Source organism: Gopherus flavomarginatus, chromosome 9, assembly GCF_025201925.1.
Source record: "Gopherus flavomarginatus isolate rGopFla2 chromosome 9, rGopFla2.mat.asm, whole genome shotgun sequence".
NCBI lineage: Eukaryota > Metazoa > Chordata > Testudines > Testudinidae > Gopherus > Gopherus flavomarginatus.
The window spans coordinates 30305753-30368644 of NC_066625.1; the positions used below are offsets into that span (position 1 = coordinate 30305753).

At 44.2% G+C, this 62892-nt stretch overlaps 2 protein-coding genes and 1 pseudogene across 4 annotated transcripts; all 3 read left to right on the forward strand.

The window, feature by feature from the left end:
* LOC127058526 (ectonucleotide pyrophosphatase/phosphodiesterase family member 7-like) overlaps positions 1–17286 on the forward strand; it is a 115103-nt pseudogene extending 97817 nt beyond the window's left edge.
* Positions 17287–26263: 8977 nt separating this feature from the next.
* Positions 26264–27388, forward strand: LOC127058527 (paraneoplastic antigen Ma3 homolog). Its single transcript, XM_050968652.1, has one exon. The coding sequence runs from the start codon at positions 26264–26266 to the stop codon at positions 27386–27388; it is 1125 nt and encodes a 374-aa protein (XP_050824609.1).
* Positions 27389–44750: 17362 nt separating this feature from the next.
* EEF2KMT (eukaryotic elongation factor 2 lysine methyltransferase) lies at positions 44751–60527 on the forward strand. 3 transcript variants are annotated; one of them, XM_050966471.1, is made up of 8 exons: positions 44751–44901; positions 50460–50522; positions 53437–53517; positions 53760–53861; positions 54060–54193; positions 56112–56419; positions 59014–59163; positions 59860–60527. In XM_050966471.1, the coding sequence occupies exons 1-8, from the start codon at positions 44809–44811 to the stop codon at positions 59958–59960; spliced, it is 1032 nt and encodes a 343-aa protein (XP_050822428.1). In that variant the 5' UTR covers positions 44751–44808; the 3' UTR covers positions 59961–60527. The 3 variants fall into 3 exon arrangements, with proteins under 3 accessions (XP_050822428.1, XP_050822429.1, XP_050822430.1); XM_050966472.1 differs by having other exon boundaries at positions 59014–59120; XM_050966473.1 differs by lacking the exon at positions 44751–44901 and adding an exon at positions 45485–45569.
* Positions 60528–62892: the final 2365 nt, after the last annotated feature.

Consider the following 62892-nt stretch of genomic DNA (forward strand, 5'->3'; position numbering starts at 1 on the left):
TGACAAGAGATGGTTCCTGCCCAGAGACTGTACACAAGCTGAATGTAATAAGGCACAAGAGAGCAACAAACACACAGGGAGGTCATTTACACATCCTGTGCCTCAGTTTCCCAATTTGTAAATTGCATATGGTTAAGACTCATCTGTTCACAGGGATCTTTGGAATCGTATTTCGTTAGTGTCCACAGAACAATTTGAGGTTCCCAGATCAAAGTCCCTCATCCCTATTTCAGCCTAACTCAGTGCCTAGATGAATACAAAGAACTATTACAGGCCACTGACGTTTTAAAATATTAAACCATCTGTGCATGTCTGGACTGTTGGTAATTAAATTAAATGTTGACAAATGTCAACTCATCAATATTAGGTTTTAGAGTAATAAACAAGATTTAAAAAATTAATAAAATCGATCCACTGTTAAACGACCTTGAAGGGAAATTTGAGGAAAGATTTATTTCACTGGAAGTAAGTTGAAAAGGCTGGAATAAAAAAAAAAGTCAATGGAATGGTAGAATGAGGAGCTAGATCATTAAACCATAATACTGAAGGAGGATGACACTCTAGAATACCCTTATATGGCCTTGCTTGGATTACATTACCTCAGATATGTCTGTTCTGGTAATTCTGTTTCCCATGGGAAATGTAGCTTTTTTTTTTTTTGAACAAAGAAATTCACCCTTACACAGCAAGAGAGCTGATATTAATTTGACTCTAATGTGGAACAGTAATAAAGCCCTAACTGAAGCTCTAGGTTCAATTCAATGGGTTTTGTATGGAAAGCAGAGTGCAAAGGAGAGTGCAAAAGTAGCGCAGAGTCCCAAACTCCTTATCCTGGGGAAACAGACTACAAAAAGTCATCATGCTGTACGCACAAGCATTTTCAAGAATAATAAGCATAATCGTAATAGTTGTGATCATTGTAATAAAGGAATGCAGCAGTAACAGAAAATAATGGTCCCAATAAAACCAACAATATTGTAAATTGATTCCTGCTAATAAAGTTGGTTATGTTAATAAAATGGGGGAAAGAACTGTAAATACCACTTGTTTGGGCATGATATTTTCGTAGTGTTTTATTAAACTCTTTGTTGGAATTAGGGATGTGAGGAATTCCCCTAAAAGGATTTGACCACAGTATGATTTTAGCCTCTTAGGCTGCAGAGAATTCATGCATTCAAAACGTTCACAAAAAAGTATATGAAGCCAGTTAGTCACATGATTATAGCCCACTCTAAGGCGAGTTGGGAGACACTGAGGTCTAGGGCAGTGGTTCAAGACCCCCACAGGTACTGCAAAAAGCAATGAGGTGGGTCATGAGGCATTGAAATTGTATTACCATAAAAAGCAAAGAAAATCTCACTCCTCCAATCCTTGCATCCTTCTACTCTTCAGAGTCAACTATTCTAGGTCAACTTCTACACACAAAACATACACAAGAAAGAGCACTGCAGCATTTTTCACTCATACTTGTATAGTAAATGTGAAGGGGGGGAAGATTGTGAAAAATCTTTTGATTTTGAATAAAAGGATGGACAAGCTGAGAAAGTTGAGAAACACTGATACGGACAGGGCAGTGAACTGGGAGTCAGGACAGCTGGGTTCTATCCCCATCTCTGCTGTGACCTGGGGCAAGTTACTTCTGCTCTCTGTGCTTCTGTTTTCCCTCCCACCCTTTTCTCCTGTCATATCTGTTTAGATTGCAAGCTCTTTGGGCAGAAACTGTCTCTTGCTGCATGTGTACAGTGTCCAACACAGTGGGGGCACCCATCTCAGGGCCTTTAAACATGATCATAGTACAACAACTTCCAAATTCTTGAAGCCAGTATAAGCCCCTTGAAGTAGAGCTGTGTGCGTGACTGATTTTTTTTGATTCCTGACTGAGCTGAAAAGAAAAATGATTGGGGTGGAGTGGGGGGGGGATTGTTTTGGGCTGACCTAAAAAAAGGATTTTTTCAAAATTTGGGGCAAATGAAGAAGTGTGGTGGGGGAGGGGGAATTTAAGGTCAAGTGAAATGTTTTGTTTCATTTTTGTTTTCTTTTTTAATAAAATTTAAGTAAGTTTTGAAACAAATGTCATTTTGTATTGAAAAAAAGATTTCATTCTGTCTGTGTCAAACAAAACATTTTGATTGGTTTAGAATTTGGGTGGGAAGGAGAGTAAACAAAATTAACTGAATTTGATACAAAATTCACAAAACATCTGCATTTTTCAGTGAAAAAGAGTTTTAGCTATTGCTTCCTCAATTGATTTTTCAGTCCTAAGCAGTACATACAGCTTCCTGGAATTTGGCTCTGGAGCTGGTACTGTATTGATCATATTTTCTTCTATTATTTCAGTAATATTCTTTCATTAATGATATTACTAACTAGGATATGTCTTCTGCCTTCTGTAGTGTTTCTCTTTGTAAAATTAACTTTGAAATTATTTTTGACCTTTCGATAATCCTAAATGATGTAGAAAAGAATGTCACCAGAAACTTTTTTTTCAGATTTATGAGCCTCAGGCTAATAATCTATAATTAAAGTCAATGGAGAAAAAAAATTAAGTGCTAGTTTGAAAGTCATTTAATTAAATCAAAATACTATAAATTATTTATGGGGGTAGGTTTTCCCCCCTAACTTCTGTGTAGGAGAAGGAAAAAGAATCTACAACAGCCCTGAGAGATAACTGACTCCTCACTGCAGCCTCTTTCATACCACTTACCCTCAAAATCTCAATGTTTCAACCACAGAAAACTCATTCAGTGGGCATGTTCAAGGTCACAGTGACAGAGCCCCGGAGTCCTGATTGCCAGCTCCTGCTCTAATTGCTGTGGCAAGGCACCTTCTCTGTTTCACCAGCCTCAGCTGGTTTTAGCTTTGGTGAGATGGGCTTGGGTAAAACAGTTCCTCTTGACTGCACAGGGGCAGTCCATCCCTTCTCTCAGCCAGTCTTTTGAGCTTGTTTGTCTCCCTTATGGGAGGGAATGCAGCCTCCCCTCCTGGTGAGGCTCACTGCTCTTAGCCTGCTGGCAGCTTGATTCTTACTCTTCCCGCCCCCCCAACATACACTCTTCCCAACAGGGGAGGGGTTAAAAATGTCTCAGGCAGCCCTTAGTTGGAATCAGCCGTTCCTAATTGACCTCAGGTAACCTCCTCTCAGCTGATCCTAATTGATCTCTGGTAACCCCTTCTCAGATGAACCTGATTGACCTGTAATCACTGTCCTCAGTTGATAGGGAGGAGGGCCTTTTAATCTTCTGGGACTGTTTTCTACACCCCCTTGCAGCCGTCTGTCCTGAGTTTATCACACTGCTAAACAGTGTTCTATGCCTGGGAACAGTAACTAAACCTGGATCTCCATCCTCATAGTGGAGAATCCCAGGTGGCTCCTTTTTATTAACATTTTATTCCTCAGTCCATACTCTCTCGGTCTCAGATGTGGTTCAATAAAACTGCTGTCAAGGGAGCTGGTTTTGGAGGCTAGCTAAGCTAGTTTGGTGGGAGCTTAGTGTTAGTTCTGTGTACTGTCAGATACTGCCACACAGGCACAGATTCAGTTCTCAAAGCCTGTGACTAACCAGGAAAGTGTCTGTATGATGTTTTTAGGAATATTGGGTTTGACTTTGTTTTTCCCCTATTCAAATTTGTATTGCTGACTGACCAAATGCATGGAATTCAATCAAAAGAGGCTCAGGTACCTGCTTCAAAAGAGTTTTAAAATGGCTGGGCCATCAATTGGGGGAAGAGCCATCCAAAATAGGAGGTTTTTCTCTTCTCAGCCTCAGGCTGAGATCAAAAGAAATAGAGGTTAAAAGAGTTTCCTTGGCAGAAGTGGAAGGGGAAGGTGGTCTTCTTAGCTGGAAGCTGACAAGGACACAGAGTCAGCATGCAAGAGAGGCTAACTTGAGAGTCAGGCTCTGCGGCAAGCAAGTTGTAACTCAGTGCCCAGAAAGAACAGGGGACACCCAGACTAAGTCATGCCTATCTAGGGGAATGCAAAGTATAGATAAGACAATATGCTGCTAGGTCTATGTTAGCCTTGAAATCTATGTCACCAAGCTATTCTATGTTCAGGCCCAACAGGCAGCCAGGAGCTCTTCCTCACTGCCCTGGTCCCTGCTGGCAGTGAGCTGTCCACGGTGCTGCAGTTCCTTTTGGCCAGCCAGGAGCACCATATGCACTCCTCTGGCTCCAGCAAGGAATTGCCTGTCTCTAGTGCTACATCTCCTTTTTATATGGCCCTCCTAGGTCCTTATTGGCTGTTCCCTGTAGCCTCTCTGGTTGGCTAGCCCTTTGCAGCCTCTCTAGGCCACTTGGAAGACTTATCTCCACTGTTCCTTTCCTGGGATGGGTTTGGCAGGACCATGAGGCCTCCTGCAGGAGGTCTTTAAGCCTAGTCACAGGTCCAAACTCAGTTACATCCATAGAATTGGAGAAACCCCACAGAAGTGTAAATGAGAAAAAAATTGATCTGTGATCATTTTCTTTTAGTTGTTCCACTACCAGTCCTGTCTCCAGATTGCTATTAGCCCTCTGCCTTTCTCTCCACTGCTAAAAAGTCTAACTGGGGATAAGGTTATAAAGCAATGATCTCATAAAAAACCAATACCCTATTATAGCAGTTCTGTGAGGTTCTGTACATCACAAAATTTTACATTTCCTCATGGGCTTAAGAGGCAAATGGCAACACATAAGAGACATTTTCTAGTTCATACAGGTCTCTGACGTTAGAGGTCTCTTTAAAACAGCAGACAAGATCCAAAGACTGTTAAGCTAAGGTCAGCACATTTCTAAATGAGACTAAAATGTACACTTTTCACAATGAAGGTAACTGGAGCAGTTTACCAAGGGATACAGTGGATTCTCCGTCATCTGAAGTATTCCAGTATGATCTCTTTCGAAAAGACTTTCTCTAATTTAACCACAAATTGATGGACTCAGTTCAGGAATCATTGGGTGAAATTTTATTGCCTGCTTAGGTGCAGGAGATCACACTAAATGATCAGGGTTTTCTGGCCATAAAATCTGTGATCTAAAGCTCACTGAAATAAGTGGGATCCTTTCCACTGACTTCAATGCACTTTGGATCAGGCCTTTAAAGATCAAACCTACTTACCAGATGAGTGGCAGGCCACTGGCAAACATTGAGGGAACTGTTCCTCAGTTTCCAATAGCAGAAAGAATGCTCTGTCATAGCTGAACAATTTAGACATGCTGTTCCTCCTGCCCAGTGAGAATTAACTTCATAAGTGGCTTATGATGTGCTGGTCTAATCCGAAATAGCCTGCATGTAAACCATGGGTATGGATTAAGGCAGTAATGTGAAGGCCTACATGTCTCAAGTTGTAAAAACAATAGCTTAGCCAAACCAAGCCTTGGTCTCCATGACAAACTTATGTTGCTATAGCTACACTGCTTATGGGTGTGAAAATCCACACGCCTGAGCAACGCCGTTATACCAACCTAACTTCTGGTGTATACAATGCTATGTTAATGGGATGGCTTCTTCTGTCCACATAGTTGGAGCCCCTCAAGGAGGTAGAGTACTTATGTCAATGGGAGAAGCACTCCCGTTGGCATAGGTAACATCTTCAGTGTGCACTACAGCGGCACGGTAAGTGTAGAAAAGCCCAAACTAAGGCATAAGACACCAAAAGCCATAGCATATGCAGCTAATCAGAGTAACCCTAGATCTTAAGGTATCACTGGTTAGCTGCTTATGCTAAGGCTTTTTGGGGATTATGCCTTACTTAATTGGCTAAGCTATTGTCTTTACAGGCTCAATACATGTAAGCCTTTGCATTACTATCTTAATCCATACCTATGACCTATGTACCTATACCTATAGGCTACACCTCAAAAATAAGCTATTAACACTGCATTTAATAGAAAAATACTTTAAAATAGACATGTTTCTTTCTTTAAAAGAACCTTGATTTCAGCAGCTTTCCAGGACATGCATCATATCAGAATATTGTATTATGGACGTGCTCAGTGGAATAAGTACAGAGTCTTGTGTGACTTCTCTCCAGTATAATCTGAGAGTTTGTACAAGACTGTGAGCCAGAGAGTGGCAGAAACAAAAGCCTATTTCACATTTTGGGTCAGGAGTTCTTTAAAATCAACTACAATATTACCATGCCAATGGTGACCTCCAAGCAAGTAGGAAAATCTGAAGCACAGTGAAATGTGTCAGATAAATTGCAGGGATCAAAAGGTCTTTAATTATATTACAGTGAAAATATACTTCATGTGCCGTGTGTGTATGTGTAAAAATGAAATCTGAGCCCTTTGGCAGTGCAATTGATAAAATTCTTTCTTAATATGTGCCACTTGCTTTTTGTTCCTCCTTCAGTTGATATTTTCTGCATAATTAGAGCCATATTTTCTGCCCCTTCTGATCCCCTGATTTTTGGGACCTAGAAATATCATGGCTAATTTCAATTTTCATATCAAACCAGTGAGCCTGGTTTTCCGGTGTGTAGATCCATTTTACTTCTCTATATCACTAGTGAATTCAAGAAGTTACACAGGTGACAACTGGAGTAACTAAATGGAGAATATGGGGGCAGTATGTTTCTGACCCTTTTGGTTACAAAAGAGAGAGTACCTTGGATGGTAAACTAATTGCAAGGGATGCACATTTTTGACTATGACTTTTCCAGAAGCCATAGGATCCTCACAAACCTCTTCCCTAACACTGGTCTATGACCAACTTTTCGGTGTTCTGGGAGAGCCTCAAACCAATTCAGAAAAGAAGCCAGGGATGCTGTAAGCTTCCTCCAGCCAGTTGCCTGCAGCTCCAGCCAGTTGCCTGCAGCTGAGCAGGCTTCTCTGCTAAGCAGACATTGTGACCCCTGGCTATGTGGTAACCTGCATGGAACTGGAAGGAAGGAGCACAGATTGCAGAAGAAAAGAGTTGGGAAAAGGTACAAGGAAGTCAGTCAATGTGCACATGTCTAGAATGCTCGATGCAGTTGCAGTTGCAGCAGCTCTTTAAACAGTTCTGTTAATAAAGAGCCAGTTTAGTTTTACAAACATAGAGTCCTTTCCTGTTATTATCCAGCATGCGGTACATGAAACAGGCTAAAAGGAGGAGTAGCTCACTAGCTTGAGAGGCCGCACGGGCCAGTGGACTTAGACTAATTGAAAGGCAAGAGACTCACTTTTATTTTAATCCTAGTTCTTGGTCATGATCTTGACATTTAACGTCTCTGCCTGGTGTGTAAATCTGAGATAATACTACGTATTGATCAACTGCTCATGTGATTAATTAGTTAAGCTCTGTAAAGCATTTTTAAAGTGCTGAAACTCACTATAATGCACACATCAGAGACTGAGACCCTAATAGCTCTGAGGCCTCAAGCTTATTTGGACAATAGCCCAATGGATAATAAATGAAATGCTGACAATGCGCTGATTCCAGCACAAGAGGTTGGCCCCCACTTCTCTTGCAGCAACAGGCAGGTGGTGGCCTGAAGATTCTCCGCCCCCCACCCTGCCACTTCCCACGTGTCACGCGCCTGCCTCTCCACCATCCAATCCCTCCTTAACACCCACTTCTTTCACTTAGCCCTTCATTGCAGATCACTGTTGACTCTGGTCCTGCTCTTACCTCATTGAAGTCAGTGGGACTCTTGCCACTGATTTCAGTGGGATGAGTGGGGGTTTAAAGTTGGGGAGCTTAAGAGCAGGGTTCACCCTTTACATGTGTATAATGCATCTGCTCAAATTAGATTGCATTCCCCACAGGTGAGGGGCCATGTTTATTGGAGATAAGTAAACGCTATGTACAGAAAGCACCTTCACCTCTCAGAATCCATCCCTGCTCACATGCTTCACCTTATCATCATTTAAATTTATCTCACACTATAATTTAAACATAAAAAGAAATCCAATGACCTTGAGCTAATCAGATTGTGGCCAAATATACCACACAATCCCTTTCTTTGTTTGTGCTTCCCTTCCTCCTTCCTTTGTCTGTATTCTGACCATTTATATTGAAAGCTCCTCGAGTGGGGGAAAACATGTTTTCTTAGATTCTGTAAAGCAGAATGCCCACCAACAGCATCAATATAAATTATTCATAGTGCCATTTAATAAACTTGAAAAGATTTGGAAAAATTGGCATTATCATCAAAATTCAAATTTTTAGCACCGGCATCATCTCTGTCCTACTTTCTGGAGCAGAGTCATGGAAATGAACAATTGGAATGAATTGATCTGATCAATTTCTAAGTAAATGCCTATGAAAGATATTCAGAGTCCACTGGAAAGAGTTTCTTGCAACAACAGAAATTCTAAGTAGAACAAACAAATCTAAAGCATCAAATACGGTAAAATGATTACAGGGCCATATTTAAGACAAGCTTTAAGAATGCCACCAACATGACTTCCATGGCAAATGATAATACAGATACCACTTGGAAAGAGAAAAAGTAGGTAACCTAGAGCAATATTATGCAAAATAGAGAGAGAAGCCAATCCATCAATGTGGCACTCAAGCCTGAACAGACCAGCACAAGCCTAAAATAAGTGGGAGAAAACATGAACACTCTATGCCCTGAGGCTGTGGGAGGAAAAGGAACGAATATATAATATGGTTGCAGACAGGCCACCAACCAATATTCATATTCACTGTGAATATGAACTTTGGTTGGTGACCTGTTGTGTCTTTCATGTTATCCTGTGCTTTTCTTAAAGCCCCAACTTCTGGTATGTTATTTCATGACAATCTCTGCTTTCATTAAAGATTCAATTTCTAGGCCTCAAGGTGGCAGAGGAAAGCTGGAAGACATGAACACCAATTGCTTCAGAACCACAAGACAAATGAAAAGAACCCAACATTACTCATGATTTTTATTAGTCCCATGATTTGGGAGGGCTGACTCATGAATGTTGAATATTTGGGGTTGACCTTCCTAGGTCCAGTTGTGTGACGCAGGCTTATCACTATAAAAGGGCAAACAGGTAATCCTAGATGTAAATCTCTCTAAACATGGCATAAACTCCAAGATGGATCTGGATTCAGATCCAAAGTAATCAGTTTAGGCCTTTTCCTAATTATAATTCTCAACTCTCAATCTCATTCTGCCTGTGTCAATGTTCCTGCACAACCCAATCCAAATTCTCACTCTCCCTTCTTGTTTTGTTCTTCAATATTTTTAGTTTCCTTGAATTGCGTACACTAATATTCTACCATCCAGATGTGCACATAATTCACTAAAGATATATTTCATGCCATAACATTTTTCAGTCAATATGGCTCCGGCATACAGCCTGAAATCTTCCTCATTGCAGCATGAGCTTCTTTCATAATGCACTGCCAACATGCTTCAATCCTTTTTTGGATTGGGTAACTCTGGATAGAGGGAGCGAGAGAGAAGATAGTTGGTTTTCCTGTAACTTTACCTTTCCATAGCAAGTCTACCACCAATGTTTCAATGGTATCTGTAGCAATGATATTTTGAGGGGATCTGGGAACAAGTAGAGAGGAAGTAGGGCTGAGAGTGGATAGATACATCCCGTCTACACATCATTCATCCCTTAAGAACTAAAATGAGACTGCAAGTTTATTTCACATATGCCATCAAATTATGTTAAATGTTATTTTTAAGATATATGCTTTGTATTTGTCCTAAGAGCTATGTTCATCTGCATTTTCTTAAATTTTATAATTTTATATTTCATACACCACACATAGCTCTCATGTTTTGAAATCTGTTTAATATACAGGTATGGTACACAGCTGTCAGAAGTAACTGACGTTATAGATTTTGCCCTGTTATTAATAGTACAAATATCACCTTCCATCTATTCAATTTTTCAGGGAAAAAAAACAGCCTCATTCCATTATCCTGGTGGTGGTGCCACTTACAAGGGGCAGTCAGTCAACAGAACTCTACTAGAGTCGTTTGATCATCCTGACAGCAATGAGACAGAGTGGAGAGAAAATATTGATACGGTTATGAGCTGGTTTACCAAAGAGAACTTTGATTTTGTCACACTTTACTATGGAGAACCTGATAAAGTGGGGCACAGAAAGGGCCCTGAAACAGAAGACAGGAAGATTATCATTCAACAGATTGATAGAACCATTGGCTACCTTGTAGAAGCTATTGAGAAACATAACCTGAAGAATGCGCTGAATGTCATCATTACATCTAATCATGGTATGACCACGGTAAAGAAGAAACCTGAAGTACAGGAGATCTTATTGTCCAATTACATCAAATTCAGCAACTTGGTCAAGTTTGACATACTGGACTATGGTGGCTTTGGGATGATAACCCCCAAAGTAGGAAAAGAAGAGGAACTATATCAGGCACTGAAGAATGCTCATCCTCATCTAAAGGTGTATAAAAAAAGAAGAGTTTCCTGCACACTTCTACTATGTGAAAGATGAACGAGTTTTACCAGTCCTTGTTTATGGTGAACCTGGCTATAATGTTAATGGGGTAAGTTCATTACTGAATCTAAAACCACAATCAGGTTTCTTGGCAGCCATAGAGTAACCTTTAGAAGATTCCACAGACAAGTCACTTTACAATATTGTTCACAAGTTGTAATTGGTGTTGGTTTTGCTCCATAATAAATTAAGCAATTTCCAGTGCTGGTAGATAAAACATGTATTTTTACCACATCCTAAATAAGGATGTATTAGCCTATGGTACTGATTGTAGCCTCTTGGGGTAGGGACTTCTTTTTTGTTAACATGGTGTTTACACAATGCTTAGCGCAATTGGGTGCTGGTCCACGACGGGGATCCTAAGAGCAACTACTATGTAAACAAATATGTACATACTATTTTATCCTGTTAATTACAGGAAAACAACAATTACACCAACAGAACATTTTCATTGCTACTGAGGGATGAGATGGATTCTCTGTCTCTTGATGTCTTCCAATCAAGACTGGATGCCTTCAGTTCATCCTTCCATCTTCATTTTAATAAGTTATGGCATCTGAATGCCATGTCTTCTACAGTACATTTAGAAGAGTAAGAAAACTGAATCTCAAAATACAGTGTAAGGATTCTGGAGAGACACTGTGTTCACCTATAAGTTTGCAAGTTTAAGAACATAAAATGATTGATAGATTTTCACATCAATTTCATTTCCTATGAAAGTTTACACTATTAACTACAAGGACACGATCCTTTACAAAACCCAAATCACACACATTCCCTTGCTTTTTGTGTTTTTTCTCTCATCCTACTACAGTACCATGCACTTTCAGGGAGCTTGTTTTTAAAACTATCATTCTTTTCTCTAAGAGAAACAATATCTTCATCCATGGACATCATCTCTTCACTACTATACTTGTTATGAGCCAGAGACTTCCGTCCTCACTCAGAGGACTAGAATAGAACTCCCATTAACTAAAGTTCCAATTGCATAGCCATCTGGGTTCAGATGAATTGCTGGAGTTCTGCAACATGTCAGTTAGATGTTCCTATTTAAAAATATTCTTTATAAAAACGAGGGTTGGGTGGTTTTTTGGTTTTGTTCATTTTGTTTTTTACTATTCTAGGTGGAATTCTAGAGGACTAATTTTGCATAAGCCTCAGATTGAGAGTACTATATGTGCAAATCACTTAATAAGATGAGACTTTCAACATGCATATCTCTCCTGCTTATTATTTTCTTCAATAAATCTATTTTATGTAGAAATTTATCAGTGTTGGTCATAGTCCAAATTTGTATTTGTTGGAGAAGTTTGAGTGGAACTGGATGAGCTCTAGTTGAGTTATGCACATATGAACAAGTCACAATTTTTCCACACATTCATATAAAATTTCTGTGAGCTTGCAACTCCAAAACAGTTGGACTTAGAAGCTGCATACTTGATCTCTTTGTAGTTCTCTCTGAGTCTTAAAAAGTAAATCAGTTTTGAAGATCAGTTGAGTAGATTGAAAGTTATGATTTTTTTAATGTGCACGTGCACATGCATTAGGATCTCTATGACTTTTTAATGTATTTCAATTAGACAGTTGTTAAGGAGGATCAGTTATAGATAGTTCAGTTCAAGACAGCTATGAATTTATTGTGAATATTCTTCAGAAGAGAAAATGCTACATATGCACAGCTTGGCTAAGACTCATCCATTTTCCAAGGCTGACAGCTAAGCTCCTGGGCTGAGTGGAGTGGGAGAATATGCCCATGAAGCTGAGCTTCCTGGGCCACAGCCTCTGTGATGCAAACTGAAAGAGCTTCACTGACCTGAGCAGACCTTAAATCAAACTTGGAATTTTAGACATTAATGAGAGAAAAGACCTATTAATCTAATCCAGATTGGTTTGAAATTGTCCAAGTGACAGGACTACTTCCCTTGGGACACTATTCCACAACCCAGCAGATCTCACTGTCCGGAAGTTCAATGGCAATTTCATCCCATTATTCCTAATGAGACTTATTTGGTCCATCCTAAACAAATTCTCCTTCCTTGTATTGTCACATGCCAAGTCTTTTTAGTCAACAATCCTAGCTGTCGCTTACCCAGCCTACTTTATCCAACATTTAATTCTTTTATTCCTTTCATTGTGATCAATCCCTCTAGCACCATTCTCACTTTCAGAGCCCTTCCCTGAACTCCCCCTCCAACTTCTCAGCATCAGATCATAAGGTGCCCACAACCAAAAGTAGCATTTTAGATGTTGTTGTCCCAAGAACTGTACAGAAACTAGCACCCCCCGCATGCCATATGGAGCCCGTGAATGTGACAACCATGGCTGTATTTTACTGCCATATTACACAGCAAACTCTTCTCTCATCTACAGCCCACGATCATGCCAAGGGCTATATTGCTTTCCAGGTTTCTCCTTCTCACGCAGCATGTGTGTTTGGTGTTATTTTCCCCTCAATGTATTTATTTGCATTTTTCTAACTCGAATCTCACTGTTACTTACTCTGTCCACATCTGATCTATTCAGATCCCTTTTGCATTATTTGTCTCCTCTCACCATGCCTCCCCCCAGCTTTAGTACTATCTGAATATTTCAGTAATACTCTGCTCTTGTAGCTCTAAAGAGATTAAGTAGGAACACACTTGATTTCTTTATGCTCAGATGTCCCATGTAATCCCTAGACTGGTCCTTATCTCTTTTATAAACTATCCATCACCAGGTGACAGCTATCCAAACTTTGTCTTCATTGTTCTTGTGGCAGACATTTTTAAAAGGAGTACAAACTATTTTAAACCACTGTTAATTTCATTCACAGCTTGCTTAGCAATGGACCTGAATGCTTGTGGAATGGGCTGTCTGTGCTAGCAGCAGCAATTTTTCTTCCCACCCACAAGGTTTCACTTTTGAGGTCTCAGAGGCTTCAGTTTTGTACAGAAGAGGCTAAGCTCAAGCTACAACCCACTTATTTGTCAATTGGGCATAGAGCCCTGCCTCCTCAGAACCATTTCCATCTCTTATGGAGTAACTTCTATGGAGTTCCCAGTCACTCCTCTGAGTGCCTGACAGAGGCACAAATCTTTATTCCCTCTTGCTTACCTCCACCCATGGATGATGGCAGCAAGTGGTAACCTATCTGTCTGCTGGCACTGGGTCTCTGTACCTTAAGTGAGGCCATTTTCTTCCATGGACTTTTCCCCCTCGTGTATTTATTCTCCCTGCTCCTCCTTCCAACTATCTTCTGCTGCTGTTTACTTATCCCTGCAAGCCTTACTGACTTGGTGTATTCTTGTGGGGTTGCCAGCCCACTTGTCCTTTTAAGCTCAGCCACTTCTTTTAAGCTTCAGCCCAGCAGTTGCTCTTCTCAGAGGCAGGGGACGCTGTAGAACTTGAATGATGATGTGTTTGGGGATTTGCCCGCTCTCCTTTTCACTGCAGACACACATGGAAGCATGTTTGAGAAAGTTATGGGCAACTGAAAAGCAAATTGGAACTTAACTTCAATTACAGCAGACAAACCACCGCCTGTTCATTAATTAGTTTGGGGGGGAGCCAGTTTTTTATTTAGAAAACTAGATCAGTTTATACAGTAGGTGCGATGGGGCAATCTAGTGAGGAGAGCAAAGGCAGTGGAAGTCAGGTAACTCACGTTCTATTCTCTTTTTTCCCCCACTGACTTGCTGTGTGAAAGACCTTGGGAGACCCGCTTAATGGCTCTGAGCCTCAGATTACCACTTTGCATAATTGTAAGTAATTTGTTCCCCTTGGTCTTTGAAAAATCATCCTCAGAATTCTAGAAAGTACTATCCCCTCCCTGACTCTAAAAAGACATACTAAGGGATCAGCTCTTCTCTGTTGCTAAAATAGAGATTCTTTCAGTCACTGTGCAAAAACACTATCATTCTCTTCCCCACGTGGATACCTCTATGAAATGAGTATCCATTTGCCCATATTGATATAACCAGTATTTTTTCCCTGCTGTTGGACTGACAGTTACATGACAGATTTGGGGGAGATAAAAAGCTATAGAGCTTGTCCTCTAAGTGGACAAACACTCAATAGTCTACACTATAACTTTCAATTTTGTCCTCAGAAGTTTTGGTCATCTTAATCTGAGCCAAAATAATGAGCCTACAGCTACTTTATGGAGCAACAGGGATGTTCAGTAGCCAGTTCCTATGGTTTGCTGACTGCTCATGGTTAGAATTTAAATCAGACGGGAGATTTGGATTAGACTATTTAACATTTGTTGTTATCTTGGTGTATTATGATGGTTCTGGTAAATTGCACTATAACATTTTTGGAGCAATACCTATTTTCTACAATGGATCACTGCAAGTATTTTAAGAATGCAAACCAACTTTTCCTAAGATTTTTCTAGAAAGTCACCCTTTCTGCATATCAAGATAAACGGAATCAGGCTAAAGCCATAAACCCAGTAACAGAGTGAAAAGCTTTGGTGGAATGATACTCACACCACTGTTATTTTTGGCAATTACATGTCCTGCATTATCACAGTCCCCTAATATTTAAACAAGTTAGCTTGTCTGTGGCTTTCCCATGAGCATCCAGCAGAAGGCAGAGCATTGTTGTGTTTCTCCAGGAGCACTGCAGGAAGCAGATTGTGACTTTCAGAGTCACAATCTGCCTCCCAGTTCCCCAGCTGTGCAGATACTTCCCCTGGAGAAGGCCTATACCTGCTACAGCATATTTTCCCCCATGGTGTCAGCATAGCTATGCAAGCCAGTGCATTGTGGGGGCAGGAGCAAAGGCTCTTCCCACTCCCACAGCTGGATGGAAGCCAACGTAGCAGCCCCATTGAAACAGCTGTCCTTCCCATGACCTGGATAACCAGCGCAAGGAAGCATAAGGTGCTCCTTGCTTCCTTGCCCTGCTGCATAAATCAAGGCACGATCTGGCCTTAGCATCAGAGGGGAATCAGGTGTATTGACCATTGTCAGAGTTACAACAACATTTTGGCTCCATATTTTAATAAAACAAACAAAGAAAGTGGATGTACTTTTCTGGTATAATCTGGAAAATCTAAAGAGGCACACGAGCTGGAATTGTCAAAGCTCAGTGTTACGCCAACCTAATGCATCAATTAGCAAACACAAAAGCACATTCTTGAACCCAATGCTTTTCTTCACACAGTTCTTACCGAAATTGCCTTCTACCTCCCTCAATTCCCTTGCAGTTTCAGCTGGCTACTGTATTTTCCTTCACTGCCTCATGTAAGTTTGTTTGTATTGCTGCGTGCTATTATATAGCAGTTGGATTTCACCTCAGAAGCAGAAGCATCTTTAGATAGGACTAGTGACTAAGTGACTGCTGTATGGAATGTTAAATTTGAGAGTGCCTTTGGGATGAAAGGCCTAGATAAAGCTAAAACTGATTGTTGGGTTTTTTCCCCCAGAGGTTTATATTATACGTTAACAAAGGAGATCACGGATTTGACAATGAGGATATGGACGTGAAGACAATATTCAGAGCTTTTGGTCCTGATTTCAAAGAGAATTACTTAGCTGAGCCCTTTGACAGTATCCACATTTATCCACTGATGTGTAAACTCCTGGGCATCAATCCACAGCCCAATAATGGATCTCTAGAATTTACACAGAAAATGCTCATTGATACTTCACAGCCAGAGCCAAACATCCTGCTTACTGCAATAATTTTAAGTGCCATAGCAGCAGTGCTTGTGCTAATATTCATCTCATCAGTGACTTATACTGCCATCCAACAAAAGAAGGGGTAAGTAAAGTTTTCTTTAGGGCTTGGATAGTTACACCAGGGGAAAGCATTGGAAGGAGGGAGATGGGAATTAGGAGTCTTGAGCTCAGATATTACAATGCTTGGTACCATGTACATAGACAGACAAAAGGAGGAATAAATCTTGGGGCTGACACTGAGTCTGGGACCCTGAATAGGCCATTTAGTTTTTCACTCAGCATTCCCATCAGTAAAAATGGTTATCAATAGTTACCATACAAGGTAGTCAGTATAGTAATGGGCATCCTGTATCTGAGCACCTTTAGACTCAAGTGCAGGGGTTCTCAAACTGTGGGTCACTCCCCATTTTAATGGGGTCCCCAGGGCTGACAGACTTTCTGGGGCCCATGGCTGAAGCTGAAGCCTGAGCCCCACCGCCTGCAGATGAATCCAAAGCCTGAGGACTTTGGCCCTGGGTGGTGGTGCATTGACTTTGGCCCCCTCACCCAGGGTGGTGGGGCTTAGGTGGGCTCAAGCTTTGGTTCCTCCTTGTGGGGGTTGTGTAGTAATGTTTGTTGTCAAACAGGGGGAGGGGGAGGGTTGCAGTGCAATGATGTTTTAGAAACCCTGCTCTAGGGTATTCACCCCTGGAAGTTAGGAAAGTATTATCCCCATTTTGCAAATGGCAAACGAAAACACAAAGCAACCAGGTGACTTGCCCAAGGTCACACAGGAAAGATGTGGGTGGTGAAGCAAAGAATTGAATCCAGGTCTCCAAGTCTCAGGTCAGCACCCTGACCACTGGGCAATCCTTTGTCCTCAAAAAATAGGGAAAGCCCTACAAGCCTACCCTGAGCTCTGAAAGTCCAGTCAGATTTCCCTGCCTTCTCCCCACATCAGCACCAGTAATAAAGAGGATGTCATGAAACTTTATTTATTAGGCCTCAATGACTCTTCAGATGCCTGTGTGAAAGGTGCTACATCAGGGCAGAGCAGCATTATCAACACCAGTGCTTCACACACCTAGATTAGCCAGGTGCTCTTGTGCCTGATGCTCATGCCTTACATTTAGCATTGAGTCTCAGAACCAGGTGCCATGCAATAGACCTGACTCTCTGTGTCTTGCACCTTGTAGACCCATTTACACTTATGTGAAGCTGGAACGTAATGCTACTGTTCTGATTCGGTAGCATTTTATACCAACTTCACACAGGTGCAATGACTACACAAGGTGCAAGACAGTCGAGAATCAGGCTCTACTGTCTTGGGGCTTGTCTGCACATTAGGGTAAGTCACCTCCCACCCTCAGGGTTCATAACTAAAGCACACTAATATTTTGTGCACTAATTCATCTGTGTAGACCCTGCTGGTGCTCTGTAATGCAGTGCTGTTTGAAACAGCATTTTGTAAAGGCACGCTAGGGAACCTTTAGTGTGCACCAGCGGGGTCTACAGGGACCAATTAACATGTAATAAGTTATAGAAATTACACCCTTGTAAAGCACATTATGTGACTGTGTAAACAAGCCCCTATTTGTCTCCCCATGAAACAAAGCAGTCTGCCCTCTTTGGGCCTGATTCTCTGCTCTCTCACTCCCGGCAATCAGGAGTAACTCCACTGAGGCCAGAGTTAGAGGTATAAGACCGGAACTTGACCCTTGACAGGTATGAGTTCTACAGCAGCAAATGCAACTATAATTAAAGGCAACTTTCTAACTGGATATTCATCTTCTGTTTGGATGATTATTTTGCACATGCTCTGGAGGAGTGACAGCAAAATACATTTGTCATAATGAGCTTTTCATAGAACATCGTCTGACACTTAAGTGAGGCCCAGAAAAAAAAAAATTCCTCCATTTAAAAGTTACCTAATGCAAAAAGGAAACTTCTATATCCTTTCCCTCTTAAGTTTCCATATTATAACCTTTTTCCTCAAAGCTACTTTATGACAGCAATAATAGTCTATCTTGTTCTAGTTTGATAAGAGAGACTATGCCATAAATCCCTAAGCTTTCATTACTGATTAATTAATATTTATCTGTGCTAAGGAATGGAATGAAATGTTGTTGCACTTGAACAAAGAAAATCAGCAAATATGAGATTTATTTTAGGAGGCACCAAGTTGTTCATTGCAAATCATGTTTTATTCACGCCTTTAAAATGTACAAGACACCAAAAATTGCATTTCCACTCTGAAATCTCAATAAAACATTGGTTCAATCATTTTCCAGTCATAATTTAGCCATATTTTACACTCACATTGATTATTCTGGATGAAATATATATGTGAGTATTATTACATTCAGTGGAAACATTCTAGTAAACAGCATGCATCTATGGAATGCTTCATTATTTAGGATTCTCGCAGCCAGCAATTATGAGGACCATTTTTCTTGTGACAATATAGAAGATGTCAAGAAGTTTTAATTTTGTTTTATATTTCTTTAGTTATTTAAAAGGGGACTGCAATAACATTAACTATAGTATGGAGGGGTCTGATTTAGGGCAAGTAAATAGCAAAAAGTACCTATTTAACTTTATTATGTTGGAGCCTGCTGGAAAGTCACAATACCTGGGTCCACTCAGGCCCTCCAAGGTAGAGTTGCCCACACTTCCAAATGGTGTAACCACCTCAGATTTCACAGGTGTTTTCCACATCGAGCTTTGGATTGCAAGACAATTCAGGCTGGATTTTCAGTGTGCTGAATTCTTACACCACCAATTGAAGTCGGTGGGAAATGGAAGGGCTCAACCTCTGGAAACCAGGCCCTTGAGGGTATGTCTACACTGCAAACAAAAACCCACAGCACTGAGTCTCAGAGTTCAGGTCAACTGACTGGGGCTCATGGGGCTCAAAATAGCAGCAGAGATGGCTGGCCTCAGCTTGGGGCTCAGGTCCTGAAGCCCAGCACAGAGGGGAGGGTCTCAGAGCCCAGGCTCAAGCCTGAGTGGGAACATCTACACTGTTATTTTTAGCCCTGCAGCCTGAGCCCTGTGAGCCCAAGTCAATGAAGCCAGGGTTTGAGACTTAATGCCATGAGTTTTTCTTTGCAATGTAGACTTATCCGTAGGGTTTAAAATTTATTTCAGCCTCTGCATGGCAGCATTGTCATTGTGAGTCTGATCCATTGATGTCAGTACATGTCTTCCCAGATCCTGTGTCTTCATACTGATGTTGGATCATACATAATACTGCATCACAAGGTGATGACACAACATCTTGATGGTAACATGCAATTGTCATACAACACTGTTCTATACATTCATAAGTGATCTGGAAAAAAGGGGTGAACAGGGAGCTGACCAAGTTCACAGTCCATACAAAGTTACTCAAGATAGTTAAATCCAAAGCGGACTGCAAAGAGTTACAAAGAGATCTCACAAAACTGCGTGAGTGGGCAACAGAATACCAGATGGAATTCAGTGTTGATAAATGCAAAGTGATGCATATTGAAAACATAATCCCAACTATACACACAAAATGATGGGGTCTAAATTAGCTGTTACCACTCAAGAAAAAAGATCTAGGAGTCATTGTGGATAGTTCTCTGAAAACATCTGCTCAGTGTGCAGCAGCAGTCAAAAAAGCTAACCAGAATGTTAGGAACCATTAGAAAAGGGACAGATAAGACAGAAAATATAATGCATTGTGCAAGTCCATGGTATGCCCACACCTTGAATACTGCGTGCCTTTCTGGTCACGCTATCTCAAAAAAGATATTAGAATTAGCAAACCTACAAAAAAAGGGCAACAAAAGTGATTAGGGGTATGGAACAGATTTCATAGGAGAAGAAATTAAAAATACTGGGACTTTTCAGCTTGGAAAAGAGATGACTAAGGGGGGATATGATAAAGGTCTATAAAACCATGACAGGTGTAGAAAAAGTGAATAAGGAAGTGTTATTTACTCCTTCTCATAACTCAAGAGCCACAAGTCACCCAATGAAATTAATAGGCATCAGGTTTAAAGCAAAAGGAAGTACTTCTTCGCACAATGCACAGCAACCTGTAGAACTTGTTGCCAGGGGATGTTGTGAAGCTCAAAGCTATAAAGGGGTTTTAAATACGTTCACGGAGGAAAGGTCCAACAATGGCTATTAGCCAAGGGATGCAACCCCATGCTCTGGGTATCTCTAGCCCAGGGATCAGCAACCTTTCAGAAGTGGTGTGCCGAATCTTCATTTATTCACTCTAATTTAAGGTTTTGCGTGCCAGTAATACATTAACATTTCTAGAAGGTCTCTTTCTAAAAGTCTATAATATATAACTAAACTATTGTAGTATGTAAAGTAAACAAGGTTTTTAAAATGTTTAAGAAGCTTCATTTAAAATTCAATTAAAATGCAGAGCCCCCCAGACCGGTGGTCAGGACCCGGGCAGTGTGAGTGCCATTGAAAAAATCAGCTTGCGTGCCGCCTTTGGCACGTGTGCCATAGGTTGCCTACCCCTGCTCTAGCCTCTGTTTGCCAGAAGCCGGGAGTGGATGAAAGGGGATAGATCACTCAATGGATTGCCTGATCTATTCACTCCCTCTGAAGTATCTGGTGCTGACCGCTGTGGGAATACAGGATGCTGGGCTAGATGGACCAGGTGGTCTGACCCAGTACAGCAGTTCCTATTGTCTTGGTTTTATAAGTATTATTCTTGTGCAGCAGCACAAATCCAAACCTACTGGAGTCAAAGATGGAAAGGCTAGGAGATGAAATCTGGACAACTGATATCCTTAAGTGTTTTTTCTGGACAGCACACTATCACCAGGAAGGCAGATTGTCAAAGCAAGCACCTCAGAAAGAGGAACCCATTCCAAAAGCCATGCTGATGGTGTTGTGGGTCAATTAGCTTAGCAGTTGTGGGTCACACCCAACCCCTTCATCGGAATGAGATAGCACTTAGCACAATAACAATTTCATGGAAAAAAATTGCAGGAAACACATATTAAATAGATTTAAACAGGAAAGAGAATGACGACGACTGGTTCCTTTCCAATGCTACCGGCAATCATCTCCCTCTCCACATTTCCAGCATCCTCTTCAACCATGTTAATCACTTCCAGTCATATGGAATGCTAAACTAGACAGCACTACATGTCAGCATTATGTTCCTGATTCAGCACCTACTGAAGTCAACAGAAAGAGTCCCATTGCCTCCCAGGGGGCTATGTCCCTGCTCCTCACAGTCCAAACAAAAAAGGACCATGCCAAATATTTTGGCTACAAGGGCAACCTGTCTTATCTTTTACTCTTAAACAATCAGCAACAGCACCACAGTAGTACCATCGGTGTACCCATAAAGTTATGTGAAAAATTAGAGCTGGAAAGATGAAAATCCTCCTTCCCTCCACCCTTCCCCCCCCCCATGGGGGATGCGGGGGAGCAGGGAAGGTTTAACATCTCCATTGTTTAGAAAGATCTCAGCTCAAGATAAAACAAAAAAAAGTGCTTGCAATATATGAGAATATAACTCATAATATATGCTCCTGTTAATGCACACATGCAGGAAGCACTGCTTCTGCTGCCTTCTGCCCTCTAAACACCCAGGTTTTTGTGAAATGTAAACTGCAGTTTACGCTTAACCAGTTCAGTGACATGCAGTATTTTTTTTTTACATCAAGTTCAGGTAACAATTCACCTCAGAATAAGTCTGTTGTAACAGTGGAACCTGACATAGCAATGTGTATTGCAGTAACACTGATGTCTACAAAAAATACCAAGATAGAGAAATCTTAAATAATGAGCAGTATAGAAAAAAAAAACATTGGGAGATCCTGTTGACCTTTTCCTATAATATTAGAACAAGGGAATGGCTTATGAAATTTAGAACAGCATCAGATTTAAAACAGATGAAAAGAAATACCATTTTTACCTATGCATAAAATAGCCTATGGACAGGTTATTCCATACTTGTTCCTTATAAGGTGCCTTGCATCTTTCTCTGAAGCATCTTCTACTGGCCACTCTCAAAGAAAACCACTAAGCTAGATAGGGTGTCTGTTTGAGCCAACAGGCCTATTCCTACTTTCCTGCATTTGAAAGTTGGACTATGCACGAATAGGAAAAATCTCAATTTGGTTTCTCTGTGCTTAAAGTATTGAGCGCAAAACATCTGGATGAAGGAAATCCATTCACAGTTACGCGTAATGCAAGATATATATCTCTTGTATATTTGTGATCTATAACTTGAAATAAATAGGTTCCCCCCCACATACACAAAGCATTTTTAGTTTCTAATTAACAGTAACATACCAGATGTTTTGTTAGCTATATCATCTGTTTCTGGGTACAAAACTCTAGAAATGGCTTGAGCAATCTGTTATAAGCAGCAACGATTTGTAAGAACACCGGTGAAATGCGCTCACTCAAAATGCAGTTGCCAAGGCTTCTTTTTTAGTCTGAGCATATGTTTTCCTCTGGTTTTGTCGAGTGTGAAATGTGAAACCACCAGACTCCTCAGAAACATTTTACCCACTGTGAGATTCTAAACTTCAAAGATGAGCATAATTTAGTCACCTGTGATAGCTGTAGTCATGGTGAGAGCAGTGCTTTAACTAGATTAGAAGTAAAGGGTAAGTTTTTGACATTCATGGAAGCTACCCAGGATGACAGAAAGAACAGCCACATAAGGTGGTTCTAGGTATTAGTAATAGTTGACATCACAACATCTGTTATTCATATTTGCTGAGAATAGGAAGGATATGACCCTTTTTTGGTGCAAGTGGAAAAGTGCCCAGATTAGTAAAGGGCCACTTACTGAGATCTGTTTGTATGATGTGTAATTATGCGTCTCATTTTCTGCATGCCACACCTTTACTTTTCTAAGAACAATCCCTGTGTGGAGATTTCAGCTGACATATTGTCCTCAGAGTTGCTGCAGACTGTAATGGATGAGATGCGCACACGCACACACACACACACACACACACACAGTGCTCTCTTATGGAGACTTAGATTGAGGAGAGAACAGAAGTAAAAATAGGTCATTATAGACAGAGGCTGAGATGCGCAAAGCCTAAATGGTTTCTACAGAAATTAACGGGAATTGTTGGGTGTCTAAATCTCCTTAGTTTGCTTTGAAAGTCTCAGTCTGGAGGCATGCATTTTATGGCCTATGAAAACTTAACACCACTGTGTATACCTCTATTACAGGGGTGAGCAAACTTTTTCACTTGAGGACCATATTGGGGTTCCAGAACTGTATGGAGGGCCAGATAGGGAAGGCTGTGCCTCCCCAAAACAGCATGGCCCCGCCCCCATCCACCCCCCCCACTTCCCATCCCCTGACTGCCCCCCTCAGAACTCCTGACCCATCCAACCCCCCCCCACACTCCTTGTCCTGACTGTCCCCTCCTGGGACCCCCTTCCCCTAACTGCCCCCTGGGACCCCCCCACCCCAATTCCCTGCCCCCCCAACTTCCACCACATCCAACCAACCCATGATCCCTGTCCCCTGACTGCCACCCAGGATCCCCTGCCCCTTATCCAACCCCCCCACTCACCATGCCACTCAGAGCACCCGGACTGGCAGTAGCGCCACCCGGGTGGAGCCAGACACGCTGCCGCACAGTCTAGAGCACTGGGGCAGGCCAGCAGCTCTCACAGCCACACTGCCCGAAAGGAGCTCGCAGCCCTGCTACCCAGAGCGCTGGCAGCATGGTGAGCAGAGGCTGCAGGGGAAGGGGGACAGCAGGAGAAGGGCCAGGGGCTAACCTCCCAAGCCGGGAGCTCAAGTGCCAGGCAGAACAGTCCCACAGGCCAGATATGGCCCGCGGGCCATAGTTTGCCCACCTCTGCTCTATTACATATTAGTTCCATGTGACAGCAGTGGGAGATCTGTAAGTAGGAGTATATCATATGCAATACAGACCCATGGTACAGCTTAGAGAGGAGAATTTTGCCCCAAATGTTTTTTGCAGTATTTATTGTAACAATGAAAAAAACTTCCAATCCATTTAACAAGTATTTTCTCACCCCACCTACAGGCTAAAGAAGGATCATTGCAAAGCAGTGAAGAACCCACCTTCATCAACAACAATGTTGTGAACCATTTTCATTTTGAGCGAAGACATATCGTATTTGAAAAACCAAGTCTGCATCTTGTTCTTTCTGGTTCTATTTGCTGCGTGTCTGCTATCAGAAACGGGTACAAAGCTAGATTAAATGATCATTTTACGTTTTTTTTTTTTTAAAAACTTTTGGCTAGATACATTACAATACAGGTCCTAAAAAACACCCTTGGTCTCAAAACAGTGAGGATAGTAACATGGTATCATTTCACAAACAAGAGAGCATCCGCATGTGCAACAAAAAGCTGTATAACCAAAGTGAGTGACTGTGTGTTGCCACTTCTGTTACAAGGCTTGTCCCCCATTCTGGACAGTCCATTGGGAGTGGCCCCAAATGCTGGATCCCATATGCTGATGTAAGCAGAGTCAGGATAAGCTCTACCCTGACATCTGGTGGAAAGAATGTGAGAGAGTGTATTTGCATAGGCACGCCCACCCTATCCCAGACTGCCAAGCTGTGGGACTGCTTGGTGACAAATTGCTCACCCTCAGTTGGGTGGTACTGGCTAGACATGGGACATGGGTTCCAAAACCCAGAGAACTGAGGGAGGCTGGGGACAGGTATTTGTGCCTGGTGGTGCAGCTGCCTTGTGGAGCCAGAAGCACCAGTTGCACCCCCTCCTCTCTCCACTGTGGAATGTCAGAGCTGTTTTTTTATTCCCTTAAGAATTTAATTACAGGTTACTGAGCTGAAATCACTTTGGGCTAATGGTGCACTAGCACTGGGGCTCCCCTACTATGAGCTGGAATCACTAAAGAGCTGAAAATCACTAAAGAGCTAAAATCACTGAGCTGAGAGCACTGAGTACTGTGCTAACTAGTGGGGAGCCCAAAGCTATACTGTGGAACAGAGCTGCTGGCGGAGTGGAGCAGTTTGTGGGGACGGCTGGAGCGGATCACGGGACAGCTGGTGGCAGCGGAGTGACTGGCAGAGCGGAGTAGCTGTGAGCGGCCTGCAGAGCTGAGCAGTTTGCAGGGACAACTGGAGCAGCTCACAGGACAGCTGGTGGAGCAGAGCAGCTGGCGGAGCGGAGCAGTTTCTGAGAACGGCTGGAGGAGCAGAGTGGAGCGGCTGGTAAAGCGGAGCAGTTCGTGGAGAAGGCGGGAACAGAATCCACGGAGAGGCAGGGCAGTTGGCCCCGGACCACGTAAGGTGCCCCTTTCTACCAGGCTGGGGGGGGGAGACCTGCAGATAGACTCTCGAACTTTGGGCTGCACTGACCCAGGACAGAGACTTTTGGGACTGTGGGTGATTTGGGGGTTGCTGGACTCAAGAGCCCAGGAAAGAGGACACAGCCCAATTTCCTGGGGTGGGTCTTTGCTCATGGTTTGGTCTATGAACTCTAGTAGAGGTGTTTTTCCCAATTTAGTGTTTGTTGTTTATCTCATGTATTAAATCTTTTCTGCTACACCGAGACTCTGTGCTTGCAAGAGGGGAAGCATTGCCTCTTTGAGGCGCCTAGGGGTGTGTGTAAGATTTTCCCAGGTCACTGGGTGGGGGCTCGAGCTGGTTTGACATTGGGTTATTGAAACGGAACCTCTGGATACTGAACCCGGCCCTTGTTGCTGCCAACTTAGAGGGGCAGAAGGGTTACATTTTGGGGGCTCGTCCGGGATATCCTAGGTCAGTACCCCTCGCAAGCACATTTTGAGTGATCCATTGAATTGGGAAAACCCCTAATTACCTTGTTGTTTTTGATCTGTTGTATTGGGAAAAGATTAGAGTTTGTATAATGGCTCTACACTTGTTAGAGGATTGGTGCAAGGGGATGAATATTGACCCCAGGAACTGTCTTCTGGTAACGGGGGTGCTGGAGGCAGTCGATGAGGGCTCAATAGAACCTATCTTAAGGTCATCCACTGAGTACTTGTGTAAGTGCAAAATGCGTGGGCGCATTTTTGTGAGGGAAGAGGGCGCTTTTGCTGTATTGTGTGAGCTGCCCTCGGCTGTGGACCCTCTACAGGTTCCAGGCACGATAGCAGTGGATGATGGTGAGTGGAAGGTAATAACCACTGGGAGCCAGCCCTCACCAGCCCCTACTGCTGATGTAGAGTTTTTAAAGAAAATGTCAGACTTTTTGGGGAAAGAGGGAAAAACTTTGGCTGATATGCCAGGTCTGTTGGGCCTTAAGCCGAGAGCCCCACAACAGGAGACTGCTCCTTCACCTGATGAGTGGGTGAAGGCTTTGGGGCAAGCATTAGGGAAAGTCATGCCACCCCACCCCGAGTCAAGTCCCTATCGTAAACTGAGGTTGTTTTCTGGGGGTCCCACCCCAATACCTGGGGAGGAAGCATTTGAACCCTGGCTGGAGCACACCACAGAGATGCTGCAGGAGTGGGCGGTGCCTGAGGCTGAAAAGAGAAGGCGACTAGTAGAGTGTCTCAGGGGGCCAGCTCTAGATGTGATTCGCACCCTGAAACTCAGTAACCCTGGGGTCAAGGTGAGGGACTGCCTAGAGGCCCTGGACCATGCTTTTGGGAGAACTGAGGGTTCAGAGGATGTTTATTGCAAATTCCTCAATGCCAGGCAACAAAAGGGAGAGAAGGTTTCTGCCTATGTCCAAAGATTGGAGAAATTATTACAGAGAGCCATCATGAGGGGAGCAGTAGCCGTTGAGCAAATGGACCGGACTAGATTGGCTCAGATTGTGAGAGGAATTCAATATCAGAACCCAATCCTTCTCCACCTTCGATTAAGGGAACGGCAAGATAATCCACCAAGTTACTCTCGCCTGATAAAAGAGGTCCGAGAAGAAGAAGAGAGGCAGGCAGCTGGCGAGGTTTGGGAGGTGCAGCAACACCAAGCATCTGGCACAACATCCACACGGACACCCAAGGCACTAATGGTGAATCCTCAAGAGGAACTTACTCAGCGAGTGCAGGCCTTAACACAGAAAGTGACTGAACTAGAGAGTACCCTCGATTCAGCAAAGACTTCAAGGTGCAAGGAACCCTCTGCTACCATGGTCCAGAGAACTACGTTTAGAACATCTGCACCCCCTCGACAGCAAGGGAAAGGACAATCCTTCTTCTGCTACCGGTGTGGCCAGAGTGGGCACATTGCTGCAAGGTGTCAGAATGCAGAGAATCCCATGCTGGTATATCAAAAGCTGAGGACCACCTGGGGAAAGCCGGGAAACGGCCCCAGGGCCTGGGAAGGGAGCCGCCTAGGCCTGCAGGATGCGGAGGCTCCCCTGGAAGGAACCATGCGGCCCGAATCCCCCCAGGATTGATAGGACCCCGAGCGGAAGTCACTGTAAAGGTTGAAGGGACAGAATGTAGAGCAGTGCTTGACACTGGATCCCAGGTGACTATCATATTCCAGTCTTTCTACCAGCAGATGCTTGGGCATCTGCCTATACAGCCCCTGACAGGGCTTGGCCTATGTGGCCTCAGCATGGATGAATACCCTTATCAGGGCTATGTCATAGTACACCTGGAATTCCCAGAAGAGATTGCTGGGGTAAGACAGGAGGTGGACACTGCTGCTTTAATATGCCCTGACCCCAAAGGAGCCTCTGATGTGTCTGTGCTAATAGGGACCAACTCCAGCCTCTTTAGGATACTGGCCGATTACTGCAGACAGCAAGCAGGAGACCAATATCTGAACACCTTGGTGATACACACACACTGTGCCGCGGCTTACAGAAAAATTGAGGACTCAAGAAAAGTGATGCCTGATTTGCCAGTAGGAGCACTGAGGTATGCGGGCCCGGTCCCTTTAGTGGTGCCTGCCATGTCAGAAAAGGAGGTGATTGTCAGGAGTACCTGCCTAAAAGGCAGTAAGGGAACATTAGCTGTGGTAGAGCAGCCAACCCAGGGAGGGCTCCCAGAAGGAGTGCTGGTTCTCAGTGGAGTCATAACCCTACCTGCTGAAGCCCAGGAGGAGGTGACGATACTGGTTGCTAATGAAACACGCCGTGATGTGTTTGTAAAACCAGGGCAGAAGATTGCAGACATCTTTGAGCCTGAAAGCGTTGTGAGACCCCAGTGTGAAGCTGAAGTTCCAGTGATAGATCCTGCGAAGTTTGACTTCGGGGACTCACCGCTGTCTGAGGAGTGGAAGGATTGCCTGAGGAAGAAGCTTTGCGAGAGATCCAAGGTGTTCTCACTACATGAGTGGGACGTGGGATGTGCAAAGGGAGTGGAACACCATATCAGGCTACAAGATCCCCGACCCTTCAGGGAGAGGTCTAGGAGGATTGCCCTCTCTGAGATGGAAGACGTGCGCCATCATCTTCAAGAGCTGATCGCGAATGGTATCATCACAGAGTCACGAAGCCCCTATGCCTCACCCATTGTGGTCGTTCGTAAGAAGAGTGGAAAAATCCGGATGTGTATTGACTACCGCACCCTAAACAGGCGCACTACAGTTGATCAATACACCATGCCTCGAGTACAAGATGCCTTGGACTGTTTGCTGGGTAGTCAGTGGTTCTCTGTGTTGGATCTTCGGAGTGGATACTACCAGATCCCTCTGGGAGAAGAGGATAAGGAGAAGACAGCCTTCATCTGCCCGTTAGGGTTCTACCAGTTCGAACGCATGCCACAAGGGATTTCTGGGGCCCCTGCCACATTTCAACGACTTATGGAAAAAGTCGTGGGAGACATGAATTTACTGCAGGTGTTAGTTTACTTGGATGACCTGATTGTGTTTGGAAGAACCCTGGAGGAACATGAAGAAAGACTTCTTAAAGTGCTCGATAGGTTGGAGGCATACGGTTTGAAGCTTTCAATTGATAAATGCCAGTTCTGCCAAACCTCAGTGAAGTATGTAGGTCACATCGTGTCCCAAGAGGGTGTGAGTACTGACCCCGATAAAATAGAATCACTCACTACCTGGCCACGTCCCATTAACTACAGAGAACTCAAGACGTTTCTTGGATTTAGTGGCTACTACCGCAGATTTGTGAAGAACTATGCTACTATTGTAAAACCTCTGAATGATCTTACCAGGGGATACCAGTCCAACAAGAACAAATCTAAGACCCAGAATAAGCGAAGGCCTCCAAAGACTCCTTTGCAGAGACACTATGGCCCCTTCGAACCATTTGGGCAGCGGTGGGATGAAAGATGTGAGAGAGCTTTTCGGGAAATCATTACTCGCTTAACTCATGCTCCCATCCTAGTCTTTGCTGACCCAAGCAAACCGTTTATCCTGCATACTGATGCCAGTTTGGAGGGTCTGGGAGCAGTACTGTATCAGGAAGTGGAAGGCAAACGCAAACCGGTAGCCTTTGCCAGCCGAGGACTGTCTGACAGTGAAACTCGCTACCCCATCCACAAGCTGGAGTTCTTGGCCTTGAAATGGGCCATCACTGAGAAATTTCGAGACTACTTGTACGGTGCTCAGTTCCAAGTGTGGACGGACAACAACCCACTGACCTATGTGTTAACAAGTGCTAAATTGGATGCTACAGGCCAGAGATGGGTGGCTGCCTTGGCTAGCTATGAGTTCAGCATTCAATACTGATCAGGGAGGAGCAATGTAGATGCAGATGCCTTGTCCAGACGTCCGCAGGCACCTGACGTTGCTGTGATACCCACTGATGGCGTGAGAGCTATCTGCAGTGTGAGTCGCCGAGAGCCAGAGGCCCCTGAGAGCCTTCATGGATGTGTTGCTGAAGCTTTGGGCCTGCCCCCTGAATGCGTGCCTTCTGCTTCAGTGAACTATATTGCTTTGGACCAATCTCCCTTGCCCACGCTCAATGCGGCTGACTGGCAGGAAGCCCAGCTGCAAGATATTGACATTTGTGATACACTACTTGCCAAAAGAGAGGGGCGAGGCCCAGCTGAGGTTGTCCCACCTACCCCAGAGGGTAAACTACTAATGAGAGAATGGACCAAACTGAAACTGATTCAGGGAGTGCTACACCGCGTGACCACGGACCCTCTACAAAAGCAACGGAATCAACTAGTGCTGCCAAAAGAGTACAGATCCCTGGCCATGAGGGCCCTGCATGATGATTTTGGACATTTAGGGATGGAGAGGACCCTGGAACTTATCCGTAGTAGGTTCTATTGGCCTCGGATGGCCGAAGATGTTCGCAGAAAATGTGATACCTGTGCTCGATGTGTTCAAAGGAAAACTCTGCCCACAAGGGCCGCATATCTGAAGAACATCACCAGCAACAAACCTCTGGAGCTGGTTTGCATTGATTTCTTGTCCTTAGAAGTAGACAAGAGGAATATTGGGAACATTCTAGTAGTGACCGACCATTACACACGATATGCGCAGGCATACCCCACACGTGATCAGAAGGCCACTACTGTCGCTCGAGTACTGTGGGAAAAATATTTCTCAGTTTATGGATTCCCAGCCCGGATACACTCGGATCAGGGACGAGACTTTGAGAGTCACCTTCTGAAGGAGGTGCTGAGGATAGCAGGAATTAAAAAGTCAAGGACAACGCCTTATCACCCACAGGGTGATCCGCAGCCAGAGAGGTTCAACCGAACCCTGTTAGATATGTTAGGGACTTTGCGGCCAGAGCAGAAGGCAACCTGGAGCCAACATGTCGCATTTCTAGTGCACGCCTACAACGCCACAAAGAACGACGCTACGGGAGTCACCCCATATCTCTTAATGTTTGGGCGAGAACCAAGATTACCCATAGACCTGTGCTTTGGTGTATCCGAGGATGGAGATAGCTATGACACTCACCAGCAATATCTATCCCGACTACGAGAAAAGCTGTGGGATGCTTATCACTTAGCTACATCTGCAGCTCAGAAGAATGCAGGCCGCAACAAACATCGATATGATGCTAGGGTACGTGTGCAAGAGCTCCAGCCAGGGGACAGAGTCCTACTGCGAAATTTGGGTATTGCTGGCAAACACAAGATAGCTGACAGGTGGAAGGCAATACCTTACCTAGTGATGGAAAAGCTAGGAGACCTGCCAGTTTATAAGATCAAACCTGAAGAGGGTACAGGGCAGACCAAGACCGTGCACAGAAACCTTTTGCTCCCTGTGGGGGAATTGGTAGGCAGCCCTTATGAGATTGGCCACAACCGGGCAACTGGGCAGAACAAAGGTGCTGTGCCAAAGCCGCCTTCCAACGTGGACAGCCGGCTCCCTGCAGCTAATCTACCCCTACTCAGCACATCTGAGAGTGAGTCTGAGGAGGAAGACACAACCATGGTGTATCCTGGGATGAAGACAAGATTTCAGTCTCAATCTGCTGAATCAGAAGAGAGCACATCCTCTTCCGCCCTAAACCCTATGGCAGAAGTATTTAGGCCCATTCCTGACATCCCTGAGCCACTGGTGGGACCCCCGTGTAATGACTTACACAGACTATTGGACAGTGGTGACATACAGATGGAGGATGTCCAGAGCACCTGTGACCCTCCACTGTTAGAACTAGAAATGCAGGGGCCTATGCCAGTACCCGAGGGGAACTCACAGGAAACCTCCCCATCCATCACTCAAGAGGATGTCCCCTCTACCATAGCAACAGAGATTCTCAATAGGCGAGACAGGGTAATAAGACCAGTGAAAAGGTTAACTTACGATGCACCTGGGGTGATTAGTGAGGAGCCTATACATTTAGCACACAGGTTTGTGAAAGCTAAAGTGGGCTATCTAATGCCTTTTGGAGGGGACCAATAAGTTGGTATAGTAGGGAATGTGATTTGTCGGGACGACAAATTCTTGGCTGGAGGGAGGATGTAAGCAGAGTCAGGATAAGCTCTACACTGACATCTGGTGGAAAGAATGTGAGAGAGTGTATTTGCATAGGCACGCCCACCCTATCCCAGACTGCCAAGCTGTGGGACTGCTTGGTGACAAATTGCTCACCCTCAGTTGGGTGGTACTGGCTAGACATGGGACATGGGTTCCAAAACCCAGAGAACTGAGGGAGGCTGGGGACAGGTATTTGTGCCTGGTGGTGCAGTCGCCTTGTGGAGCCAGAAGCACCAGTTGCACCCCCTCCTCTCTCCACTGTGGAATGTCAGAGCTGTTTTTTTATTCCCTTAAGAATTTAATTACAGGTTACTGAGCTGAAATCACTTTGGGCTAATGGTGCACTAGCACTGGGGCTCCCCTACTATGAGCTGGAATCACTAAAGAGCTAAAATCACTGAGCTGAGAGCACTGAGTACTGTGCTAACTAGTGGGGAGCCCAAAGCTATACTGTGGAACAGAGCTGCTGGCGGAGTGGAGCAGTTTGTGGGGACGGCTGGAGCGGATCACGGGACAGCTGGTGGCAGCGGAGCGACTGGCAGAGCGGAGTAGCTGTGAGCGGCCTGCAGAGCTGAGCAGTTTGCAGGGACAACTGGAGCAGCTCACAGGACAGCTGGTGGAGCAGAGCAGCTGGCGGAGCGGAGCAGTTTCTGAGAACGGCTGGAGGAGCAGAGTGGAGCGGCTGGTAAAGCGGAGCAGTTCGTGGAGAAGGCGGGAGCAGAATCCACGGAGAGGCAGGGCAGTTGGCCCCGGACCACGTAAGGTGCCCCTTTCTACCAGGCTGGGGGGGGAGACCTGCAGATAGACTCTCGAACTTTGGGCTGCACTGACCCAGGACAGAGACTTTTGGGACTGTGGGTGATTTGGGGGTTGCTGGACTCAAGAGCCCAGGAAAGAGGACACAGCCCAATTTCCTGGGGTGGGTCTTTGCTCATGGTTTGGTCTATGAACTCTAGTAGAGGTGTTTTTCCCAATTTAGTGTTTGTTGTTTATCTCATGTATTAAATCTTTTCTGCTACACCGAGACTCTGTGCTTGCAAGAGGGGAAGCATTGCCTCTTTGAGGCGCCTAGGGGTGTGTGTAAGATTTTCCCAGGTCACTGGGTGGGGGCTCGAGCTGGTTTGACATTGGGTTATTGAAACGGAACCTCTGGGTACTGAACCCGGCCCTTGTTGCTGCCAACTTAGAGGGGCAGAAGGGTTACACTCCTAAGCCAACCGGTTCTGGGCAGCCTCAGGTCACTGTTCCTAGCTCTGGGTTTCTAAGGCACACTCCGAGGTGCTGATCTCATGTCTGCCACCCTTCCTTAGGACGTGGGGCTCTGCAGACACCTTAAACTCCAGAATTAGTGCCTTAGCCCTCTCAAGTCCCCTATTTGCTTATTTGTATTCCCTCAGTGCTTCACTGTGCTGTGGGAAATCTCAGCTACTGTCCTTTCATGGACAACATGGCATGCAAATAAGGAACGCAGGCTTACCAAAGGAACTCCTTAACTAGTCACTTTTACTCTTAAAAGCACTAGAGTTACAAATCTTTGAAAAACAAAATCCTGAATACCCCCAGTTAGTATAATTTTATTCCTCCTGTGAATCCTGTATTTGGTCTGCATCCTTAGACTAGACAGCTCTTTTTGCCTTCTCTCTCCTTTTTCCTCCCATAAGATATCTGCAAATTAAGCATGAAATAAAGCAACATAATGGCCACAATTTCAGGCCTTGGCTTAGCTGTTTTGGACAATGTTCAAACATTCCATGCACCAGTTTTACATTTGCCATTGACACGCAGTATACTCTGTTGCAAGGTTACATTGGTCATTTTCACCTAGCAGCATTCTGACTGTTTCAATTCTAAGGACAACTGACGAGATGGTCAATTGACCACAAATGTTTGGCTTCAGTATTAACACCCTCATAACATGAATGTATCAATCTCAGAAGGCCACTGGACCATTTATCCTCTCTCTCTCCTCCAAGTTTGCCAACAGGTTTATTAGAGTACCTAGATTCAGTTGGGTGTTCTCTATTTATCTAAACATCACTGTTGAAGTATATATAGCTGTACAATATAAATTTGAACAAAAACATTCAACAGCCCTACAGTCATGCCTCCTTGGGCTACCATCCCACTACATGTCATAAAACAAGCAATGCCTCAGCCATATTACAGTCACTGTGTAGTAAGAGGTGCCATCTTTCAGTTTTGATGTCAACCCACTGATATCCCAGGGCATTTTTTAGCCATACCCAAAGGTAATATGCTGAACAAATTTCAACTGAGTTATTACATCTTGTCTACTAAAGTTCCCTCTGCAAATTTTCTTCTTCACTTCCTGTCCTACACTAGCATGCAGTGTTGCTGTCAGGGGCTGCTCCAGGCCCCAGCACGCCAAGCACGTGCTTGGGGCGGCATGCCGCAGGAGGCGCTCTGCCGGTCGTGCGGCAGACAGGCAGCCTTCAGGAGGTCCACCAGAGCCGCGGGACCGGCGACCCGCAGAGCACCCCCCAAAGCATGCTTGGGGCGGTGAAATGCCTAGAACCGCCCCTGGTTGCTGTGTATTATTTAAACAGTACTCATATTTTACCTCAGAAGTGGGTACATTTGAATCACTAATGAAGGGACTGGTTATCTATTAACAGTGCGACTCTTAGTACTAGCTACATGAAGGGTGCTAAAAACAGGAGCCTGTGAAAGTGCATAGCATAAAGATCTGTTTCTCTGAAATAGATCTCATATACTTCACTTGGAATCTTTTTTCTATGCATAGAGAATCTTTCATTGCCTGTGTGCCAAATAGGTCCTATGGCATTCAAGTAGGAGATTTCAGGTACTACTTGTTTTGTTTTTTGAAAGAATGCCATTTTAACAGAATGTACCATTCACTCACTCAGATTCTCTACAAGTTCTTTCCTCAAGAAAGGAAACAAAGCTGACAAAAACCTGCTCCACGAGAGCCAGGAAACTGCATTAGAAAGATGGCAGGTATTCACAAGGCACAAGTAAGGGGTGTCCCAGTGTCTTTTGTGATGGAAGAAAAGAGGTGGTAAAGAACAGGACAATTTCCATCATCATTCAAAGTGCAATGTATAGCGCTCAGGTGAGTTTTATATATGAAAAGTGACTTTAAACAGCAAGTGTAAGTGAATAATACAACTGATAGAACATTAAGGTAAACATAGATAGTATATGTGTAGTGGACGAAGACAAGTCTTTGACCAGCCTCATGCAAGTATTCTGGGTCTCTACAGCTGCTCCAGGACTAAACCAGACTGATAGCTCAATGAGCTGACATATATAAACAGACCCAAATTTAAGTTTTTTGTCCTTTCCTTCAAGGCCCTTCAGAACTCTGTCCCTCCCTACTTATTTTATCCCTATGCACATCACCACTGCCCATTGCTGCTCTGCTTCACCAGCGATGCCCCTTTGAATGCTCATTTGTCTGCTTCTCCCACAATACTTCAGCACATTCGTTCATACTGTCTCCTCTCTGAGGCAATCCCCATGGCCACTACCCCCTCCTCCTTTAAATCCTTTCTCAAGACCAACATCTGCTGGGATGCTAACAAGAACTCAGCTAGCTGTGACATGGAGGTTGAGTAGCACAGCAGCAAACAGAATGCTGTTGTATAAGAAAACACCTATTGAATTGACCAATCAGGTTGCACGCTTTGGCTTTGTGTATATATGAGTAGGACCCTACCAAATTCACAGCCATGAAAAACATGTCACGGACCACAAAATCTGATCTTTCCCTGTGAAATCTGGTCTTTTGTGTACTTTTACCCTATATTATACAGATTTCACTGGGGAGACCAGCGTTTCCCCAAACTGGCGGTTCCAACTCAAAAAGAGAAGGTGGAGGAGTCACAAGGTTATTGTAGGGGGGTCACAGTATTGCCACCCTTACTTCTGCATTGCCATCAGAGCTGGGTGGTCAGAGAGTGGTGGCTGCTGGCCAGGCGCCCAGCTCTGAAGGCAGCACTGTTGCCTACAGTCATGCAGAACTAACAATGGCATGGTGTGGTATTGCCACCCTTACTTTTGTGCTGCTGCCTTCAGAGCTGGGTGCCAGGCCAGCAGCCACCACTCTCTGGCAGCAGGGTGCCCAGAGGATTCAGGGGGCCTGAGGCAAAGCAATTTCAGGGGCCTCTTCCACAAAAGAAAAGTTGCAATACTATATTTTTTACATTTCCAAATATATGATACTAACCAGTGAAATACATTCAAAAAATAATTTTTATTAATGTATTTCATGTATTTTCAAATTATTTCAAAACATTAAATGCTTTAATGATATGTATACATTTGCAATTACATAATGGGCTGTCACTGATGATGGTTGGTGCCAATGGGCTGTCTCTGCCTGGGGGTGGTGCTGCTGTTGGCCAGAGCTGGGTGGAGAGCTGGGCTCTGGGTCCGGCGGTGCCCCGCTCAGAGGGGCTGGGCTCAGGGCTGGGGGTTAGAGCTGTGGAGGGGAGGTCAGGGGGGTGCCTGGTTCAGAGGGGCTGGGCTTAGAGCGGGGGGTCAGGGCTGCAGGGGGAGGGTGGTGCCCAGCTCAGAGCTGGAGGAGGGTGTCAGGGGGCTGTCTGGCTCAGAGGGCTGGGCTCAGAGCTGGGGGTCAGGGGACTGTCCATCTCAGAGGGGCTTACCATGCTGCTTACTCCCACCTCTCCCAGAGCCTCAGTGCGTCGTGTCCAGCGGCCCTGGACAGAGCTAAAGCAGAGTGGCTCCATGGGCCTTGAGCTCCTGCCACTAAGCCACAGCCCCACCCCCTTACCACACAGCTCCAAGCGAGAGGAGCTCAGGCCCCAGCGGAGCCACACCGCTTTAGCTCTGTCCAGGGCCACTCCTGGACGTGGTGTGCTGAGGCGCCAGGGGATGGGGGAAGGCGGAGGCGGGGGGAGGGAGCCCTGTCTGGCAGCCCAGCTCTGAAGGCAGTGCTGCTGTCAGCAGCGGCGCAGAAACAAGAGTGGCAATACTGCAACCCTCCTACAATAAACTTGCAACACACTCACAATCCTCCTTAGGATCAGGCCCCCTACAGTTACAACACTGTGAAATATCAAATTTAAATAGCTGAAATCATTACATTTACCATTTTTTAAATCCTATGACCATGAAATTGACCAAAGGGGACCATGAATTTGGTAGGGCCCTATGAGCATGGGATATGATTCCCAGCTTCTCTGGACTGCTTCCTACCTCTCTCTCTCTCTCCCCCCACAGGCACCTTTCACTGAACTCCATCCTCGAGTCTTCACTCAGTGGAAGTCTAATTCCTTACACAGTTTCTCCCCAGTCTGCTGCTGAGCAACCTCCTCTTGGTAGCTCTCAATCTCTCTAACAACGTCTCAGTATGTCCTATTTGTAGCCTTCTTATCTCAGCAATTAGCAACAGCTGAGGAGGCAGCTAGCCTAGCTCTTAAACCTTTAGTGGCTGTGCTACACCTCATCACAGAAACCATATGATCTCATATGGAAGGGACCTCAGGAGGTCATCTAGTCCAACCCCCTGCTCAAAGCAGGACCAACCCCAACTTTTCTATATATAGAAATATATAGGAAGATACAGTCCATACCCCAAAGAGCTTGCAACCTAATTGGAAACAGGACACAGGCAAGTGTAACAAGCAATAGAGTGAAGGTGGAGACGAAGGATGAGGGTAACAGAAATGAGATCATATGGTTTCTGTGATGAGGTGTACCACAGCCACTAAAGGTTTAAGAGCTAGGCTAGCTGCCTCCTCAGCTTTTGCTAATTGCTGAGATAAGAAGGCTACAAATAGGACATACTGAGACGTTGTTAGAGAGATTGAGACCACTTAGTATCATGAGGCTATGTTCCTATCTTGGACCTTTGGGAGCTCTCACAATACTAAAATAAAATAAAATAGGAAAACTAATTATAGTCCATGTAATTTATATAACCCTGCCTGAAGGAGATGCCCTTTTCATAAATGACCAGTCCTCCATTTTGAGTCCTATTTAGAAAAAGACAGCTCTTGATGGAGACAGCAGCAAAGAGCTGATATGTTGTAAAAGGAAAGGAAATAAAAGGATGAACACAGAGAGGTGAAAGGAGGTGTGTACCATCTGTTTTGTCTCTGAATAACAATGTTGCCAACTCCTGTCATTTTACTGTCTCCTGATTTTTTTAAAGCCCCAGCTTCTGAGGTCAAGTGATTATGTCAAAATCAGACCTATCATTTTTAAAGAAGAGTAAGTTTTTTCATGGCTGCAGAGGAAAGTTTGAAAACTTGATCCAAATACAGCCAAAGGCTCAGAAAACAGAAAGCATATATAACTACCCTTCTCCCAAAAGTTTACTGTTAAAAAAAAAAACCCTGATTTTTGAGACCTGGCTTATGATTTTTGAGGCTTGGAGGTTGCAAAACTGATGTTAAAAAGAAAAAGGCAGAAAGGAAAAAAATAAAACTTCCCAGATGTACTCTGAGAGCTGAGGCTTTCCAGCCACCCTCCCCCAGAGACTTTGCTTTTATTGTCTTCTAAACTTTAGTCCTCTCCACTGACTAGTCAAGAGCAAATTGATGATTACTTAAAAGACTCATTTGTTTGCATTAGAGGGACCCTGAGGTAAGCTTAGAACAGCTCAGTTCTGTAGAGGGAATTAAAAATGCTATGAAATAACAGAAAGCTAATAAAATGCCAGTCACCAATAGCTCCAGTCTAACAACATCTTTATAAACATAAAATAAAGAGGAAATATCTCTTTTTATTGCAAAGTTTGTAAATTCTGGGCCCCATTCCTAAAAATTACATTCTAGAGCAATATTACTTTTATACAGAGAAAAGAGAAACCTACAAAGACCCATCTTTCTACTAAATAATATTGTAAAGCTGAGAGACACATTTTGTACAATGTCAGAGTATAAAACAAATTACCAAAAAAATCTCAAGGTCTTCAGAGCAGTACTTGACTATCAGATGATACCCTCTTTCCCCTTCATATGAAAAACTAAAACAAGCAAATTTTTGGTGGGAACATTCACCAAAGCCAATGGAGTTTTAAATATTAAGCTACATTTTTTTAAGCTGCAAATTGAGGGGTTTTAAAAATAAAAAAAAGTAATGGCCAAAAGGGCCTGTGTTATAACCCTGGATTGGAGGAGGTTGTGTGCAAATGGAAATCACTTGGCTGTTAGGAATTTGTTCTCAACTTCTTATGCTCCTAGATGGACGCCCAAAAAAATTGTTGGTGCTGCATGTGGAATAAAATTGCTGCTATCTTTCCATTGGGTAGAAAGAAAAAAATTACATTTCAGCTGTTTAGGAATAAGGAGAACAGATTCCCAGATTCTCATTGGTATTCTTTGGCTGCTTGCCTGAGACAGTTGTCAAACAAGCTGCCAGAGAATACCAGCGTAGTGTAGTATAGGACAGCGGTTCTCAACCAGGGGTCCAGGGCCTCGTGGGGGGCTGCGAGCACGGCCATCATGACACTCGCTGTGGGCCAGGTCAGAAAGCTGAAGCCCCACTGCATGAGGCTGAAGCCTGAGGCCTTGAGACCCACCACCCGGGGCTGAAGCCAAAGCCTGAGCAGTTTGGCTTCATAGGGGCCACTGTAGCATGGGACCCCAGGCAACTGCCCTGCTTGCTACTCCCTAACGCAGGCCCCGGCTTTTATATGCAGAAAACCACTTGTTGTGCCACAGGTGGGCCATAGAATTTTTATAGTGTGTTGGGGGAGGGAGGGCTCAGAAAGAAAAAGATTGAGAACCCCTGCTGTAGGATACTGACTCTTGCCAATGGAAAGGAATGGAAGCCCTTGGACCAGGTCTTTCCCTTTTGCAGAATTTAGGACAAAACTCCCCACTCAAATTTTCACTGGGACTAGTCACATGAATAAAGCTAGATACTTAAACTTGTTTAGGATGGACGGCCAAGCTGCTTGTATGTAGGGTTCATAGTATTATTTGCTCTGTGGAAGTGCCTAGCAGCCTGTCATATACTGGGGCTTGTTGTGCTAGGCGCTGTACAAATACAATAAAAAAGGATCCCTGCCCCCAAATAGCTTACAATCAAGTCAGAGAAGAGACAACTGGTGGAGACAGATGAGGGAGCACAAGTTAAAAATGAGACAATATTGGTCGACATGACAGGCAGCAGTTACAGCACACCAGCTGTCTGACCTTTGTGAAGTTTTTAATGAAGTATTTAAAAAATAAAAAAATAAAAATAAAACACTAAACATTAATGAACTGAGCCTAACAGGCAAGTCAGGGGTGGGCAAACTATGGCCTGCGGGCCACATCCAACCCATCAGACCTTTTAATCTGGCTCTTGAACTCCCACCGGGGAGCAGGGTTGGGAGCGTTCCCCGCTCTGGTCAGGGACTTGCCTTGCTCCACATGGCTCCCGGAAGCAGGGGCAGCTAGGGTGTGCCGCATGCTGCCCCCACCCCAAGCACTGGCTCTGCAGCTCCCATTGTCCAGGAACCACAGCCAATGGGAGCTGCAGAGCCGGTGCCTGAGGACAGGGTAGCGCACATAGTGGCGTGGCCCCAGCTCTGTGTGGGAGCCAGAGGGAGGACGGGCTGCTGTTTCCAGGAGTCACTTCAAGTTAGCACTGCCTGGATCCTGCACTCCTGAGCCTCCCCCACCCCCCAACACCCTTCCCCAGCCCTGATCACCCTCCAAACCGTTTGATCCCAGCCCAGAGAACCCTCCTTCACCCCAAACCCCTCACCTCCAGCCCCACCCCAGAGTCTGCACCCCCAGCCAGAGCCTTATCCTCTCATGCACCCCAATTCCCTGCCCCAGCCAAGAGCCCCCTCCCGCCCTCCAAACCCCTCCATCCCAGCCCAGGGCACCCTCCTGCACCCCAAACCCTCATCCCCAGCCCCACCCCAGAATCTGCATCCCCAGCCGGAGCCCTCATCCCCCGTGTGCCCCAATCCCCTGCCCCAGCCAACCTTCCATACAATTTCCCTACTGAGATGTGGCCCTCCAGCCAAAAAGTTAGCCCACCTCTGTGTAGGTACTATTATCCAAACCTCATCCACCTTCCACTCTAAGCACAAGACATACTTTTTTGACCTTGCCTTTGCTAATAAAAATTATGAATGTGTAATCTATTTTCAAAAATCCACTAACTAAACATTACACTAAACACACTATTTTCCCCCTGGGAAGAAGGTGAGAGATAGAATGGTCCACACGTGAACAGATGTTAGTTATACTGCTTAATGTACTACTGGAAAACATTCAGATACTGCTGTGATGAGGGTGTTATAAGAATCTGAACAAAACAGAATCCTCATTTTGCAGCTGAGAAAACAGAGGCATGGAGTGATTATATGACTTGTGTGATGTCACATTGTAAGTCTCTGTCAGAGATAGGAAAGATAATCAGGGCACCTAACGCACAGTCTTGTTCTTTGGTCACAAGACCACCCTTTCCCTGCATGTCTGCTTGAAATAACTCATATGGAAAGGAAAACAAAAATGATGGGGAGGATTTATCAATGATCAAACTGTGAGTGTATTCTTCTGTATCTCCTTTTGCCACATTAGCTTTCATTTACTAGCCCAATATTCTTTTTCCTATGGCTACAGATCCACACTTTTTAGTATTATTAAGGATATGGAAAATATAATTATTTCAGAGAAATAGTAGCTTAGAATAAGCATGAAATGTACATATCTAGGATGATTAAAAGAGCATTAGACTGATTAAAGAACTCAAAAAGACAGTTTTTTGTTGATATGTATAAGAATGAAAAAAGGAAGGAAACAGGAATAGAACTATTCAGTACCACAAAACAGTTCCATTTTAGAAAATGTGAAAATGACTTAGGCTCTGATCCTGCAAACACTGAAGTACATACATAACTTTATGCACGGGAGTATTCCAATTGACTTCAACAAGACTATTCACATGAATAAATGTATGCACATGCTTAAATGTTTGCAGGACTGGACTCTTATGACAAAATGCTGTCAATTACAGATTCTTTTACAGTAACTAAGATAAAAGTTGTAGTTTGAACAATACGGAGAGAAGCTAAGCATGGGATGTCATCTGTGAAAAATCCTGTTATCCTGAGGTCGATTCTACAGATGCAATTCTTTTTGGATCACTTGAAAATTTCCCCCCAAAGGATATGAGAAACTCCCAAAACTCCTGTCTCCTTTTATTTAAAAGCATGCTGAGGGTTGGAAATTCATCCCAACAAGCAATTCTGAGGTGAGACATGACACAGGGCAATGCTTTGGAGCATGTATATAACACAGATAGCAGTGCTCAGTATAAAAATACCATCCACCTTATTTGGGAATTGGCTATTGTATAGATGATCAGGGTTCAGCAAAGACCAAAGGGAAAAGACAGAACCAAGAAGGATGGAGCAAGAAAGAAAGAAAGAAAGAACACATTGATGGAGAGACACTTCATCCTGTTTGTTTCAATGTAGACTCTTGCACCTATTGATGTAAGAGCCTTCTCCTCTAGTCTCTTACCACCTGGAACAACTCTCTTTTTCTCTGTCTCACCAACTCCATCCTTTTTCAAATACCATCTTTTTCCACTTCTTTCTCCCTTTTGATTTCGTTCTCCTTCTGCTACTCTGAAGTTCTCTTATTGTATATAGCAAAACGTAATTCTGTAAATATGTCATTTATATTATGGTTGAGCACTTATTTTTGCAAAACATATAAATAAATGTTTCAGCTGTGGTTGAATTTCCAACAGGAACAGTTTACATTTAGAGCAATAACATGTGTTTGCAACCCAGACACCACAGTATCCTACTAAGCATACAAAGACAAGAAAACAAAACTGATCAGAAATTGACGTCACGGAATTAAACTGTTCAGCCTATTTTCATTGACCAAGCTGAATGTAGTAAAAAAAGAAAAAGAAAGCATGAAAATTGAAAACTATGTTTTTAATTCTTTATTTAATCTATGTTCTTGTTTCAGTAATCCATGTTATTTTTAGTAACCCAGGGCACTATTAATGATACTAACTACTGTATTAATGTTGTACCTGAGTGTCCCTTGGTTAAGGCCTTACCCTTAAAAGTGCTTCACATGGACTCTTTTTAGGAGCAAAGGTCCCTCATGCAGAGCTCCGTGCTAGATCTGGGCCTGAAGTTATAGGGGCAACCACTCAATGAATCGCAGCCATGATTTAACCCCCAGCAACCTTTTCAGAATTTGATATGGAATATTACCATGGGGTACCATAATGGTTCATCCCCAAATTCATAGCAGAGCTCCTTTTTCTCAGATGCTTCTGCTGTGTTGAAGAATAATTAGACAGCCCTGAATTTAATATTCTCCAATTTTTCCAGTAATTAATAAACCGCAAACCCTCTCTCTCATTAACTTGAGTTAGGTGACAGGTCTGTCTCTCCTGCCTTCAGGATAGGGCACGTCTTCATTTGAAAAGCACTGAGTAAATACATGGTGCAATAGAAATGTTCAATAATAATAATTTGTTTGGGGAGTAACAAGGTAATGACTGTGCCACAATGAACAACTGAATCTTGAGATGATGTCGTCTCATAACAGGCTGCTCAGTTGAGAGATGACAATGTAATGGGCAACATGAGGATATGGACACACATACTAGTTTATGACATAGACCCCACCACACAGGGAAGGAGATCGGACAATGGGGACACCATGATGCTGGGAGTCCCATACACTCAGCTATGACAGATGCTGTTATGTGGAATCCAGATATCGCTCACTGTGTGGAGATATTATGATGTGGGGACACAAGCACTGGCCTGTGATGTAGATACCATGACATGGGATCCCAGAAACAGATAAAGTCATGCAGGAATGCAGGCAACAGGCCATGATGTGTGACATGGGAACATGGGCGCTGTGCAACAAGGACACAGAGCCATGCAGGGATGCAGGTGCCAGACCATGGCCTGTGACATGGGAATACAGATGCTATGCCACAAGAAAACAGAGCCACGCAAGGATGCAGGCACCTGTCCGTGATGCATGACATGGGAGCATGAGGATACAGAGCCAAGTAGGGATGCAGGTGCATGGGCGTCACATGTGACATGCAAACACAAGGACACAGAGACACGCAGGGATGCAGGCGCCAGGTGCCACACATGGGAACACTAGGACAGAGCCACACAGGGACGCAGATGCCAGGCATCATGCGTGACATAGGAACACGAGGACAGAGCCACGCAGGGATGCAGACGCCAGGTATCATATGTGACATGGGAACATGAGAAAAGTCATGAAGGGATGCAGGCACCAGGCGTCATGCATGACACAGAAACACGAGGACAGAGCCACGCAGGGATGCAGATGCCAGGCGTCACAGGTGACATGGGAACACGAGGACAGAGCCACGCAGGGATGCAGGCGTCACAGGTGACATGGGAACACGAGGACAAAGCCACGCAGGGATGCAGACGCCAGGTATCATATGTGACATGGGAACATGAGAAAAGTCATGAAGGGATGCAGGCACCAGGCGTCATGCATGACACAGAAACACGAGGACAGAGCCACGCAGGGATGCAGGCACCAGGCGTCATGCATGACACAGAAACACGAGGACAGAGCCACGCAGGGATGCAGACGCCAGGCGTGACATGGGAACATGACGAAAGAGCCACGCAGGGATGCAGGCGTCACGCGTGACATGGGAACACGAGGACACAGAGCCACGCAGCGATGCAGGCGTCACGCGTGCCATGGGAACACCCGCACCCTGCAATGAGGACACAGAGCCACGCTCCGGCCCGTGCCTAGCGGACACACCCACGCCACAGGGATCTGTGACACCGGCCGCATCGTCCGCAACGCGGGAGGGAGGGAGGAGAAGAGGCGGGGCGGCGACTGGTGCCTTCCCCACCTGGTCCGAGGCCTAGGCCGCAGCGGAGCCCGAGTCGCTCCCCCCGGACGCGGCCTGCCTGAGCGGACCGTGGGCCCCGGCTGGGCCGGGCTCGGCTCGGGAGCGATGGATCCCGCGGCGGAGGAAGCCCGGCACCTGGGGCTCCGCTTCCAGCGAGGCTTCCTGGCCGGCAGGCGGCTCCGCGCCTTCCCCTGGGCGGTGAGTAGGAGCCGGGCTCTCCCGGGGGTGGACGGGGGAGGCCGCTCGCCGCGGAGACGGGCCGCAGGGGCCGCGGGGCGGGGCTGGCACCGAAAGGCTGCCTGGGGCCGGTCCACGGGAGGGGGCGGCAGCCAGGAGCCGCCGGGTGAGGCGGGGCCCATGGGTGCTGCTGCACCCCCTGGCTTGAAGTGGTGTCCCTCCCGCACAGGGGTTAGGTGTTGGTTCAGTAGCTCTCAGCGCCCCACCCCCCCTTGTTCCAGCGCCCTGTCTGGGGCTGCCCAGTCCTGGCCCTGGTGCCCCCAGCAACAGCCTCTGACTCCGCTTACTGAGCTCGCAGGTGAAGACTGTAATGCTGCGGCGATCACGGATAGCCAGGGCCCTGCCTGCAGGCTGGGCAAACACCTTAGCTCCCAGCCCTGCCAAGCCACCTCTGGCCTGCCCTGCCACTGGTCCCTGCCTGCCCGGGGCAGCTGGAAATGGGCTGCCCCCGACTGACCTGCTGCTCCCACCTGGTTAGTTGCTACTGTGGGGGAAAGAAAGTTAAGCCATATAAAAATTCTCATTTCAATCAGCAAAATAAGCTACTTTCTCCTACTTCAGATGGGCTGTGATTTTGAGACCTGTCATCTTTGAAAAGTGATCCTGCTTTCAAAATCAGAAACAGTTCTGTGAGCAGAGGCACTGAAATGGCTTTTATAATGGGGCTGCTGAAAACCATTGAACAAAAGCTCTGTAGATGCATTCAGTTGCTATTATTACTGCAAGTCACCGCTCCTAGTTCCTGTGCTCTGTGGGGATGTTTTTTAGAGTTGGGAAATAGTCAAACTTTTTTATTTTTTTCAAGGTGTGCTAGTGTCACTGGTCCCCGCTGTTGTCCTAGCAGAGAGGAGGGATGGTCCAGGGATTAGGACACTACTCAAGAATTTGGGAGACCTGGGTTCAATTTTCTGCGCTGCCACAGACTGCGTGTGTGACCTTAGTCAAGTAATTGAGAGTCTCAGTGGTGATAGCACTGCCCTACCCCTTAGAGGTGTTATAAGCATAACTACATATTTTTCTAGTAATTTATTGTTCTGAATGAGTTAATCATGAGACACTGCACAACTGTCATCAACAGCTTTTCTCTTCGCTCCAAACACTGTTGATCACACTGAAAACTCATTTCATTGGACTGTTTGTACCGGGGAAAAGCAGACCAAACGCTGCTCGCTATAGAAGTATATCTTGAGCAAATGTTATATGGGTATTTAGAAAAAAAAGACTGATTAAATGAAAAATGGAAAGAACTTGAAAGAAGTGCCTGGCACACCTGGATGTCATAGGAAAAACTAGAGCTGTACCAGTGAAACCAGGATATATGGTCACTATGTTTTTGCAGCTTGCTTGGACAGTCTGCCTATTCTTCCTCTGTTCAGCTTTGCTTTCATAGCAGCTGAGGAATCTCTACCACAGGAAGGCCTGGGATTGTGGAATAGGATTCTTTTGTAGTTATAGTGAAGCAGCTCTGATTTCATTCCATAGAGGACAGTAGTATGCACACACTAGCCAATGCAATAGCCCTATTTTACTTTTTTAAACTCAGGGCTTGTCTACATCACAAAGTTGCAGCGCTGGTGAGGGGGTTACAGCGCTGCAACTTAGGAGGTGTACACATCTGCAGGGCATCTCCAGCGCTGCAACTCCCTGTTTGCAGCGCTGGCCGTACTCCCGTTTTGTGTCGGGTGTAGAGGATCCAGCGCTGGTGATCCAGCGCTGGTAATCAAGTGTAGACACTTACCAGCGTTTTTCTTGACCTCCGTGAAATAAGCAGGTATCCCAGCATACCTGAGGAAGCCTCTCTGGTAATCAAGCAGGTCTCCTTCCCCGCGGTTTGCTCCGGTGTTCTCCGAATCCCCCCCCAAGCGGGTCTCCTTCCCCGTGGTTTGCAGGGGGGTTCGGGGAACGCGAGAGCAAACCGCGGGGAAGCAGGTCTCCTTTCCCGCGGTTTGCTCTCGCGTTCCCCGAACCTCCGTGCAAGCAGGTCTCCTTCCCCGCGGTTTGCTCTCGCGTTCCCCGAACCCCCGTGCAAGCAGGTCTCCTTCCCCGCGGTTTGCTCTCGCGTTCCCCGAACCCCCGTGCAAGCAGGTCTCCTTCCCCGCGGTGTGCTCTCGCGTTCCCCGAACCCCCGTGCAAGCAGGTCTCCTTCCCCGCGGTGTGCTCTCGCGTTCCCCGAACCCCCATGCAAGCAGGTCTCCTTCCCCGCGGTTTGCTCTCGCGTTCCCCGAACCCCCCTGCAAACCGCGGGGAAGGAGACCTGCTTGCACGGGGGTTCGGGGAACGCGAGAGCACACCGCGGGGAAGGAGACCTGCTTGCTCGGGGGTTCGGGGAACGCGAGAGCAAACTGCGGGGAAGGAGACCTGCTTGCTCGGGGGCTCGGGGAACGCGAGAGCACACCGCGGGGAAGGAGATCTGCTTGCAGGGGGGTTCGGGGAAACCTGGAGCAAACCGGGGAAGGAGACCTGCTTCCCCGCGGTTTGCTCTCACGTTCCCCGAACCCCCCTTGAAGCCGCCCAACAGCGCTGCAGTGTGGCCACATCTAACACCACTTACAGCGCTGGTTGCTGTAAGTGTGGCCACTCTGCAGCGCTGGCCCTATACAGCTGTACTAATACAGCTGTAACAACCAGCGCTGCAAAATTGTAGATGTAGACATACCCTTAGAGAGAGAGAGAGAGTGTCCCCTCTTTGATCCTGTGGAGTTCTCCGTGGGCCTATAAACACTCAGATTTAAAATTTTTATTAAATTTAATGTTAAAAAATTATATAGTACACAGGTTAAGAAAAGAGTGTCTGTACATCTGGGTATAGTGCTTAGATTATCCACAAATACAAAGTTTGTTTTAAAAGTCATAAGATACATATAGTGCATAATCAGCAATAACCCAGATATAGATGAATAAATTTAACAATACAGTTTAGATATTAGCATCCAAGTATTTGGGTACATCCCTCATGAAAAGTTGTACAGAGAGTTGATTGTGGAAAGCAAAGTATATCAATGAGTGAAGGCTGTCCCTCAGTAGTTGAGAATTTAGGGTAAGTTGTCCATTAGAAAATACAATCCATCAAGGAAGTATTTCAGTTATTTCCTGATTTCACTTCTCATTGGCACTCCAGCTCATCTCTCCTGGTATTGCCGATGTCCGGTGATGTGTTCTATATAGATGTCCCTTGATGGCGTCCAACACCATAAGTTGCCGCATCAGCCGAGCATAGTCCTGACCAATTCTGCATTCTCTCAACGCTCACTTGTTACTGGGGTCCCATCTGCCATGGGCTCCAACGATCAGCCTGAATCTGGTAACCCTGAGCTCTCAAGGTTTTATTACTACTGTGATAAAGAACCATCTACACCAGAAGTACCTACTTAGACAGACAGCTACTAAATTGCGTTACACAACATTCTTCATTCTCTAAACCTCTTTTGTATATGAGAGAGTACTGGCAAAATAAACTTCTGTTTTTGATTGGCTCAGTTTTAATAAATCACTTAGGGTTACATGTTTAAACTTATGGCCTGAATGTTTGTGAATTTAGCCTAATTTCAATGGTTGGTCCTTTTAGTATAGCTATTTTGGAATTCTCCACATGTATATTTTCAACCTGTTTGAATGCTGACAGAAACATGTGCAAACTACTCCTTTTCAGCACTGATTGAGTCAATATTACAAACAACCAAATGTTTCCAACTTTAAGATGATTCAGTAATATTCAGAGACCTGTTATCAGGTGTCATTCATGGCTCACCCATTATAGTTTTCATGAAATCTAAGCCAAATTGTTGACCCTAGTTTTTTTTATTTAATAGTTCCCGATATCAGTGGCTAAAGCACAACAGCCAGATAGATTCAGAATAGTCATGTTTGTTGTAGGCACTAATACACTATTTTAGTGAACAATTTATTCATTTTCCATGATTATTCACCAGATCAACAAAACACTCAGAAAGTAAATAGTAGGCAATTTCTAGGGAAAATGATATATAAATGTAGCATTCACCTTTGAATGGTGTGGACACAATTTGATCTGAAATATGCTGACAATTAACTTTGCAGAGTCACTTACTGGGAATAGTAATAATTCCAGATATCTGACAGTAAATAAGCATCTGAAATTTGACTCAGGTCTCAACATTAACTATCAGGTACACAATCTAGAATATCCCCATATTTACAGATATTTAAAGTTTCTCTAGTACACAACAGAATTCAGAAGATATGGGCCCCATCACCGTTGACTAGTCTGATCTGTCAGAAAGTATGCAAGAAATATTAAAACTAAAGATTGTTGGCTGCAGTGATTCTGCAACAAAATCCCTCAATTTACAAGCTAATTCCTTAGTACAGATAACGCTCATTTGGAGGATTTTTTTTCTTTCCTAAAATGGCTGTGCTTCATGGTCTAATTCATTTGGTTCATAGCATCTGGTATTAGAGCAAAGCTAATTTCAGAAAATCAGTTCACAACAGAATATTTGCAGTATGTTCAGAATGGTGCGTTGGCAGCTCCTGTTATGAGTTTATTAGTCTAAAATAAAGAATGCCTGAGTTTAGCAGACAGTGGGTGTCACTAATCATTCCTCTTGAAACCTCTGTGTTTCAATTGCAATGTGCTGTAGTATCACTTTTCAGACATCAGCCTCAATATACATTGACCCTTTTGCAATAATGTAAGGTTTTTTCTCAGAACATTTTCCCTGTAGGAGGATTTGCAGTTTACAGACAGCAGTGTTTTGAAACAATTCAGGACATCTGTTTACTTCACTATCTAGTGAGTTTTACTACTGTTGAATTCACCATGAATACATTCCTCTGTGAACCATTTTCTCAGCATTTCAGCCACTAATGAAGGGCCAAATCCCCACTTGCCTTATTTACACAAATAGTCCCATGGACGTCAGTGGAACTAGTCATCTGAGTAAGGTGAGCGGCTTTGGCTAGAAATGGATCAATGAAAAAAGGCTGAAGAAATATAACTGACCACTGAGGTTATATGAAAACAGCTCTCTTGGTTACAAGATTTCTGTTAAAGACAATGAATGCAATAAATCTATGTGGGGGATTTAATGTCTAGCAACAGGCAGATTTTGTTCGTACTCCGATGCCAAGATTTCCAATGTCTGGGGAGATATTCAGCTCTCCTCTTGGAGAAGGGAAGATTTCGTATTTCTCACCTCATTGGGGTGGGGGCTTTGTACATTAGTGAGTGAGGGCTGACTGATTAGTCATTTGGTCTTCACCTTTGTCTTGTAGTACCTTCCTCATTCAATTAATAATAATAATTATGTATTTGTATTGCAGTAGCAGCTACATACATTATAGATTATGTTCATATTATGGTTTACAGAAGGCTCTGTACTTCTTTATTTCCTACCATCTGGGTGTGATTTTTTTTTTTAATCACGAAGCATTTAATATACTCTGTTGAAGGAGTTTTCACCAGTTTGTGCTGTTCAAACGTGGTAATGGCATAGCATCCTGGAATATTTCTCAACATTTTTTCCCCTCCTTTTGTGTAGGAACTTGAAAAAAAATTAAAGAGTTCATCAGATGCCTTGCTACTGCTGGATATTTTACAGAAGGTAAAACATGTTATTTTAATATAATCAGATTTCAATACATATCACAGAGCAGACTAGAACTATTCTAAAGATATGATGCCACCTAGTGTAATGAAAACCATTGCATCGTACTCTTTTAAACTCTATTTAAAAAACAGTTAAGGAAGTCAGATCTAATATTAATCTCCATGTATGCCCAATAGAATAGCAGGTTTCCTTTTATTCATGTTACGTAACTATCCTTCATAGGCAAGGGAGCTGGAACACAAGAAAGGCATGTTTTTATTTACTTTGAAATTTTAGAAATGGTCAGACACTGTAATGTTCATGCAGAGTGTCAGGAACTGAGTTTCCTGATTGATTCATGGAGGCAATACAGTGAGGGAGGCAGCAGTATAAACATCCCAGAATACTCCACCGCTGTGCTTTTACCTTGACATGCGGGGCCATCTCTAAGGGTGAGAACGCTAATTCACTCTCCATTCCCATTCAGTCCTTTGCTGCATCTGAGGCTACAATAAGAATGCCAGTTAGTACCAATTCAGGGGAGTGGGGTGGGTTGTGATATGAATTCTGTTCAGTAGGTCTTGGGCTGAGACCATTTTCTCCTTTCCCATGAGTAGGGCCCTACTAAATTCTGGGTCCATTTTGGTCAATTTCACAATCATAGGATTTTAAAAATTGTAAATTTCATGATTTCAGCTACTTAAATCTGAAATTTCACGGTGTTGTAATTGTAAGGGTCTTGACCCAGAACGGAGTTGTGGGTGGGTCGCAAGGTTATTGTGGGGGGATTGCGGTACTGCTACCCTTATTTCTGTGCTGCTGCTGGTGGTGGCACTGCCTGCAGAGCTGGGCAGCTGGAGAGTGGCGGCTGCTGGCTGGGAGCCAGGCTCTGAAAGCAGAGCCTCCACCAGGAGCAGCGCAGAAGAAAGGATTAGGGATGTAAATAGCATTTAAAAAAATAACCGTTTAAACTATTAAAATTGTATCAGCTAAACATTTAATCGTTAACAAGTTCACAACATAGGTGCAGGAACTAAGGGATGAGCTGCTGCTGCACTACCCCCACATTTTACCCAGGTCCCAGCTGCTGGCCCTGCAGCCGCGAGTCAGCCTCCCTGGGGTCCCAGGGCTCCAGCCCCGCACTCGCCCCCAACTGTTGCCCCAGCCTCGGCCCTCTTACTGTTTATTGAATACATTATTGGTAAGTCTGATGCTTATCAGTTAATTGGGTAACATTTTACATCCCTAGTAAAGATGGCATGGTATGGTATTGGATCCTTACTTCTGCGCTGCTGCTGGCAGGGCGCTGCCTTCAGAGCTGGGCACCTGGCCAACAGCCGCTGTTCTCTGGCCGCTCTGCTCTGAAAGCATCACAGAAGTAAGAGTAGCAATACCACAACCCCCCTAAACTAACCTTGGGACCCCCACCCTCTGCAATTCCCTTTTGGGTAAGGACCCCCAATTTGAGAAACACTGGTCTCCTCCATGAAATCTGTATCGTATAGGGTAAAAGCACACAAAAGACCAGATTTCACGGGGAGAGACCAGATTTCATGGTCCATGATGTGTTTTACATGGTTGTGAATTTGGTAGGGCCTTACCCATGAGTGATAAACACTTGTAATGTCTTCTAGCTCTGGCTGGGTCTGAACTGGCATCCTGGAAGTGAAAGGCTGGTCATCTTTCTCCCAAATCTGTGAGATTGCTAGTCTCCTTGTAATTTAAATTGGAATATACAAAAAGGCAGTAATTCCTTTCAGTGGCCTTGTGTCCTCTGATCAGTTGCATTAAAACATAGTTACAACTCTGTCTTATTTTTTTAAATATCAAGTATTGGGCTTTTAGAGGTGGTGGAAAGTTTTCAATACAAAAAACCATGAAAAAGCTCAAACTTCAATTTTTCTAACGTCTGTTTGTGACATATATTGTCTATTGACTGATAATGTGTCTTTGTGTATTTGGAAATAGGGCACTACACCCTCACAAGTGGTACAAATACTGGGAAAACAAAGCTATTCCCATTTCCTGTCTATCACATGTGATTGCAGTTCATTCCCTACTTGCTTCATAAAGGATTATAGAATATCAAGTACTTCTCCACAGTCTTTAGTATCAAATTCTTGTCATATTGTCACAGTGAACACCTTCTTCTGTACAAAAGTGTGTTCCCAACTCTGGAGCACAATGGGCCTCAAGTCCCATGTATTGGTCACCTTCCACATGTGGAACCCCTGACTGAAATGCCCACATGTAGGGAGAGCATCACTTTGGAATCAGGGTCCATCACGCCTAGCCAAGTGCAGAATTCAGCCTTATATAAAGGGAACTGTAACTATTAAGAGTAAATTAAGGGACCTAATTCACCATAACATTGTTGTTGGGGCCAACTTTTCATTTGCTGGAGGACCAATGTGACTAACACTTTCTCAGTGAACATTGCCGTGATTCAAAGCAAAGGGTAGACGTGTGGGGAGAGTCTTTTTTCTGAGTTCAGCATGGAGCTAGAGTGAATATGTGTACGCAAGCTGGGAATGGCTCCCAGCTCCAAGTGTGGATGGAACTGTCCTGTTTATTGACTATTTAGGGGGATGGGGCATGGAAGAAAAATGAGAGGAAAGAGCCACTCAGACTCATTTTCCTTTCAGTTTTACTGTTTATTTTTGAGGGGCAAAGTTGAGGATGTGTGACTTCCTCACATCTGTGACCGGCCGGCGGTACCAGAATTCACTGCAGGAATGTACACAGAATTTGATTTTCCAGCTGAGTATCAAATAGCTTAGCTGCAAATTGAAATCACCCAGCATTCCCAAGGTACAAAGTGAACCAAGCAAATTGGTAGCTATCTTTTCCTCCTCTGTTCCTTCAGTGCCTCTAACAAAATCCTCACCTGGTAGCTGGTTGGTCTGTTGGTGTTGTTTTATCATTTCAGACTATTCGTCACCCCTTATGCATGAAATATCCCCCTTCTGTGAAGTACAGAAGATGCTTCATATCTGAACTCATTAAAAAGGTAGTGCTGGGATTACATATTGCTTGGCGCTCTTTTTCCATTAGACCTATTATTAAAAGTAACTTTAAAATCTGTTTTTCGCAATATTGACCCAGGCTCGGCTGATCATGTATTGTAAAAAAAATTAGCATTAAAGTTGTAGTTAAAAAAGGAATAAATGATATTTGACTATATGTTTATTGCCTGTGTTCCGTTAATAATGTCTGGAGATTCTTCACTGATCTCTCTTCTCTTTCCCACAGCATGAGTCCATAGCAACTGAACCCCTGGATGAATTGTATGATGTACTAGCAGAGATTTTAAATAAAGAAGAATCTACCAACTGTTATAAAAGCTACTTACTGGTAAAAGCTAATATCATCTGCATTGTTATATGTCCATTTTTATCATTTAAACTGAGCCATAATTGGTTTAAAAATAAAACCCAGAAACCCCAAGTGTAAAATACTTCTTACCTTCTCCCAGATGCTAATGTTGATTTAAAATTGTGAAAAGTAGTGCCTGTGCTGATGCATCATTCTTTCCGTGTGTGTGTCGTCTAGCCCACAGGGGACTCCGTTACACTTTCTGAGACGGTGGCAATAATCTCACAGGGAACCACAGGACTGGTCACATGGGATGCTGCTCTTTATCTTGTTGAATGGGCAACAGAGAATTCTGCCATTTTCAGTAACAGGTAATGGAGCTCTAGTTACATGAAATCACAGCTAGAAAACTGGGGACCAGAGTTAACTTAAATGTTTTCATTCATATTATAAATGAGTTACATGACTGTAGTTTGACATTATACTGTATATGCCCCTAATATAACTAAGAACTGTAACAATGCATATTTTTAAAATCTTAGACAAAAACTCCAACTTAGGTATCCATAACCCTCAAGGGAGAGGGAGGAGTATTAATTTATCTTGCCCAAACCACTTTTAAATCATCAAGTAATAAGGAAATCATAAAATACTTCTGTCAACTCATCTGAGGATCTCAGAGCACTTGACAGACAATGCTTTAAATCTCACATCACCCTTGGGAGGGGGTGAATACATATTTTCCCAGTTTTGCTGATTGTTAAGCTGAGGCACAAAGAGGTTAACTGACTTGTTCTTGGCAGTGCAGGGATAGAACCCAGGAGTCCTGGTTCAGTCACTAGATCACACTCATCTGTTGTTTTAGGAGTTCACCTCTGTTGTTGGAATGAACCATTGCCACATCAGAGTTGTGAAACTGTATGGAGGGCCGGATAGAGAAGGCTGTGCCTCCCCAAACAGCCTGGCCTTGGCCCCCTATCTGCCCCTGCCCACTTCTCACCCCCTGACTGTCCCCCGCAGGACCTCCAACCCATCCAACCCCCTTGCTCCTTCTCCCCTGACTGCCCCCTCCCGGGACCCCACCCCCTATCCAACTCCTCCCCCCTGCTCCCTGACTGCCCTGACCCCATCCACCCCCACCCCCTGACTGCCCCCCCCAGAACCTCCTCCCCATCCAACCACCCCCTGTCCCCTGACTGCCCCCCTGGACCCTCTGCCCCTTATCCAACCCCCGCGCTCCCCATCCCCTTACCATGCTGCTCAGAGCGGCAGGACTACTTGCAGGCCATAGTTTGCCCACCTCTGGGCTAACTGCTGCCCTTTCCGTCACTGCTCTGTCACAGTTAACTTTAATCTTAGGCCTGGTCTACACTGGGGGGGGGATCGATCTAAGTTATGCAACTTCAGTTACCTGAACAACGTAGCTGAAGTCAACATACTTAGATCTACTTACCACGGTGTCTTCACTGTGGTAAGTCGATGGCTGACACTCCCGTCGACTCCGCCTGCGCCTCTTGCCTTGGCAGTCAATTTATCGTGTCCAGTCTAGACGCGATAAATGGACCCCAGCTGGATTGATCGCTGCCTGTCGATCCAGCCAGTAATGTAGACAAGCCCTAAGATGTTTTAAGGACTGTCTGATGGAAGAATTTTCTCTCTCTATTGGTAAGTGAAACAGGAGCCAACACCCCACTGCCAAACATCAGATTATATTCAGCCTGTAGTGTTACTAGGCTTCATCCTGACATTTCTTTATCCTTCAACCCCAAACTCTTTTTGTAAGGAAGACAACAGTTGTTTAGGGCAGTCGAAGGAGGTATAACTAGGAGGATAATATGTACATTTAAAAAAATAACATTTTAGTCTGGATTAGGGTGACCAGATGTCCCAATTTTATAGGGACAGTCCTGATTTGAGGGTATTTTTGGTATATAGGCTCCTATTACCCGCCACCTCCGTCCAGGTTTTCACATTTGCTGTCTGGTCACCCTCATCTGGATATATGCATAATATAGCACAGGGAACAGTCCTATATTGGTCCCCAGGAGATGTTAATTTTATTCATATTTTCACTCTCTAATTGCTATTGTTATAATTGAATCCTAATTATTTTTCATTCCTGGTACTTATTTGAAGCAAAGACTGGAATTTGGATAGTTTATTCAAGAATCACTGAAATCATTTACAGCTAGTTTTGCTCTTAGTTGCATACACTTCTATTGGTTTAGATTCCATAACTGAATCTTGTTTAGATCCATTGTGTACTTATTTTAATCCATTAACCTTCAGGACCATCTTGGAATTAGGAAGTGGGATTGGCCTCACAGGAATTGCAATCTGTAAAACCTGTAATCCCAAGGCATATGTATTTAGTGACTACCATCACTGTGTTCTTGAGCAACTGAGAGAAAATATCCATTTAAATGGCTTTGTTCTGGAGTCTGAAACTGGGAATCACACCAAAATGCAATCCCAAAACCAGAGGACAGAAGTGATGGATTTACAAGGACCAAAAATAACAGTTGCAGAACTTGATTGGGATTCTGTTACAAAGGAACAACTTTCAGAGCTTCAAGTTGATGTTGTCATTGCAGCAGGTACAGTACATTTCTGATCACATCTCTCTAAGTGATCTCCTAACACAAATGCTGAAATAATAATAGAAATGCAAACATAACAACTATTGAACTTTATTCAGTTAAGATAACTGGTCAGCCAACTACAAAGTCTGAAATGTGAGGAATGTAATTCTGCCTCATTTTACCATCCTGTCTTCATCTCAATATTCAACAGTTGTTTACTCATCCTTGAAAAGCAATTCATTTCTCTTTTGTCACTTCTTCCGTTTTAAAATTGGAGGTAAAGTCCACATTTCCAGAGCACTGCTGCCTGGCATTCTCAGCCAGGATAGTGCATATTAAAGAAATTTTACTTTTACAGCACTTGCTCATCTGATAATGTTAAGTTTATTAGTAAATGTACTACTACTAAGTCTGACTATACTAGAGGCTTGTCTAGACCAAGTGTGTGGCAAGCGGGGGGTAAATTTACATTGTACACCTACTGTCTGTGTCCCTGCTACCACACACTAAAAGTTCCCAAGTGAGCTTTGATGTACCCCAGTTTCAAAGTCAAACACAGTGAACTACAGAACGTTTCGTGTGTGGTAGCGGAGTCCACATGGATAGAGGGCAGCACACTCTGCAGTGTAGACTCACACCTCACCTTGCCACACACCAACTGTTCTTCCCCACGAGCTCCAGAACTGCACAGATGTAGCTGAAGGCAGAATTTTAGCCCATTTTTGGGAGTGTGAACTAATCACGCTGCTCAAGAGTTCAGGTGAGGTGCTCAGAGGTGTGTGAGGACAAATGCAATGTATCCCATGTAGACGATTAGTTATAAAAAGATGATTATTCCATAAAATGAATGATCATAGATATCTAATCCATTACACAGGGCTCTGAAAACAGCCTAACTTGAGCTCATAAAAACAAGGAAATTCAACGTTTAGCATAAAATGTTATCCCCAGTATTTCTAGATAGCGCAGTTCATATTTTTATTAGGTTAAATCAAGAGTGACTGATCTGTTTGACCATTAGCCCATACATAGGTCTTGGCTTTTGTGTGCCCTAGTTGTACATCACAGGGATTACACTGAAATGACCAACTCTTGAACATCAGGGTTCATAACGGAAAGCCCAAGAGAGAATTGAAGAATCAGAATGTTATTTTGTGACACTGACACTTGTGATACTTCAAGGGGCAGTTTTTACATTGTTTCATCAAGGTTTCCACCCTTGGAAATTATTCCAGAGTCAACCTACTGTAATTTAACTCTAGACCTTTACAATGAGCTGTTGCAATGTGAGCTTCTTTCAATTCACTTGCAACCTGACAAGGCCAGATCTGTAAAGGAATCCACATATGCAGACCTTTTTTCCACCTTCACCAGCACTCTGCATGGTAGTAAGGGTTATACATAAAGATCCGTTTGCAGGATCAGCACCTAATTTTCTTTTTACTTATTTGTGCACCAGCTTCACTGAAGGACAATTCAGTAAAGTGGAGAGGTCTGTTTAAAAAACACTTCTTAAAAATCCTTTGCTACTCTGAAACCTTTGATAGTTGGAATCTGGAGTGAACCTCTTCACCCACCAGCATTAAAGCAATCTTTAAAACAGGTTGTGACAGTCCATCCTTACCAGCACTCCCTCTCGCCTCAGGTACGCACCCTTGCAGGCCCCACCAGCCACCACATTAGCAGTTCTTTCAACCCAAATGCCATTCCAGTCAGGGCTCTTTTATCAGTTCAGAGGGTTATCACCTCACCCCACCCATATGTCAACAGAAAGTCCATGAGGAATAACATGAAACAGCTTCATATGATTTTTTTTTTCCACCCGTTTGTCTCAGCGTTTCTGCAGACTTGTACTCTTCTTCTCCCTGAAGAGAGGACGCTAGTTCTTTGATAGGCCTAGGGCCTTTGCTTCCTGGCATCTTCTTATCAAAATAAACCTTTAATAATCTTTGCCATCAAACATGAACTCCTAAAAGCTCAGCCTTGCCAGAACCCTTGCTCCAGGCAGGTCTGTCTCTAGTGCCAAGGAGAACCCAGCCCAATCCTTCTCGTTTTATATTATCTTCTCAGGCCAGGTCTACACTACAGACCTTGGTCAGTATAACTGCGTCGCTCTAGGGTGTGGAAAATCCACACTCCTGAGCAATGTAGTTATACCAACCTACTCCCCCCCTGTAGACAACACTATGTCAACAGGAAAGCTTCTACCAGCGACATAGCTACTGCTTTTCAGGAAGGTGGATTAACTACACTGACCGGAGAAGCATAGTTAACATAGTTAATGGGAGAAGCTGAAGAGCTACAGCGGTGCAGCTGCACCGATTCAACGTTTTAAGTTTAGGCCTGCCCTCAGTCTCCAGCCCAGCTGGGTGTAATAAATCACTAATCAGTCACAGGTACATCCCCTCTGGTCTATGTGGGCTCCCCTGAGGAGCTGGTCCCTAGTCATAGGGGCTGGTCCTGGTTCCCTGTTTAAAGGGCCATGTTCCCATAACACAGGTCAAATTCTTATCTTAAATTACTCAACAGAGCCTCCATTTAATCCTTTTACTTTGTATTTTTAATCTGCTTTTTGTTTATAAATATGAAACCCTCTCCTTTTTATGTAGATGTGGTGTATGATCCCCAGATAACTTTATCCCTTATCGGTGTCCTGCAGCAACTTTCCACTTCCAAAACCATTGGAAACCCACCTGAGATCTACATTGCCTTCACGGTTCGTAATCCAGACACCTATCATCTCTTCCAAACTGAACTTGGTGAGAGTCGTGCTGAGTATATGCCATGATAGGTTTGGCCTTCTTCCCAGTTATTTAATCTTGTTACAGCACTGAAGACAGCAGTCTTTGATGGTGGGCATTGTTTGAAGTTAAGGTTCCAATACACCAGCTGAATCCTGTGGGGTCTGAATAGAAGCAACAGTCTGCCCCCATAGAGCTGATTCCAGGAATGGGGGACTCTTTTTACTGTGTCCTAGTGAGACTAATATTTGCTACATTATCGCCTCAGAATGAATTGCAAGCTTGGTGACAGCTAGCCAAACAGATAATGAGGGTTAATAATAACAGTTAGTAATCATCTGTGCTCTAATGTTGGACAGGCAACATTCCAGCTGAAGCCAAAAACTGAGGCTTTGACCTCAGTAGTTATTTAAATATAGACAGGGTCAGATACAATTAAATTGGGGGGAAGGGAGGTGTCAAAATCTAGACTTCTACAGAATACAAGCTGGACATCTGGTCCTTCAGAAGTGGGTAATTAATAAAATGATGCTGAATATACGGCACAAGTATATAATAGAAATCGCTTTAAAATACTTACCCTGAATATTTTGTCTCTTGCTTTCACAGCCTATTAGTGATCCATTATTACAAAATTTGGCACACTGTAGTGTGTATGTTTTGTATTTTACTAAGCAGAAGTGTGATTGTTTTTATTTCTGTTTCTATCTCCAGGTAAAGTTGGGATTGGCTGGCAGGTTATTCCTACTCACACAAAGAACCTTTTCCTATATGACCTGCATTCAGACATAATTCTTCTAAAATTACTTGCGTAGACTTTGTAAATCCAATATTACTAATAGATCTTATGCTTAGTCTGTCAAAACGTCTATCATGATCGTGACAGTGACCTTGAATTCTGGACATGTACTTGAGTGGCAGACTTAGAAAGCAAGTTTAAGCTCTGTACATTGTCAATGTGTTTTAGGCCCCAATGCTGCAATTGATAGTAGGTGGGTGGACAGCCTCACCTGCGTGCTGCCCTTCTGCCTCCAGTGCGGTTCCTTGGGAGTCCATAGGTCGTCAGTTGCAGGATCGGGGCCCCATTCAGACTAAGATTTTATTCTTCCAGAGGGCACAAGGAAGAAAACTGTAGCGTTTCTATGGCATTGTGATATGCACACATTGGAAATAAGTTTTGTGAGACCAAAATAATGAATCTTTTCCCGGCATGATGAAATAAAGCAATGAACCATTTCAGTTTTTATATTAAAGAATTATTTATATTTACTGTTGTTTTTGAGCCATGATCTGTTCATTCAGACTCTCTGCAGTGCTTGTCGTCCTGTCACAACTTGAATAATAGAATAGCTACAATAAATGCGTTGCTGTTTATACAGTGCCATAGGTTTGCCTGTGTTTGAAATATAAGTCAGGGGTTCAGATTGTGATGGAAATCAGAACTACCTCCTATTTTATACTGGTGTACATGTGATCAGAATCTAGCCCTGGGGCTTAGTCCTGTGAGGCATGGTGTCCTCTTGGGAAACACTGAGCAGCATCAGCTCTCACTGAAGTTGATGAGTTTTAGGCTGTTCCGCACCTTGGAGCTTCAAGCCTTATATTAGACATAACACACCCGATGAGTCAAACAAACAGCAGGGGACGGGGGAAAGAGAAGGGCAGGGTTTGAACGGAGTCAGAGCCATTTGTTTTGTTGTAGGTGTGTCTTATTGGTTCCAGTTGGGAGTGGGAAGGAAGGTTAGAGCAGGGTGCGAATGGAGTGAGCCTTGGCTATAGAAGGCCAACTGGAAGCAGGCGTTCCAAACAGAGGCTATGCAGGAGAATGAGGACATTCAGCCCATGAGAAGATGGAGGCTGTGCCAGACTTGGGAGGAGAGGGGGACAGGGGGCAGATAGGCCTATCTTTGGAAGTATCTAATTTTAAAAATCTATGTTAGATACAGACAATAAGAAGATCCCATTTCCTTTGCACCATACCAGAAGATGGACAGATAGAGTACACAGTGAGCCCACTCCTGCTAATGGGAACTGGGTCAAAAGAATATATTTTCAGCAGGAAACACTTAAACACCTACAAAATTTAAGTGCCAACAATATATTTCCCTCCACTACCCAGCCTCCCAAGCCTGCTGCTCCTGGGGAGAAAAGACAGACCTTCAGTGTTCCCTAAAGATCACCAAACATGGGCTACATGGGACTCAGGGGAAGGAGCAAATTCCAAAAGCAACAGCCCCTCCTGGAGAATGCCCTCCAGCAGCATTTAGAGGGTCCATTCAGGATCAAGACCCCATTGTGTTAGGTGCTATACAAAATTTTACAGCAAAATATTTAACAATCGATTCAGCATTTGTATCCCTTCCTGGACCAGGGTTGGGGGGGTTCAGCAATTCCTCTGCTGTCACAGATGCCATCACAAATATGGGATAAAGAATGAAGCATCTTTCCCCAGCAACAGCTGTAAGACATGCCTACTCCCACTATCATGGAAACCAAAACCCTCAACGAGGGATTCAGCAGATAGCATTTCAGTTCCATTTTAAATATTTACTGTCCTGAGAAATGGTTACAGTGACTGCACCTCATGGAGTTCTCTTGTGATTAATTACGGCTTGTAAGATCCTTGATTGCTGGCAATGGCTTCAGCTCAGAAAGCTGTTTACACTCCTTGATCAAAACTTAAGATGATATGCACAGATGGAAAGTTGAATTCGGGAAGGACATAAAAGGGGATAAAACATATTACTGAATGGGGAAGTAAACACTTATCTTCAAGCTCTCTCACTCCCAAATTTAAAATCAGCTTTGCTGTTGCCTGTCATTCTGGGATCTTCTATTGGAAATCCCCATCTGGAATCTTTCACCACTACATTCTCTCAAAAAGAAAACACTGAAAAAAGACATGAATGGTATGAAGGAACATTTAGCCCTCGATGCTTTTTTCTTTTTAAAATAAAGTATTTTAAATGAACTCCACCCAGATTCTGTAATCTTCCACATTTCTTCAGGACACTGCCAGTATATGTAGCTAGCTAGCTAAACACACACACCACAACACCAACAGGAAGAGTGCCTGAGCCTGTTTGTGGGAAGAGACTTTCCAAATCTGGAAGAGAAAACCATTTGGTGACTTGGCCAGAGGGCCAAGTCACGAAGAGGACACGAGTTCTGGGAGTGAGAGAAGAGGGGCTGCAAAGCTGAGAGAGAGAGATGGAGTAACAGTGTGCAATTCTGGGAAGGGGCATTGACCTCATGAGCTAATCTCCAGAGTGGCCAGGAGCAGGCACCATCCCTGCACTGAGTGGGCCACTCTATCACAGGGCTTAACCTATTTCATTTTTACATCAGAGAAAACAGGATATTCCAATCACTCTAGGCAAAATTTTGGTTTTAAGTTGCATATACTGGGTCTTCAGTGACACTTTCGCTTTATTGACTCAAATGCTCCATCCATTCACTGGAATCAGTTTTCGATGGGGACTGTCCTAGCTGCAGGGCTGTTTCACTTACAGGAAGATGAAGACGGAAGTAAGTCATTTTTATCTTGTTCAATTCCATAAATACCATCTCTGACTTTTTCCTTCTTCCCCATCACCTACATTAATATTCATCTTCAGGAACCAGGCCAAAGACCACTGACGTACAGTAGTTGAAAATTCATTCATAGATTTTTTTTAAGCCCCCGAGACCATTAGATCTAGGCTGGTGTATATAACACAAGCCATAGAACTGCATCCAGTCACCCCT

Excerpts from the sequence above, each read along its gene's own strand:
- EEF2KMT (XM_050966471.1), top strand. The coding sequence starts at position 44,809 with ATGGATCCCGCGGCGGAGGAAGCCCGGCACCTGGGGCTCCGCTTCCAG. Across the intron at positions 44,902-50,459 it reads TCCGCGCCTTCCCCTGGGCG|GAACTTGAAAAAAAATTAAA; the intron begins GTGAGTAGGAGC and ends CCTTTTGTGTAG. Across the intron at positions 53,518-53,759 it reads TATCTGAACTCATTAAAAAG|CATGAGTCCATAGCAACTGA; the intron begins GTAGTGCTGGGA and ends TCTTTCCCACAG.
- LOC127058527 (XM_050968652.1), top strand. The coding sequence starts at position 26,264 with ATGCCAGGTCTGTTGGGCCTTAAGCCGAGAGCCCCACAACAGGAGACT.